General features: G+C 35.0%; 11 protein-coding genes and 1 pseudogene across 14 annotated transcripts; 5 read left to right on the forward strand and 7 right to left on the reverse strand.

Annotated features, from left to right (window-relative positions):
- The first annotated feature begins 1,056 nt into the window (after positions 1-1,056).
- LOC111442454 (gibberellin-regulated protein 4-like) lies at positions 1,057-2,319 on the forward strand. Its single transcript, XM_023079897.1, has 4 exons — positions 1,057-1,218; positions 1,332-1,367; positions 1,684-1,717; positions 1,822-2,319. Exons 1-4 carry the CDS (start codon positions 1,150-1,152, stop codon positions 2,001-2,003), a joined length of 321 nt encoding a protein of 106 aa, XP_022935665.1. The 5' UTR covers positions 1,057-1,149; the 3' UTR covers positions 2,004-2,319.
- A 2,239-nt stretch (positions 2,320-4,558) lies between these two features.
- On the reverse strand, positions 4,559-6,968 carry LOC111442441 (aquaporin NIP2-1-like). Its single transcript, XM_023079880.1, has 5 exons — positions 6,766-6,968; positions 6,460-6,684; positions 5,189-5,383; positions 5,041-5,102; positions 4,559-4,903 (listed from the first exon to the last, which is right to left on the reverse strand). Exons 1-5 carry the CDS (start codon positions 6,895-6,897, stop codon positions 4,723-4,725), a joined length of 795 nt encoding a protein of 264 aa, XP_022935648.1. The 5' UTR covers positions 6,898-6,968; the 3' UTR covers positions 4,559-4,722.
- A 6,193-nt stretch (positions 6,969-13,161) lies between these two features.
- LOC111441338 (aquaporin NIP2-1-like) lies at positions 13,162-15,879 on the reverse strand. The gene is made up of 5 exons (XM_023078286.1): positions 15,628-15,879; positions 15,303-15,527; positions 13,896-14,090; positions 13,751-13,812; positions 13,162-13,596 (listed from the first exon to the last, which is right to left on the reverse strand). The coding sequence occupies exons 1-5, from the start codon at positions 15,772-15,774 to the stop codon at positions 13,359-13,361; spliced, it is 867 nt and encodes a 288-aa protein (XP_022934054.1). The 5' UTR covers positions 15,775-15,879; the 3' UTR covers positions 13,162-13,358.
- Positions 15,880-16,001: 122 nt separating this feature from the next.
- On the reverse strand, positions 16,002-19,940 carry LOC111441337 (pentatricopeptide repeat-containing protein At2g36730-like). Its single transcript, XM_023078285.1, has 2 exons — positions 18,317-19,940; positions 16,002-16,017 (listed from the first exon to the last, which is right to left on the reverse strand). The coding sequence occupies exon 1, from the start codon at positions 19,868-19,870 to the stop codon at positions 18,320-18,322; it is 1,551 nt and encodes a 516-aa protein (XP_022934053.1). The 5' UTR covers positions 19,871-19,940; the 3' UTR covers positions 16,002-16,017; positions 18,317-18,319.
- A 950-nt stretch (positions 19,941-20,890) lies between these two features.
- On the forward strand, positions 20,891-22,132 carry LOC111441728 (ribonuclease MC-like). The gene is made up of 2 exons (XM_023078825.1): positions 20,891-21,133; positions 21,639-22,132. The coding sequence occupies exons 1-2, from the start codon at positions 20,891-20,893 to the stop codon at positions 22,104-22,106; spliced, it is 711 nt and encodes a 236-aa protein (XP_022934593.1). The 3' UTR covers positions 22,107-22,132.
- A 2,138-nt stretch (positions 22,133-24,270) lies between these two features.
- On the forward strand, positions 24,271-25,022 carry LOC111442477 (ribonuclease MC-like). Its single transcript, XM_023079927.1, has 2 exons — positions 24,271-24,535; positions 24,603-25,022. Exons 1-2 carry the CDS (start codon positions 24,293-24,295, stop codon positions 25,005-25,007), a joined length of 648 nt encoding a protein of 215 aa, XP_022935695.1. The 5' UTR covers positions 24,271-24,292; the 3' UTR covers positions 25,008-25,022.
- A 1,252-nt stretch (positions 25,023-26,274) lies between these two features.
- On the reverse strand, positions 26,275-27,822 carry LOC111442474 (F-box protein CPR30-like). The gene has a single exon (XM_023079924.1). The coding sequence runs from the start codon at positions 27,669-27,671 to the stop codon at positions 26,529-26,531; it is 1,143 nt and encodes a 380-aa protein (XP_022935692.1). The 5' UTR covers positions 27,672-27,822; the 3' UTR covers positions 26,275-26,528.
- A 5,595-nt stretch (positions 27,823-33,417) lies between these two features.
- Positions 33,418-34,820, reverse strand: LOC111442473 (F-box protein CPR30-like). Its single transcript, XM_023079923.1, has one exon. It carries the CDS (start codon positions 34,744-34,746, stop codon positions 33,592-33,594), a length of 1,155 nt encoding a protein of 384 aa, XP_022935691.1. The 5' UTR covers positions 34,747-34,820; the 3' UTR covers positions 33,418-33,591.
- A 112-nt stretch (positions 34,821-34,932) lies between these two features.
- Positions 34,933-45,108, forward strand: LOC111442471 (granule-bound starch synthase 2, chloroplastic/amyloplastic-like). Of its 4 annotated transcripts, XM_023079922.1 has the most exons (10): positions 34,957-35,032; positions 37,087-37,137; positions 39,214-39,711; positions 40,130-40,772; positions 41,229-41,293; positions 41,468-41,545; positions 41,634-41,744; positions 41,983-42,027; positions 43,097-43,270; positions 43,914-45,108. In XM_023079922.1, exons 3-10 carry the CDS (start codon positions 39,325-39,327, stop codon positions 44,868-44,870), a joined length of 2,460 nt encoding a protein of 819 aa, XP_022935690.1. In that variant the 5' UTR covers positions 34,957-35,032; positions 37,087-37,137; positions 39,214-39,324; the 3' UTR covers positions 44,871-45,108. The 4 variants fall into 4 exon arrangements, with proteins under 4 accessions (XP_022935688.1, XP_022935690.1, XP_022935689.1 ...); XM_023079920.1 differs by lacking the exon at positions 37,087-37,137 and having other exon boundaries at positions 34,933-35,032; XM_023079921.1 differs by lacking the exons at positions 34,957-35,032; positions 37,087-37,137 and having other exon boundaries at positions 39,134-39,711; positions 40,130-40,166; positions 40,260-40,772.
- LOC111442475 lies at positions 37,661-39,090 on the reverse strand (annotated as a pseudogene).
- Positions 45,109-46,310: 1,202 nt separating the features above from the next.
- On the reverse strand, positions 46,311-47,859 carry LOC111442476 (cyclic dof factor 3-like). The gene is made up of 2 exons (XM_023079926.1): positions 47,613-47,859; positions 46,311-47,312 (listed from the first exon to the last, which is right to left on the reverse strand). The coding sequence occupies exons 1-2, from the start codon at positions 47,817-47,819 to the stop codon at positions 46,434-46,436; spliced, it is 1,086 nt and encodes a 361-aa protein (XP_022935694.1). The 5' UTR covers positions 47,820-47,859; the 3' UTR covers positions 46,311-46,433.
- A 3,470-nt stretch (positions 47,860-51,329) lies between these two features.
- On the forward strand, positions 51,330-51,890 carry LOC111441729 (probable calcium-binding protein CML30). The gene has a single exon (XM_023078827.1). It carries the CDS (start codon positions 51,330-51,332, stop codon positions 51,888-51,890), a length of 561 nt encoding a protein of 186 aa, XP_022934595.1.
- Positions 51,891-56,051: the final 4,161 nt, after the last annotated feature.

Raw genomic sequence — 56,051 nt, forward strand, 5'->3', positions numbered from 1 at the left:
AAAAAAAAAAAAAAAAAAAAAAAAAAAAAAAAAAAAAAAAAAAAAAAAAAAAAAAAAAAGGAAAAGGATTTGAAGCGAAAATTGCGGAAAGTTTTTGACAGTCATGTACAATCTTAGTGGGACCCACAATTCCAACTACCTAACTAACCTCGCCTTCCCCTTCTTCAATGCACCGTCCCTCCCTCTTCTTTCGCAATTTTTCCAAAAAACTCCCTCCCTCCTTTCCAAACTTTTGTTTAAATTAAATTACATTTTATTTATTCATCAACTATAATAAAATTAATTATGTAAAGTAATGCACACTTTTTTTATTTAAACAACTCGAAGAAATTTAAATAAAGTGTGCTACTGCTATGCTATGAGTGGCATGATGTATTAAATAACGCGTTGTCTATAAGTCATCTAACATGTTACACTTAATTTTTGTGTTTAAACGCAATGTTATCCATCCAAATAATTGTATGCTGGACAAATGGATGAGGCGAAGTGACTGCCTAATTGGTTGGCTATCGTTCCAACCCAATGGTTGATAACCTTCCTCCCCTCTCTCTTGAATACTCAGGTGGTTTGAACTTAGGTGTCTCGACTGCTTGTCTCTATGAAGCTTGGATGGGAGTGGGTCCTCTAGGGCCTCCATCTAGTAATTTCTAGTGGGTGCCCGTGGTCTACCTAGCGTGCTTTTTTATTTTATTGTCGTGGGTAGGAGTTGTTTGCTGGAGTTTGTGTTTTCATTTTTTTAGGGAAGTTGTCGAGAATTAAATTCAATTGAATCAAACTTAAATTATGATCGTAAAAATTAAGGGATTAAATTATATAAAGTACTACGGTTATATGAGATTATTTTATAATTTATGGAAAATATTGTTATTTATTTGTTTTTTTTTTTTAAAGGACCTCAGCCGTTTGTATGATATTGCCAAAACAGCGCGATTGACGGGGCCTGCGCATGTGCCATGAGACGGTCCAAATCGAAGCAATGGAAACCCGCAAGCATATGAGCGACAACACTCGATTATTTCCCACCTTCTTCTTCCTTCCGCCCCTTCTATTTATACCCACTGAGAATGAGGCCCCAAACTCAGCACCCCGCTTTCCCTTTTCTGCTTTCCCTGTCTCTTCCATTTCAAGCTTCTTCTCTTTTAACTTCCAATGGCGATGGCTAAGTTCGCCGCTGTCCTGCTCTTGGCTCTCATTGCGTTTTCCATGCTTCAAACCACTGTGAGACCTTCTTCTCCGTTGTCTTACTACTCTTATGCTCAGTCCCTTTCCTTTCGTCTTGACAGAACTTAACACACTCTGTTTTTGTTTTGTGCTTCGATCTGTTTCTGTAGGTCATGGCTGGCAATGGACGTGGTGGTCGAAGCAGGGTAAAACTCTTTTTCTAGTTCTATGTTTGGTTTTGACTGGAAATCGGGGGTTTTCCATTGTGGCATTTTGTCGAACACCTTGTATGGTTGTGCTCACGTTTCGATTTGGTCTGTTCTTAATTCACTAATTTGATGTAGATCAGGCTTTTAAACACGTAAATCACTTGTTTGGCATTGCGACATTTTGTCGAACACTCCTACTTCTCTGCTAACTTACATCAGGCTTTAGAAATCTAAGATCGACAATTTGTTTTTACGGCATTTTGGGAAATACGTTGTGTTATTGTACTCACATTTTGTCGTTGGCTTTTTTCAGAACCCATACGGACCAGGGAGCGTCAAAATCTTCCGTAAGTATCCTCCTAATTCGAAATCCAAACAGTTTATGAGTCATTTTTGCGGCTCCTTTGGGTTGGATTTGTGTCTGAAATGGGTGATTATAAATAATGTACAGAATGCCCAAATCGGTGCGCCACTCGGTGCGGGAGGACACAATACCACAAACCATGCATGTTCTTCTGCCAAAAGTGCTGCAGGAAGTGCTTGTGTGTGCCCCCTGGCTACTACGGAAACAAAGCCGTGTGCCCTTGCTACAACAACTGGAAGACCAAGGAAGGAGGACCCAAATGCCCTTAAAAAACCAATTCATTAATTTCCATATCCATATCCATTTCCATTTCAATTTCCTCTGTTACTTTACTTACTTTTCCCTTTGCATTTTCCCGCTAACTCCATCTCATTTGTGTCCCCTTCAACAAAATGGGGCTCTGTTATGTTTCTGTCATTGTCCTCTGTTGGAGATGGGAAGAAACAGAGAGAAGAATGAAGAAATTTGTGACAGATTAGTGGGGACGTTTTGTTTTAAACTACCTTCCAAAGTGATTAGTGGGTTTGGATTATTTATAATATAATATATGAGCAATGAATGAAACATCTTGTTTCTATTTACATAGACGGTGTGAATTATGCGATGTTTTATTGGCTTTGAGAAGTGATATAATGATTAAACAGAGAATCCTGTTTCTTTAATCTTTACTTTCACTGTTTCCATGTGACACTCTCATTATTAGTCAAAACTCTGTCCTCCGCCTCACATGGACAGATTGACTGCCACTGGCAGGCATATACAACTTCATCATCTGATCTTTAAAATTGAGAACTGTTGCTCAAATCTTGTTTTTATGCATTTTTAAGCCTGTCTTGAAAATGATAGCAACTCCAAGCTTTTGAATGCTACGAACTAAACTAGCATACGACATTCAAACCTCCTTAACAAAAATGAGACTCACGGAAGTTCAATTTAATCTGTATAGCAAATCTTGCTTCTTTGTAGCTTATAAGATCTTTTAGGATGATCATAAGTTTATAATAAATACATCTCCATTTGCATGAGTCATTTTGGAAAAACTAAAAGTAAGGCCACGTGAGCTAATGCTCAAAGTAGACAATAGTATTCTATTGTGGAGTGAGCTATGTCCTTAACTTAGTTATGACCATACAATCGTTAAGTGTCAAACAAAAAACTTGTGAGTCTCGAACGTGTAATCAAAGGTGACTTGAGTGTCGAACAAATGGTGTATTTTGTTCGAGGGCTTCAGAAAAGAAGTTGAGCCTCGATAAGAGGAGGCTGTTCGAGAGCTCTAGAGAAGCAAACCTCAGGGGAGGCTTTATTCGAGAGGAAGATTGTTGAGGATTATTGACGCTCACATTGACTAATTAAGAGGATGATCATGAGTTTATAAGTAAGGAATACATCTCCAGTGACATGAGACATTTTGAGAAAACGAAAAGTAAAGTCATGCTAGACAATATCATACTATCGTGGAGAGTCATGATTCCTAACAATTGGTCTCTAATCAACATAATCATCTACATACGTAAATAATTGTATTCAATTTTAGCCAAACTTAAGTGTAATCGATGCTCAACTAGCAAAATGTCATAGGTCGGATCTCTACGTCTAGAGGTGTGAGGTAAAAAAATACATTTTTAACTCTAGATAGAGTAACAGTTCAAGTCAAGAACAAACCCGGATTAAAAGTGTATTTAAACCTAAATTCTTATAATTAAAGTAGGCTGTAAAGTTGTCCCGATTATTACGAGTAGAGCTCAACTTGCCACGTTAACACAAGGCAGCACATTATAGAATTAAAAAAAAAAAAAAAAAATCAAAAAATCAAAAAATAAAAACTTTGGATTGAATATACACGAGACTTTAAAAGGCCGATCCCTAAAGCCCAATAAAGGTTTTGCACGGCCCATCTAATTTCTGGATCATACCTTTTGTTCTTTGAGCCTTCATTTTCGGCCCATCTTGGCTTTTTGAACACTACTTTATTTTATTTTTTTAATTTAATTTAAAATTTTGTATAACACCCATTAATCTTTGTTCCAAAGGAAATGTCATACCACAAATATATTCTCACAAATCAAACTTAATTATATATATATATATATTTATATTAATTTCAAACCCTACATCATTAGCACTAAGTTTTCATATTAAATACTACTTACCCGCCCATCCAATAAAATAAAGTCGAATGATTTAAAATATATATATCCGTCATTAATCAATGTTTAAAGTTTCTTTCATATTTAATATATTATATATACCTTCAAGTATGCAATGTTAATATTTTATTAACTAATTTATTAAAAAGAACACTTACAATGAAGAATTTCGGGAGTCAACTAATATAAATAGACTAAATGATTAAAATTTTAATTTCTAACTAACAATTATTTTGATATATTATCTTCTATAAATTTAAAAATAACGAATAATTTTTGTATTATTAATAATTCTATATTCAGTAAAATATGAGAAAATGAAACACACACAACATATTTAGTTTATGATATTTAAAAGACTTTGGTTTTGAAGCATTTAATAATATCCATATTTTAAAGTTTTTTCCAATTCAAGTTATTATAATAAATTCTATAGGTCGTCTGCTTATTATATTCCTCACAATCAATCTAAATTTTCTAACCATTTTGGGAGTCAACTAATATAAAATAAACTAAATTTATTATTATTATTATTATTATTATTCTATTAGTATTAATAAAATCTCAGAGTCCATGAAATAAAAAGAAAACCAAAAAAAAAAAAGAGTAGAGAATTAAAGGAGAAATCAATTATATTATTATACAAAATTCAGATCAAAGCTCACACGGGTACAACACAACACTAAAGAAATGGCATAACAAACTGATAAAAAAAAAAAGGCTTTAATTTGATCGCACATCTTTTATACAAGATACACATTTAATAAAACAAACTCATTGAAGTGAATCGATGGAAAGATCATCACTTTTGAACGATTTGATATCATTCCGTGCGTGAATGTCATTGTAGAGAAAGTTGATGCCCATGTTTTTCACTTGTTCGTATGAAATTATATGACCATGCTCCCAATAATGTCCCTGCAACTGGCCCGACTAGGTACACCCAGATCCCTTCGTAATGTGAACTTGCAATGGCGGGTCCTATTGATCTCGCGGGGTTCATGGACCCACCGGATATAGGCCTAGACATGGTTAACACAAACTTATTTCATGTTGGAAAAGCTTTTAATTTGAGATCTTGGTTAAGATCTTGCCCAAGTAACAACAAAGGTTTTATAGGTGAAAAAAGCCAAAACCAAAAAGGTTTTTGTTTCCTTACCCGGCAAAGATGGACGTGATGCATACAGACGAACCTACTGCTATACCTGCAAGCTCTCCTATCTGCCAAAATCAGAGCAAAAAACCGAATGAGATTCTATTAAGAATGAGAAACATAAATGGAATCGAACGTACGATCTTGTTCTTACAGCTTTCGTATCGGTTGCGACGGCGGAAGTGACGAACATCATACAGAAGGAGACAACAATCTCCACAATAAGTGCCTTAAACTCGGGTCCAGAAGGCGAAGTAGTCCCGAGTTCTTTAATTGGGTCCAATAGTATGCGTAGTGTAAAGGCTGCCGATGTAGCTCCGCTTAATTGAGCTGCTGCATACAATGGAACCTGCAATAATTTACATAATTAATATTTACAAAATTGGGTTAAATTATTTTAATGGTTATTATGTATAAATTGGATTCTCAATTATTTGAAATAAATGAACCAAGGCTGCTGCTTCACACAGTAAGCATCTACCAATAGTTCTTTTAACTTCATAAATATCTGCCAAGGTGGTGGGACCCGCCTTTAAAATATCTCCCCTACACCTCATCACGTCATTTCCTACGTGGCGAACTTTTTTCCTTTTTCCTATTTTCTTTTTGATGAAGTGGCACAAGTCATCATTACCACTAAATTTCCACTTAAATATAATAATCAATCCACGCCCGTCCAATAAAATATATGACTTATCAATTCATTTCTTTTTTTTTTCTTAATGGTTAAGTAAACAGAGTAGACTAATAATTCAAATTTGATATTTAATATATTATTATATAACTTTAATTTATTGAGAGAATTTACAATAATAAAAAAGCTAAATTATTTTTTATTTATAATTGTGCAAGTCAGAACTAAATATTTTATTATTATTTTAAAATTAATTCCCTTTTATTTCATATTCGACACCAATTTTGATATGACAAAAATTATTTTGTCATGCTCAACATTAATTTTATTATATGATTTTTTCTTCTTAAAAATAGGGAATCAAACATATAAATGATTTTATAAAAATAAATTTTAATAAATCAGTAGTAAACAAATTATTTTCTCTAAAATTACTATTTTCAAAATTACTGTGACAAGAAAAGTCTAAAAATGAGGAAAATCCGTTTCTGCCACTCTTACCAATTTTAACCATAAAAAGAAACAATAATGGCAGTAACGTAAATATAATATAACTTATTAAATAAAAGTGTAAAATGCCTATTTATCTATATTATTTTAAAAAAAATATATTTATTTATTTTTGGTAACATCCGTCGACATCGTTCATTGGACACGGTTGGTTGAAAGTTCAATATCTTCATTTTAAACCTTATTTAAAATAAAAAAGAAAATAAAAGGACAAGATGGTAATTTCACACAAAATTGGGGAAAGGGGTTTAGGAGGAGGAGGAGGAGGAAGAAGAAGGGACCTGTTTCCACGGAAATCGCTTCACCGCGGCAAAAGCAAAAGTGACAGCAGGGTTCATATGGGCGCCGGAGATATGTCCGACGGCGTAAATCATCACCGTCACAATGAGCCCACCGGTCATCGACGCTCCAAGCTTCGACACTTGTCGCTCATCACTCACACTCAATGCCGCCGCTCCACAAGTGACAAACACAAGCAAATACGTGGAAATCACCTCCGCCACAAGCTGACCGTCGACAAAATTCACTGATCAGAAACCCATCGCTTGAAATCGAAGAAAAATAGAACATAAAAGAAAAATCCGTACCTTTCTTGAGAACTCGGGAGGGCAGAGTTGTTGAAATCGGTCGCGGAAGAAGGATTGGTGGGGATCGGAGTAATCAGTTCCGACGGAGATGAAGGCTTCTTCATGGGCGGCGCTCCAATTACCAGTCGCCATTTTTGTTTTTCTTGGTTATGGAAATAAGGGTTCAGATAGTTTGAAATTTTGATGAAGGAAGTGAAATATCTTATAGGCACAATATTAATTGGTATAGTGTCGTGTATATGCGGACCAATTCACAAAATGTATTTATTAAATGTTATTTCTTTGGTTTCCTTTTCAAAAATTAATTTATTTTTTGGGGTTAAAACATAATAGATAAGAACGCCCACTGGGCCCTTTTACAATAAAGTGAGGGGTAAAAACTTATTTATCTAAATTAAATTAACAAACAATAGTTACTTGAAATGCCACGTGTTAGATTCGGACCGGTCTTCAATTCTTTATCTAAGAAATAAATGAATTAATAAAGATCAACAGTATCCACCGTACACCTCATCGCCTTATTTCTTACGTGGCATAAATCGGGCTTCTCCTTTGTTTCGTTTTTTGATGAAGTGGCACAGTCATACGTCATGACCCCTAACTTCCCATTTAAAAACGTTAATAACTAGTCCCATCTGCACATCCAACATAATAGACATATCTAGATATATATATATATATATATGAATATGCAAGATTTTTTTTTCTTAATTGTTGAGTAAAGGAATAGAGTAATAATTCAAATATTTGGATTCTGTGTGCATTTTGTTTCATCAAATTTTGATATTTAACATATTATATATTTTATTTATTAAAAATTAAACCATAATTGATTAATTTTTTAAAATAGCTTTAGTTCTTAAATTTGAAGAAAATAATTGGGTTATTACAATGGTGTGAAATTTTGTTGAGATATTTGTAAGTTTGTTCACAAATAAATAATTTATAAATATAATAAATTTTATAATTTTTTGCTGTCATATTAAATACTTGACATGTGATAGATCTCATCACTGCTCGGATATTTTTTTGTGCCTCTCGAGTCATTGAATGCAATAACTTGTTTAAGTTGAGAAAAATATCATAATTATACTAAGACGAGAGTAAGTGGTGACTCTGATGTTAGAATCAAGATTAGTAGCGACATTCCAGTGTTGCTTGTTTGAGCAAATGCAATGGAGGAGAACGATGAATAAGATTGTCGAGATAAGGGTACATACAAGAGTAGAACCGAAAATATCGTAAGTGACGTCAAAGATAAGATCCATAGAGACTATATGGGCCCCGAGTCAATGCCTTGAAAGTTTGGGTTCCATTGTAAATTTGACAAGTGACTCTGCAATTAAATGCGTATAACTGAAACCTGTAAGTTCGCTAACTTTGATGTGAATCGAATACTAGACAAATGTTCCATGCTACCATGTTTGATGTACATAGACATTGAATCAAATATATTTGAGAATGTACGATAGTCTAAGTGATCCAATTGAACATGTGGAAGAGAAAAGAATTAAAAAAGTGTTGAAGTAGAGAAAAGATCCAAAAACGATGAAATCTCTATCATGATGTTGTTTGGTGTCGTAAACCATTTGCACATGGAAACAAACCAACAACTCAGCTTCCTTCGTGTACTCTACTGCTACATTGTAAACCCACACACTTTCAGTAGATATATATATATACACACACATACATAGAAAGTATATATATTAATGAGTTCGAGTTTTACAATAAATATTATTAGATTTTAGTTATTAATGTGACATCTATTATTTAAATAATTAAAAAAAAAAAGAAAGTAAACAATGGGATATTCTTAACCCACAGTTGGGTTGACACAGGTTCGTAAAATATCTTATAAACCCGATCCTAATTACCATGGAGGGAACAAATTAAAAAAAGTACTAATTTTATTATTTTTTTTTTTGAAGAATTTTATTGTTGTTTATGGAAGGAAAGAAAAGAAAAATAAAAGATTATGATTCGGAGGTAGTAGCAACTTGGCCACTTGCGCCCACTTGGCACCACTCAATTAAAGGCGTCTTTTCTCTTACGTTCCGTGCCGACCTTTTTGGACGAAGGGAGGGCAGGATGGACCTAACAATAATTTTTAAAATTCTACACGTTTTCCTCTCAAATTAATGCCTATATTTATTTAACCTAACCAATTTAGGTTAACATTAAAATTTCCCTCTATTATTACTATTATTATTTTAAATGCTCTAAACTTGGATGGATCGGGAATTAAACCATCGACCTTTTAAAATAATAAATTAATGCATTTATTTTACGAGTTATTATAATTGTTGTTGAGGTTAGGAAAAATAAATAAATAAATAATTAAGTCAATTTTGCTTAGGTTAGGTCGAGTTGACTAGATGCTATGTTTTTTAAGAAAATATAATAGAGTAATCGTCCTTCCAGCTAACTAGAGACTGGAAAGCTCCTTAGAACTTTCAAACCGTGGGGCTTCTTTGATTTTGTTTTTATTCTAATTATTTTTTATTCTTAATTTTGGTTACTTCAACTTTTCAAATTTTTTAACTTTATTGTTTGAATTTCTGAAAACAAATTATTTTTTCTTCAGCTTCATTATCTTAAGCTCTACCCTATGTGACATGTTAATAAATATATGTTTGAAATGAAATAGAAATGTGAGTGTATTTTAATGAATGAATTAATAATAATAATAATAATAAAATGACCCATTTAGATGATGATTTAAGCTGATTAAAACCATGGAAATAAGGATAAGGATGGTCTCTCCTAATAGAGTGGATTTTTTGAGGTTTACACGGAACATACATCTATTTGTCCGTAATTTGGACAATTCTAGATTCAAAAAAATTGGGATTGCAAATTTACGAAATTGTCCCTGAAAACATTACTGAAAATATTAATATTACGAATAGTTTTTTAAAATGATTAAAAATTCATTAAAAAAAAAAAAAAAAAACCTTTAGATAAAATTTATTATCATTGGCTCAAATTAAAAGTTATATACTAACGTGTAGAGAAATATTGATATATGGACAAAAATTAAATTATCATTTTCATAAATGGATAATTATGAAAAGGGGAAAGAAAATAATAAATATATATATTTAAAAAAAATTAGATTTAATAGTGTAATAAAAAAGTGTATCCATATGCACATGAAAAGTGCATTATAAAGATGCATAATTATTATAAGAGACTAACAATAAAGATCACTCCAAACAATCTCTTCCAATTATGTTTCAACTTCAAATCAATCAATTACAAAAACTCTATTTCTTTTCTTTTTATTTTTCTTCCCAGGAGCTTATGCTTGGGTTAGCATGTAAGACTCGAACAAAGGTTTGACGAGGACTAAATAAGAGTGTATTGAGTGAACTGTTGAGATGAAATTGGACATGCAATGTAGTAGCCCATGTTCACCGCTACCAAATATTGCCCTTTTTAAGCTTTACTTTTTAGTATCTTTTCTCCTCACTCACATGCATGGTAACGACCAAAATAAAATTGTTTTGAATAAAACTAAGTTTAATGAAAATAAAATAATTTTATTTGGAGTACTTAAATTTAGGTATTTGTATGGCAGACCCATGGGTGGATCGTTGGTATCAAAGTCCGAAAGCCATCTGGCCCAAAAAAGAAGGTCCAAAGAAAGGCATCTCGAAGCTTGGCCCAGCTGATACCCCATTTTGAGTACCTCAACTTTACCCATCTTTTCTCAACTACCAATAAATAAAATTATTTTTGTTCTTATATCCTTTAAAACTAAAATAATAATTGTATTAGTTTGAATCTTAAAATTTTTATATGTTAAACCAATTTTAGTCCGTGATTTAAAGTAAGTTTATTTCATTCAATTGAAGATGAATGTCTAAACGAATTGGATTATATTCCGATTCATATTGATCGATATAGTCGTAGGTATATACTTACGAACTATATACTCAACTATCTTTTAACTTCAACTATATATTATACACGATATTATTTGCTTTTTACAATTCCAAGCCTTCCACTTTCATTTATTTGAAGAAAGAATAATGTCATACTTCTTTTTGGATAGTTCACTGTTTGCCAACTATTTTATTCATTTCTTTAGAATGCAACATTAGAAAGGTAGATATGTCTTAATTATTGAATAAGGGTTGTGGCGAAAAAGTATGTATTACTGTAAAGTACAATCATGCTCTAGAAAGAATCTCACCAATCCACTATACGAAGAATCCCACCAATTCATGGCCTACTTGTTTGTAATAGTTTAGTCTCTTCTAGTATTAACAATTCAGTCTCGTTGTAATAATTTAGTCTCTTTTATCATTTCAACCTTTCAAATTTAAAGAACACGTAGAAACAATTGAGCGTGACATGTCAAGAAAAGAAAAAAGAAATCATAATGGAAAAGTATGAAAAGTTCTGTAGTGTGATGCACGTCCACTACGTGGCATCTCTAGAATATGTGGGGAAATAAAAGCACCTATGAGACAAAAATATCTTCCAAATTTAATGGCTATTTTTATGTTTTTAAATATTTATTTTTGTAAATTTAATAATATTTTATTAAATTGTAAATTTAGCTCTTCAAATTTCTTTCAAAATTACAAATTTTATTTCAAACGGTTTTTTTATTTTAATTCATAAATTTCTATTAGAATATATTATAATAATTAGTTATGAAATATATATTTAATTATAGAATATAGGTTCCGTTAATACTATTTTATTAGTAGTATATTTAATTTTATTCTTAATATTTAGTTAGTTTATATTTTTCTTTTAGATATGAGTGAGTAGCTTGTTGTGAATATTAATAAAAACTGAACTCTATATCTCACGAGTACTTTTGATCCCGCTTAAGTTTGTTACACTTTCGATCTCAATTCTATTTCTCATCAGTTAACGATTTCTTTAAATTATCTTTCTTCACTCCCAATTTTTCAAATCTCGGAACAAGAAGACAGTCAAAACTTCTGTACGTTTTATAATATAATATAATATAATATTATATTATATTATATTATATTGCAGGATAAAATTGCAAAATCTTGGAATCTAGAAGATTACAATCCTATATGTAAAAATATTAAAATACTAAAAAAATTTGGAAAGCAAATCGTTGTGTAATCTTACCCACATAAAGTGTTATAAAGTGTTGGAGAGTGAGAGTGAGACACCCAAAACACATTGAATGCACAAAATGTGGGCTCAATTTCTTATCTTCTTCTCCAACCTTTTCTGAAAATGGTGTCACTATACAGATTCTTCAGTATTTTTGGTCGGTGTCAGCCCATGAGTTATTGCCCACCATATACTATTACTAACCCATGGGTAGTATCCACTTACTTTATCAGATTCTCATCATTCTTGCCTAACTTAGTGGGTGTGTTTTGTTGTGAGACCAAGACACTCCAACCAACCTCACTTCCCCATTCCATTCTATGAGAGCTGGGCTGTACATGAGTCATACTTGTTGTAGAGGAGAACAAAACATTTTTTTTATCATTGTGAAACTTCTCTAAGACGCGTTTAAAAACTTTGTAAGAAAGCCCAAAAAGAAAAGTACAGAGAAAACAATATTTGCAAGTGGTGTGTTTAATTCATTACAAATGGTATTAGAGCGAGACACCGATTGATGTGCCAGCGAAGAGGTTGAATCTTGAAGGAGGTGGACACGAGGCGGTGTGCTAGTAAGGACACTGGGCCCTAAAAAGAGTTAGATTGTGAGATCTCACATCGATTGGAAGAAAGAACGAAACATTTTTTTTATAAAAGTGTGAAAACCTCTCCCTATTAAATGTATCCGGCTCAGAATAGAAAGCTAAATAGGAGTATAATTACTAGCTTACTATTTATTCTTAAAAAAAACTTGTTCGAAAGGTAACTCGAATTCATTTGAAACTTCAGTTCAGAATCCGAATGAAATGGCATGGTTGCATAAGAATCACATTTTGATTTGTAGTGTCGTTCTCAAAATAAGAGGGACAGTTGATGTATTGAATGGAAGAATGAAATAAGTGGGGGACAGCTTCATTCATCAAGGAAGACTAAAATATATTCAACCAATTTCTTTACCTTTATCCATAAATGGTTTAGGGTGAAGACAACCCATCACCAACACTTCAATTTTTTAACAACTAACTTGTTCGAAAATTATTGTTTATTGTAGTTAATGACACTCGAGTAAAGAAGTGGTACATAAATGAAACAAGACTACATTCGGATGAGAGAGATCTTAAGAACAAGATAACTATGAAAAGCTTAAAAGTAATTAACAGTCACAACTTATACTAATCATGTGCGTCTTTCTTGTCGTCGGTGACATAATTGACATTATTGTTGTTTGATTGGTTAAAGTTTTACTTATTCTTTGAATTTATACGATTGAACTAAAAAGAACAAAAGTGACCAAAGGTAGAAAATTTTCATACATAGAAGATGAGGTTACAATCACTACTTCTCATACATCGCTAAGCTATAATAAAGAAGCTTATAGCATAGTACACCATGACACGAGATCATGCTCATTAAACACTCAAACTATTTCACATCTTTTCCAACATTCCAAATATCTTAGACATGGAAGAAGACGGAGCCAACGCTCACTTTCCACCCTCACTAACATCTGATCTTGACATTCTTCGAAGTTTGAACGAAAATGAGTGAGGAGAAATTAAGTGCACAGGTTTGTCACTGGCACGTATAAACTTATATGACCATGCCCCCAATAGAGTTCCAGTAACCGGCCCAACAAAGTACACCCAAAGTCCTTTATAATATTCACTTGCCAATGCAGGTCCTAATGTCCTCACAGGATTCATTGACCCTCCTGATACAGGTCTGAATAGTCGCTAACACAAACCCTCATTAGATTCATTTGTTTAATGTAATATGTCCATACGCAAAACGGTTTTTTTTTTATCATTTTTTAAAAAGAAAAAGAGTTGGTTAGTGATTATTTGAAGCGAACAAAAAAAATGTTATGTTTCCTTACCCAGCTAAGATGGAAGTGATACACACAGCTGACCCAACTGCCATACCGGCTAGCTCTCCTATCTGCCAAACAAACAACCAATGAATCGAATTGAATCGAATCAAATGAAAACGTGAAATTGGAAGCATTGGTCATTGATTCTTACTGCTTTAGTGTCAGTTGCAACAGCAGATGTGACGAACATCATTGAGAAAGTAACCACAATCTCCATGACCAAAGCTTGAAAGTCTGTCCCCGATGGCGTTGTTGTGCCCAATTGTTTTATGGGATGCAATAATATGCGAAGTGTAAAGGCCGCACAAGTTGCACCACTCAATTGTGCTGCTCCATACAATGGAACCTACCAACCAAACCAAACCAACATCACTCATAAAGAATTTAAAATAATTTGTTTGATTGTTTGATTGGAATTTGAAAAAGTGATTTGATATCCATCAAAACACACATGAAGAGGATATGTGTTGTCCTTTGCTATACCTTCCACTCACAATTGGGCAACCACTTTTGGTGGACATCTCTATCTCTATTTCTATCTCTATCTCTATCTCGAATTTGAGTGAGTGTTGGAATTATGCTGCCTAAATGTCCCATCCCATTCTTTGGTCGGAAAAATGAAGCCAAGGTTGTGGCCACAAAGCGACGACACAAGCTTCTCCTCCTTGTGGCCGTGGCTTAAGAATAATATTTGGAGTAGCTTGTCCATACATCATGTGGCCACTAAACATGGCCTACATTTCCCTCTTTTATTGCATCCTCTCCTTTCTACCGATTCTTCTACGCTTCTAAACCAATATTTTGATTTCTACAAAATTCTTCTCCTAATTATTGTCAAATAAAGTCGAAACCAATTCTCCCTACTCTTTTATGATAAAAGTTTCACATCAGCTAATTTATAAACAAAGAATACTTTCTACAAGGCGTTTTGGGAAGTCCAAAGTAAACCCATGAGAGCTTATGCTCAAAATAGACAACATCATACCATTGTGGTGGACAATATCATACCATTGTGGAGAGTTGTGTTCTCGTCTAACAATATCTACAATAATAATAATACTCAAAGTGGACAATATCATACCATTGTGGAGAGTTGTGTTCTCGTCTAACAATATCTACAATAATAATAATACTCAAAGTGGACAATATCATACCATTGTGGTAGGGTAAACAAACAATCACTTTAAGAACCCAATTTAAAACTCATATATATATATATATAAATATAAAGAACAGGGCTCCTCGTTCCTATATTCTTAGCACCGTCCTAAATATTAATATTAAATCTGAAACAAAGGATCAAATTAGGATGAACAGACGGTTAGAAATCACGGTTCTCCACAATAATATAATATTGTCTACTTTAAATATAAGTTCTCGTGACTTTGCATATCATATGAATAGAGATATATTTCTTTACTTATTCTTCTTCTCTAAATTAGTTAAGTTGGAATAAAGACGTGGTTATATTAAATTTGTATTAAATAATTAAGAAAAAGAGGAAATGATTAGGATATTGAATTAAGTAAAGAAATAATAGATGAGTAGAGAGTGAGACCTGTTTCCATGGGAAGTGTCGAGTTGCAGCGAAGGCTAAGGTGACAGCCGGGTTCATATGGGCGCCAGAAATGTGTCCGACAGCGTAGATCATTACAGTCACGATGAGGCCGCCAGCCACGGAGGCTCCAAGCTGTGAGACTCTCCGTTCGTCGCTGGCGCTCAATGCGGCTGCTCCGCAAGTCACAAACACTAGCAAGTACGTGGCTATCACCTCCGCCACCAGCTGTTTTGGTCATGGAGAGAGCTAAGAGATCAGTCATCAAAGACCCAAAAAAAAAGGAATAAAAAAAAGACATGTTACTGTGAGAAAAGGGTTTAGGTACCTTTCGGGAAAAGCCAGGAGGGTAATGGTTTTGAAACAAAGAAGCAAAAATGGAGTGTTTGGAATCTGGGTTTTCAACTGAGACCAAATCTTGAACATGGACAACAGTTTCTGGGTTGGGAAGCTCAGGATTTTGAACGCAACTCATCTTTTTATTGTATTTGAAAGTGGGAAGATCTCAAGGTTTGGCTATTTAATTTAGTAATGCCAAAGGGGGAAGAACCCTGATGTGTTATAAAAACCCAGGAGGATACCCTTTTTATAATGAAGCTCTGGATGGGTGTACCGCCTCTTAGTGGTTACACTTCCGTATCTCTTTCTACGTATTTTAAAAGCTTATTAAACTATTACTTTCTTCTGCCACGTGTGTCCTCTCGTTACATCAGAAAATCTAAAGACCATAATATCAATTAGTAGTGGACTTCAACCATTACAAATAGTATCATTGGGCCCTTAAGGAGTGATGGTATCAGAGTCAAACACTACCAGTATGCCATTAGAACATTAGCCTCCTTATTTGGGTTTTTAATAAGAGAATTAAAATAATTATGTAAATATAATTAAAATTGAAATACTATTTACAATTAATCAATCAATATGTAGGTTAATCATGATCATTGACCTCACATTAAATGAAAATTTGTCGTGATTATCATTATTTAAGTTAATCAGTGATTTCTAAGTTTTTTTTTTTGCAAAATAAAAATGAGTCTACATATGTTTCCAAATTTCATTATCATTTGTAATAGTATATATTAAAAGGTAGTGTATTTGAGAATCATTTTTCGGTAGTTGTACCTTAATCATATAACCCTCATTTACTTGGGTGTTAATGTTCACCAACTTTCAATTTTGTTCACCTGACTACATTCTGTTGGGAGAGTCTTTGATTTGATACCCTATGAAATGTTTCATGTCCAAGATTCATATCAAAATTAAAAAAATTAAATTTGATTTTTGATGACCTTGATATTTCTTTACATACCTACATGGGTTGAATACATTATCTCCTTCCATGTCTTATTTCTATTTTGCCAAAGTCACTGTCAAGGGTAAGTACATGATCAATTAGGATTAATCATGCCAAAAAGTTACAGCTCATGATTAAACACATATTAAATTGTGGGGGTGTGACACCAAAATTAATTATATCTTAGATATGAGGATCATATTATATTAGTTCTTTTATTTTTTTTAAAGTAATCTCTACATGTTGTTATAAAAACATTTTTTTTATTTTATATAAGACCTTTCTAATATATCATAAAAAATACATATGGCACATAACTTTAACCAAAAATATCAATATGAATATTGATTTTTTGTCCCATTTGAGGACATGAGAAATGTTAATTATTTTTTTTGTTAACCTACACGGATGAATATTCTATTGATAATTTTATCACCATTTATATAAATCAGATAATTGATGAGCACATACGGCACAAGTTAATCCACTCAATTTGCATGTTATCAAGAATAATTTTTAAACTAGAATGTGTCTAACAAATCAGAGCTCGAGAGATATTTGAATATATTTAATTGAGAGTTTTAATCGTCTATTTATATAGATTTGATCTAAGAATTCTCGATTAAGGAGTTGCTCGCCATAAGCTTGGTAAGACCAAGTCCAAGTTGGACTCTAGGCCACCTTAAACTTAGATGGTTTGACTAAACTCGATCGACCTAAACTAGTCCAATTAACCTCAATCTAAACTGATTCGTTTGAGATTAATCTTGCAACTTTTGATTTCATACCGATAGAAAACGCTATAAGTGAAGGCTCTGGTCTCATTTTGTGGGTTATTTGACCATAATCAAAATCAAGGAAAGAATAAAAGTGATGGTGCCATGTGAACGGAAGGGTAGGAATCATGACAAATGATATACAAAGAATGTGGAATGAAACAACACCATTTGCATGTAAGATTTTTTCTCAAAAAAGTTATGGTCTAAATTTCTTTCCAAGTAGAAAATATATATATATTTTTTACTTGAAAGTAAGTTTATTTTTGAAGTATATATGGTTGATATCAATTCTTCTCTTAATGCGGTCGGTACAAGAAACTTCCTTCATTTAGTGGAGGTCGTTGTCCTTCATATCGATCATACTATCATATTTATTGTTATAACTTTATTGTTGTAAAAAGCTTTACCCATAAGTAAAAAAAAAAAAGAATATTTACATCATAAATAAACATGCAAATAACATACTATTTTAACTTGAATTTATATTTGTCAATTTCGATTGTTAGGAGTAATTTTAAATCTAAAGAAAACTCACACGTAACAGAAAGACCCGGAATAAAATCGAGGCAATACAGATTCAAGGTCGTACCTCGTCCTTGGAGAAGAAGAAAAGAGAGTTGAAAACTAGAAAGCGTGCCTAAGGGGTGTGCAAGGTCCAAGAAGACTTCAACTAGCTCGATTCAACCTCTTTCGATTTTAGCCGAAAAGGAAATCGGAAACCCTAGTAAAGCATTGAGCTTGAGACTTACCTTAGTCCTTCGTCAATTTCTTCCTTCTCCTAAGAATTTCTCATTACAAGTTATAACAAATCATCAGGGCTAAATCATTACAAATTACAAACAAAAAATCAGTAAATCATTGTGTCAGCCAACATCAATGACCAGATGTATAATTGAACCATTACATAAACAGATCAATCATCAGATATTTGTAACTTAAACTAATTAGAAGTTTATGATTAGCATATGCAGGTTCAATCCATCAAGCAAATCGTAAATCCCATGAGAATCAGCTCGAGCGTTAAAACCCGAGAAGAATTTACACAAGGAGCCACCCACTTCGATGCAACTCTCCCTAGCCATCTTTTTGATTCCTCTATCTTTCATCGTCCTCCGGCAATCTGCTGCCTGCTTCCACATCCCAGCTTCAGCAAACATGTTCGCAACCATCACCACATTTCCGCCCCTCTTCGTCTCCAGCTCAAGGAGTCTCTTTCTTGCCTCCTCTGCAACCTGAGCCCCACCATCAACATCACGAGCACTGCATGCACTTAGCAATGTCCTCCATACGATCGGATCAGGCTGCACATGCATGCTCATGATGAACTCATAAGCCTCTTTGACACGACCTGCACGTCCTAAGGTATCCACCATTGACCTGTAATGTATCATCATTGGCTTAATCCCATAAACTCTCTCCATAATGTTGAAGTAGTGGTAGCCTTCATCCACCAATCCGGCATGGCTGCAGGCACATAGGACACCGATGAAAGTGACATAGTTAGGGACTACAGAGGAGCTCATCATATTTGTGAAAAATTCAATGGCTTCGTTGGCAAATCCATGTTGGGCTAGCCCCAAAATCATTGCACTCCATGTCCATACACTTCTCTGTTTCAAAGAATTGAATACAAGCCTAGCACAGCCCACATCACCAGATTTGGCATACATGTCGACGAAGGCAGTGCCCAATTGAACATTCAAAACCATCCCTCTTCCCACCACTTGAGAATGAACCCATCTCCCTAAGCTCAAGTTACCAAGCTCTGTACAAGCAGATAATATAACCACCATTGTGGTCTCATCCGGCTCAAAACCATGGTTTCCCATTTTCAAAAAGTAGTCAATCGCTTCATCAAAGCATAAATTCTCAACACACGCTGTAATAATCGCATTCCACGAAACTAAGGTTCTTTCAGACATTTCGTCGAACACCTTCCGTGCACTAGACATTGTTTTGCAGGACCCATAGAAATTAATCAGAGTGTTCCGAACATAAACATCTAAATCCAAACCACACTTTATGGCAACAGCATGAAACTGCTTACCTTCTTGTAGCGCCGCGAGAGTCGCACAGGCCTTGAGAAGGAAGGGGAAAGTGAGGTTATTGGGTCTGATTCCTCGTCTTCGCATTTCCCCAAATACCGAAATGGCATCTTGTGGAGATTCGCTCGAAGCATATCCCCTGATAATGAAATTCCATGGGAAAGGGGCGGAATGAAGGTCGCAATGGAAGAGGAGAGAGCGGCCATAACTGAGATTTCTGAAGGGCGATAGAGCAGCGAAGTGGAGGAGTTCAGTGATGAGAAATGGGTCATTTTGGAGGCCACAGACGAGGATTTGAGCGTGGATTTGAAATAGGTGATCCGTTGAGGAGCGAAGGTTGAGAAGGGAGAGGAATCGATGTTTTCTGGAGAGGAAATTGGAATTAGAATTGGAATCGGCGGCGTTGGGCAGGAAAACTTGACGGACGGCTGAAATCCGGAGTCGAACCATGCAACTGCAATTCGTATGCCCTCCAAGCCCCAATCTGCAGACTTCAGCGAGCTCAATGCACTGGCTACACGTAGCCTTAGGATTGAGCGTTATATTATCAATTATGCAACCAAGTTTCCTTTTTAAAGCTTATATTTAACTAATTAAATTCACCATATTTCCTCACTTATGATACTTATTGCAGCACTTCAGTCATTAGTTCTAATGTAAAAAACTGACTTAATCACATGATGCTGCAACATAGATAGGTCTCTCAACCACACTTTACAAATTTACTTACTACAATAATGCTCAATAATATAAATTTAGTTGATTCAAACAAATCAAACCGACTGTATGTTAGTTGCTAAATATTTTTTTAAAGGTAATTGAATTATACATGTTTGAAGTTTTAAATTTATTCTAAATAAGTACAAGTTTGTGTTTGGTTGATCTATCTTTTTACTCCAATTTTGTTTAATTTTTCGACATATTTGGTCAAATATTGAATAATTCAAAGACAAAAGGAAGAGCTAACTCTATTATTTTATAAAATAATACATCAATTAATTTTTTATTTTTATTACCTACTCATTACATTTATTTTTATAATTTTAATCTAAGTGAGGTTTGAAGATTTAAATTTGATTATGAATGAAAGAGTACATTTGGATTAGACGTTCTATACGAATATTTAGATGAATATAAATGTCTTAAATAATGATCAAATTGTTATTATAATTCAATTACATATAAAAATTTACTTTTTAAAATATTTAGATGATAGATGCATGTCTAAACGATCAAGTTATAAATTTATTTTAATATTTAGTGACTTTAGAAAATAATAATAATGATAGGAACACAATTGATTGATATACATTAAACAAATGCAAATTTGCATAGATACAGATGTTTCTAGGAAAAGGGTATGCAAACCAACCCCTTCAAGACTAAAAGTCAATGGTTAAGAAAATTCTATATATAAACCCAACAATTATTTCATATGGCTGGCAACCACAAAACTAATCCAAATCTATTATGGCTAAATCACCTTCCATAGTTTCTATATTCAACTTCGTCTTCGTCGTCTTAATATTATGTGTAAATGCTCAATTTGATTATTTTCAAATGGTTCAACAATGGCCTCCAGCTAAATGTAGCAGCGTTAAAGTAAGATGTCATGTTCAACCTCCAACCATGTTCACAATTCATGGTTTGTGGCCGAGCAATTACTCAAATGCTAGACTTGTTTGTGCGCCACAACCATTTAATCCAACTCAGGTTTTTAGCCATCTTCTTCTGCATTTCCATTTTCTTTTTTTTCTTTCTTTCTTTTATTATTTCATTTTTTTTTTGTTTGTTTGTACTCAATACTCTACAAATTTTAAAGTATTTAATAAGTCTCCAAATATATATTATTATTATGTTTAATTTTTTTTGTTTCAAATTAGTATATGCATGGAACATAAAATTTCATAGATAAGAATTTCTATAGGATGGTTTGGACCGAGTAAAAGCTTAGTCAATGCCTAAAACCTATTCTATATATTGCCAATCATAAATCCTTGTGGTCAACACAATAAAGATTATTGTCTCAAATAATCGTAAGTACTGTCAAATGTAAATGTTCTTGGCCGTGTCTGTCAAATGTAAATGTTGATTTTGGTTGGGTTTATGATGTCCCTTTAGTTTTGGAATAGAAATAAAGTTGAAACTTTAGAACTTATTAAAAAAAAAAAAAATTCTAGATGGTAAAAACATTAAATATCTTCTTATTTTGTTTTAGATTGCAGCATTAAGACCCCAACTAAATACCTATTGGCCAGACGTGATACAAGGAAAGAACCAACAATTTTGGCAGCATGAATGGGATAGACATGGAATATGTTCAAATCCTCCTTTCAATCAACTTCAATATTTTCAAATAACTCTAAATATTCGTACAAATCATAGCTACGATCTCCTGACCATCTTAAATGCGGCGGGACTAGGCCCGTCTGACACAAATATTAGAGAATACAAAGATATAGAAGGTGCTATTCAAGCTGCCACAGGTAAGAAGCCAGGTTTACGTTGCAACATCAATGCACAATCTAAAGAAAAAAAACAATTGCTTGAAATCATCTTGTGCTTCGACAAAGATGGTATCACTCTAATTGATTGTACTGAATTTGCTGGAATCACGTGTCCTCCACAATTTGTGTGGCCCGATCGACAACCTTTAAATTTGGTCAGTACAGATGGAGAGCTCTAAAATTCTTTAGTCCACAAGATCTCTATTCCAAGTTATTGTTTTCTGTATTGTTCGAATAATGAGTTCCATTAAATACTTAATGTTTTCATGTTTAATAACATGTCATGAGAGTGTGTGTACTGTGTCGAAATAAAAGGTTTGGTTGTATCCGATTGTAATTTCATAAGAAGATGCTTGTTTACATCATGTTTGAGGATCTTATCCCATAAGAGAACTTATTTGATTACTAAATATTTTAAAAATAAGTCAACAACCTTAGACAAGGATATAAACCACTCAAAAGGTTGGGATCCTCTAGTGGGTTTTCTTACTTTACAAGAGCAGGACTAATTAATCTTATTAAGGTACTTTGTCGATTAAGATCATTAATCTTAATATATTTTATAAAATTTTGTTCAGTTCGGGTCAACTCAAAATTTTGATCAATCCATTCGAAATTCAAATCAAATCTATTTGATTTTAGAACATTAACCCAACTCTATCCAAAATGCTAATCTAATCTAATCCAATCCATATAATTCAAGTTGAGCCGGTTCGAGTCGAGTTCAATGTACACTCCTACATGGTTGGTGGGTTCCCTCGTAGTGCTTTGGGGGTGTGACACAGTCAGGATGATTGAGTGGTCTAAGGCACCAGATGATTTGTTAGGCACCTTTTAGAATCAAATTCATGTCAGATTCAAGAACACAAGAACAAGAAAGATGTTGGAATGAGTATCGGAGAAGTAATTAGTGAATACAAGCTTTTCTAATTTAGATGACCACGACATTTCCCTACAATATGGTCACGTTATTTCTTACTTCTAAGAGGAAGACTTTCCTTATGAATCAATACGCTTCATTTTAGTATGTTTTGTTCTCACTCACATGCATCCTATGAAATTTTTCAAGAGAAAACTCAACCTAGAATTGCTCCAAGCGAGACAAGTTTAACTATAGAATTTGTGTGATTGAGCCACGAAGTATAGATAGTGACTTGTCAATTTTTTTTTCAAGTCTTCTCTAGTTATTCTATATTCAAAATCACTCTCATTTAAATAAGGTCTCGATTTATTCATGTACCCATAATTTATTTAAGTGTCACATTAATTCTCTCCCGTTCAAATATTTTGAAACTATGCATCTGGCTGCCACATTTGACATTTCTTGTATTGAATTAGTTATTTGATTTAATTCAAATCTCTTAAATCAATGTGGCATTCAATGAGGGATGTGCATATGCCACCCACGTCCTCATGCCCATAACTCAGACGGCCGTAGGTCAAATCTTGTAAGGGATGATGTCCACAAATTTGGATTAAACTATTTGTTTGTAAATTAAAGCAATGCCCACACTTTTGGTCAAATCTTAGATACGCTGGTTTTGTTGTCGCCCAATTCCAAAAATTCTAACAACAGGATTTGATGTTCCCATCTCATCAAAATCTATTAGTATTAAAAATTATACAACTTTTAAGTTCGACTTAGAACGCAACAATTATCTAAATTTAAAATTTAATCGGATGAAATTCAAAAATTATAATAAGAATTGAGGTATATTACTCCATTTTAAACTAATAATTGATATTTTTATATGATATTTTCAACATTTCAAAGCGTTCGTTTTGAACTTTGAATTAAATTCATAAAGTATTAATACCGAAATAATAATAGTTAAAAGAGAGTATTTGTAAAAGTCAAAGCTCAATGCTAGTAGATATTGTTCATTTTAACTCGTTACCTATCGCTGTCAGCCTCAGGGTTAAGATATTGTTCGCTTTAACTTGTTATGTATCGTTGTTAGTCTCACGATGTCGATATGTAATGGATTATAGCGGACGATATCTACTAGTGATGGACTTGAGTTGTTACAATATTACCATAATTAACAAATATTTAAATTTTCATGACATTGAAATATACCGATCTTGAAATTGTTATACCAAAAAATTCTGAAAAAAGAAGGATGATAAATAATGATTAGAACAAATAAATCATATATGCTAGTAATGGGTATGCCGTAGACGCTACTTTCAGCATAGTGTAATATTCAAGTTGTTGACTATATCACCAAGTTAATTACAATAATTGAATGCCCATAACCACAATAATTATATAATAATTACCGTGAATAAAACAAATCAAATATTTCACTATAAATAGAGTTACATAACATCATAATCACCAAGTTAACACGATACACCTACCATGGCAACTCCAAACACACAAATCTTCCTCTTGTTTGTCTTTGTCAGTTTGCTTCCTATGGCTAAATCTCAACCTTTTGATGACTTCTGGTTTGTTCAACAATGGCCGCCCAATGTTTGCGCTTTACAATCAGGACGATGTGTAGGGCGAGGGACAAATTCCTTCACCATCCATGGCTTGTGGCCTCAGAAGGGAGGAAACTCTGTAACTAATTGCCCGGGCACCTCCTTTGATTTTAATCAGGTAAAACTCAAACATGCATTATTCAGTTTATTAGATGTGCAAACTATTCATTATGTTTGAGTTTCAGATTTCGCATTTGGAAAACGACCTCAACATAGTTTGGCCAAATCTGATCACTGGAAATCACAAATGGTTTTGGGGTCATGAGTGGAACACACATGGGATTTGCTCCGAAAGCAAGTTTGACCAGAAAGCCTACTTCCAAACATCCATAAATTTGAGGCACAATATTAACCTTCTGAGTGCCCTAAGAGTTCAAGGAGTAGTTCCAAACGGGGCCTCCAAGTCGAAGCAAAGAGTGGAAAGCGCCATCATAAGTCATTTCAAGAAGATTCCTGTTCTTCGTTGTAAAACAGCATCGAACGGCCAAGTCTTATTGACGGAAATTGTTATGTGCATCGATGACGATGGTGTCACCCTTATCAACTGCAATATTGCAAAATCCAATTGTGCCAACAACTTCATCTTCTGAGCTCTTCAATTCTCATGCAAGACAATAATGTTAGTTCGATACAAAGAATATGATGTATTGCTATATATCTATAATTAAAATAAGAGGGTGTTATCGTTCACCATTTCTCATTTCTATAACGTATTAAAACTTTGAAAGTACGTGAAATTCAACAACATAGTACAATAATGCACATGAGACTATCAGTCTTTCCAATTAAAAGGAGAGGCGACGGCAAGCACGCATAGGTGAGTGAAAGAGGGAGGGAATCGGGGGAAGGCGAGGGTTTAGCATCCTGCGCGGCCAACGCGGGCCTGTGCCTTGCATGGCCCAACTTGAGCCAGCGACCCGCGTGGCCCAATGCAGGCGCGCGCAACTCACCTGGCTCACCACAAGCGTGCGACCCGGGCAGCGGCCTGGCCCGATCCAGTTTAATTGGGTCGGTTTGGCCCCTTTTGAGTATTTCACTTATTTTAACTCCGATTTTGGCACCATTTTCATGATATTATTCATTTTTCACTAATGTCGGAATTATTTGAGGAGTTTGACAAATTTTAGAAACCTCTATAGATGCAAATCCGAACAAGAGGGTCACACTTTTCGGGTAAGTGACAACTCAAAACCTTGGATGTAACTAAGCTCTTAGTATGCAAGAAAGTTTGATGTAAGATGTAAGAAGCATGCCCTAAGAATTTGAGTATAGAATGACTTATAAATTAAATGTGATAGGTGAGATACACATGTTGAATGTGATTATGTATGTCTACTCGCACTGTCTTATAAATTAAATTCATGACTAGGTATCCATGTTTAGATCGCTATGCTATGTCTCTATTTCATATATGTTTATGATGTATGTGGTTGGTTATAGAGGGACGGTTAGAGGTTCGTCAAATAATTGGCTTATGAGTAGTTTCAAACGGGCCTATAAGTCAAAAGCAAGTGGAAAAGTGTCACTATAAAGTCTTTCAAGAAGAATCTTGTTTTTCGTTGTAAAACAGCATCATTGTTATGTGCATCGACAATGATGGTATCACCCTTGTCAACGACAATCTTGCAAAATCCAATTGCATTAATAGCTTTCTTTTCTAACCTCCTCAAGCAATGCAATAGTGTAAGTTCGATACCAAGATAGGTTGCTATCTATCTATAATTAAAATAAATTGTCACCATTTCTCATTTATATAACGTATTAAAGCATTGAGACTACCTGAAATTCAACAACCATTTCTCGTCAGAGAACCTCAACTACCGTTTCTCATTTATATAACATATTAAAGTTTAAAACTTACAATATTCATATGAGAATACCCTCCTTCCAACCAGTCAATAAGAAACAAAAGAGGGGTGTAACCCAGATATTGCTTATTTAAAAATTCGTAGCTGTCTAACTTGTTACTAGTTACTATCATCGACCACCACTAGTTTTAAAATCACACTCATACTCATACAAGGAGGTAGGGTTTGTACAAGGAAGTAGATGATTTTGTGTAAAAGCTAAAACATCCATTCAAAAGTAGACTATTCAGCTAAAACTTGGATTTAAATTTCATATTTCAAGTTATTTCCTCCTTTCACAGACACCAAACTCTTAACAAAAAGAGTAGCTTGGAACCTGGCTGGGTGCCCGTTTATAGGAAGTTCTTTCAATTGTTGGGTTCGAGCATTGTACAAAACTATCTGCCCTTCGTTGGCTTCCATTAAGAGTTCATCAAAACTCACAAACACCAATGGCTTCTCAATTCCTCGAAGAGGCCCAATTCTGAGTAGCTTTGACCATGAAACTCCACCAAATTCATCCTTCTCCATCCCCCAGATGTCGAACTCTCTTTCATCCCCTCTTGATGGATAACGAAATAGAACAATGGATCCATTCAAAACCCCCAAACTTCTATACTTCTCCCGTTTCTCCTCAAAACTCTCTGGCATCGAAATTTGCCCGAAAACCTCCTCGCTCATGTCAAATGACTGTATAATTTCTACCCCTTCATTTGTATCTGCCCACCAATAATATGTTCCTTCGTGGTACATCTCAAAGGAAGGAGCCCAAAATACATGGCCACAGATAGGAGTCTCAATTTCTCTCCATCTATCTTTACTCAAATCATAAATTTCCACTCTCGGAGGGTGAAAATACCCTGGTCCTTCCACAAAATTCACAACTCTAACCACTTTGAAATCCCTAGATTTCGAATCGTACCCAAATCCGACGGCGTTCGTGGACGAATCGTACCCGTCGGGCTCAGTCGGGGGTTCGGTGAGGAGGAGAATCGACGGCGGTAGTTTCCGAAACTCTCTGGTGGCTGGATTACAGAGGAAAATGTCCCTACGAAGATCGGTGAGGCAGAGTAAACCGTGAGAATGGCCACGGATTTCGAAATATCGAAAATCCTCATCGAATGGCAAATCGACATCGTAAACCGGCACAGATCCATCGAGTGGAAGGGGAAATTTGAGGAAGGAGAAGATATTTTCCTTCTTGCCGGAGTTCTTCGTAACAAGACGCTTGAGAAGAACGTGTTTCTGCTTAAGAGAATTGGAGAAATGTTTGGTTGCGAATTTAGGGTTGTTGATTAGAGCATACCAGGATTTTCGAACGGTCTTGAATCGAAGCAGAGACTCCGGCGGAAGCCTGGAGAGAATCTCGATCATCACTTCTTCAGGCAGATGTCCCAGAGCCGCCATTGGAGAGAGCTTGTGAAACCTTGTTCAAGATCTCTGAAGGTAATAAAGACGGAAAAATCAAACGGATAACTTCGTCGTTAAGGGAGGGGAAATATTGAATGCGGCCAAGACTAGAGCACTCACGACTTCAGGATTTACACGTGTCCAATTGCTGTCACTTGGACACCGCATGGTCTTCTTGCTCCATAAGTAACTGTTTCTTCAATAATTTTGTTATTAATTTAATTTATACATTTTCTAGAAAGATATATACTTTTATATTTCTAACAAATTTATTTTTTCCTCTTTTAAAAAAAAAAAAAAACTTATCTCTGGCATTATGTGTGTAAATTAACATATTTTGACTTTATCTCGAAATCACAATTCACATATGTCAGCATGAAAAGTCTAGATATTAAAAAAATGGTAATAATTAATTTATAAGTAAGTAACAAATTAAAAGAAAAATATATTCAAATGGAACCATGGTACTTCTCGAGCTTGTAAGAAAAAATTTGTGGCGTTGGATGTTACGGTCGTATTTTTTAGCATGATTTTGATATGATCATGACAAATCTTAAAAGAAACTCAAATCCTATTATAATTTTTCGTGGGACTTTGACTAAAGTTCGTCGAACTGAACACAAATCGTACCGAAACTAAGTTTGTTCGGTCATACACGTTTTATGTACGTGTATGTTCACTCGATTGCACCTCTAGCTAACTTGGTTCTACTCTAAGCCAAATTCTAATAAATTTCCACGAAAAATTATAATAGGGTTTGAGTTTCTTTTAAGATTTGTCATGATCATATCAAAATCATGTACGTGTATGTTACCTCTACTGAATTTCTCTCCGTTTATCCTTGCTCAAATCATAAATTTCCACGGGTGAAAATAGCCGAGTGGTTCCACAAAATCCACAACCCTAACCACTTTGAAATCTCTAGATTTTAAATCACACCGACTACATCCGTTGAAGAGAAATGGCGTCTATAAGGTCTCTACCATTCACCATCGAGGCCTACACAGAGACCTCCATGATCGTTCTTAGTAACACCTATCATCAGAGGCCTCCAGAAGCTGTGATTTTACCCTGAGAGAGAGGACAGCCTTGTCCAACACCTCTAGAAGCTGTGATTTTACCCTGAGGTCTGCCATTGATAAGGATAAAGTAATTTACAGATAAGAAGAAGCTTCTAACCTATATCCTCCATTTCCATTGATGTTGTCAATGGATTGCTAGTCCACTTTTATGAATGCTTTTTCAATGGCTAAACTCCATTGTTGTTGTTATTATATTTTTAATCAGAAAGTCGAGAAAACTTCATTCAAAGGGAATACAGAAACACCCTAAAGGCTAGGGTAGAAGGCACCCCTACCCAAGAACTAAATGATGAACGCCTTCCGATCATTGATAATCATGCTAAAGTGCATTATTAAATGGATTTGTGAAAGCTTAAAGTGGATTGTCAAATGGAAATGGCTACTTTCTAATAACATTCTCACTTTTTTGTGTACAACTTAAGCTAAGCTGATCATATTTTATTTGGAAGTAATATTTTGTTTCCTCTTTTTTTAGGTTCTTTGGCATGTGCCACGTCCGGGTTATGTTAGGGAGAAGGAGATTTAGTTTTCCTTGCAAATGATTGGCATACTGGCAATGTTTGAAAGCATATTATAGAGAAAATTGTAACGACCCTAAATTTTACCCTAAATATTTCTGTGTACATAGGCAACCCTTCCCATCAAGCTCCCATAACACTTTCCAACGGCAACCGCACAAATCTTCCTGCTGTTTTCCTTTGTGATTTTGGCTAAATCACAAACTTACGTCCACTCGGGTTTGTCCAACCGTAGCCCCTATTTTTGCACTGTACAATTAGGACAATGTGTAGGACGAGGGATAAATTGTTTCACAATCTATGACTTGTGGCCTCAGAAGAGAGGAAACTCTGTAACTCACGGCGCTTCCTTTCTTGGGTTTCAGAAGATTTCGTATTTAGAAAACGATCTTAACAAACCATGTCACCTCCTTTCTTGGGTTTCAGAAGATTTCGCATTTAGAAAACGATCCTGTAGTTTGACTAAGAGTAAAACACATATGGGATTTGATCATAAAACATGACCAAGCTAGTTCCAAACCTGGCCTCCAAGTAAAAGTAAAGAGTAGAAAGCCCTTCTTAGCATCTAAGAGTTCAAAGGAGTAGTTTAAAAGGACGATGGTGTCACCTTATTAACTACAATCTTGCAAAATCTAATTGCCTTAATATCTCCATTTTCTAAGCTTTTGTATTCATGCAATACAATAATGTTAGTCCGACAGAGAACATGATGTATTGCTATCTATCTATAATTGAAATAAGTTGGTGCTATCATTAGTATTTCTCATTACTCCAACGTATTGAAGTTTTGAGACTACCTGAAATTCAACGACATAGCACAATAATGCATATGAGACTATCCGTCTTTTCAATCAAAGGGAGAGGCGATGGCGAGCACGCATTGGTGAGCGAAAGAGGAATGGAATCAGAGGGGAAGGCGAAGGTTTCACGTCCTGGGTGGCCCAACGTGGGCCTACGCCTCGCATGGCCCAATGCGAGCCAGCGACTCGTGTGGCCCAACGAGGGCGCACTACCCAGGCATCGGCCTGGCCCGGCCCAATTTAATTGGGCCAATTTGGAGTATTTCACCCGTTTTGACTTCGATTTTGGCACCGTTTTCATGGTATTCCTTGTTTTTCAACCCTGTAGAAATTATTTGAGGAGTTCAGCAAATTTTGGAACCCTCTGTCTATAGAGACGCAAATCCAAACAAAAGTGTCACGTACTACGTAATTGGCACCTTATAACCTTGAATGTAACTAAGCTCTTAATATGCAAAAAAGTATGATGTAAGAAGCATGTCTAAAAATTTGAGCATAGAATAACTTGAGATGACACATGTTGAATGTGATTACGTATGTCTACTGAAACGCGTATGTATTGTCTTCTGAAATTAAATTGATGACTAGGTATCCAATTCCTTCCTACAAAGAATGTACCCCAACGACCCTGTATGCATTGTCTTATGAAATTAAATTCATGACTCGGTATCCAATTCCTTCATACAAAGAATGTACCACAACAACCCTGCAAATAAGAGTATTTTTTAATGTGACCCATATGAAAATGGTACGAAAGAAGACCAAAGGAGAGGGATGTTTGTCTTATGAAATTATATTCATGACTAGGTATCCAATTCCTTCATACAAAGAATGTACCACAACAACCCTGCAAATAAGAGTATTTTTTAATGTGACCCATATGAAAATTGTACGAATGAAGACCGAAGAAGAGGGATGTTAATTCCCGAATTGAATATTCTTCCAGTTGCAAGTATTTCCATCCTTAGTAGGTATGTTTCATGTTATTTTCATCTCCAAATTGTAGATTCTTTCGATGGGAAGCAATTCCATCTTTAGCAGCTATGTTTCGTGTTATTTTCATCTAGCTTGTATAAGTGAAACACTTAGCTCACAATAAATAGGGGTTCATAGGTTCATAGTAACACCATAAGCTCCCACAACACTGTCATAATCACAACTCCAAACCCATGTCTTTTTGTTGTTTGCATTTGTCATTTTGCTTCCTATGGCTGAATCGCAACCTTTTGATCATTTTTGGTTTGTCCAGTAGTGGCCGTATAATTTGTGTGCTTTACTACGAGGACAATGTGTAGGACGAGGGATAAATTCCTTCACAATCCATGGCTTGTAGCCTCAGGAGGGAAGAAACTCGGTAACTAACTGCCACGACACCTCTTTTGTTCATACAAAAAGTAAAACTTAAACATTCATTTATTTTTGTTCAGTTTACGATGTGCAAATTATAACTAGTTCATTATGTTTGAGTTTCAGCTTTTGCATTTAGAAAATGATCTTAACATAGTTTGGCCAGACCTGATCTAGGGAAAGAACCCACAGTTTTGGGGTCACGAGTGGAACAAACATGGGGTTTGCTCATGAGCAGGTATTGCCTACTTCCAAACATCCATAAATTTGAGGCACAGTATTGACCTTCTTGACGCCGAAGGAAGGAATAGTTCCAAACAAGGCCTCCAAGTCAAAGCAAAGGGTGGAAAGTGTCATCATAGAGCATTTCAGGAAGAATTCTGTTCTTCGTTGTCAAAACACATCGAACGGTCAAGTCGTATTGACGGAGATTGTTACGTGCATTGACAAGGATGGCGTCACCCTTATCGACTGCGTTCTTACCGATTCCAATTGCATTAACAACTTTAATTTCTGAGTTCTTCAAATTTATGCCATGCAATATGGAAATAATTATAATTAAAATAAATGGGTGTTTTCGTTCCCTTTCTCATTTATAACATATTATAACATATTACTTTGAGAAGAATGTGTTTCTGCTTTAGAGGAAGAGAATTGGAGAAATATTGTTTAAGGTTGTGAAAGCTTGTTTAAATCAGTACATCTACGGGACAATTTGGGCCAACAAAATTTAAATTAGGGTTGAGTTGGGTTCATTTTTTTAAACCTGAAATGGTTCGATTTGGTTTCGAGTTAACGGGATAAGAACTTTGGGTTGACCCGAACCGAAAAAAAATTATAGAATACATTATGAATTTTAGCGTATTTATGGGTCCGCCAAAGTGGTACTACTTATGCACCGTTCGACTGCAGTTGAATTTTAGTTTCTTTTATATTATTTTATTACATTAGAAATATCTTAATATTTCATAAGTATATTATTTTTCAACACATTAATAAATTAACCGAGAATAAATTTGAAGTAATTAGTTTTAATAAATTTGAAAATTTTGTTCTAAATTTTAATATGTTTATTATTCATTATTATATATATATTTTTTAATAATTTAAGACCTTCCCACTTAATCAATAAAGTAAATTGTAAATTAAAATAATAATAATAATAATTTGTTAGGTATAATTTTTTTTTTTAACTAATCATTTTTAATGGATTCTAGTTACTTCATTCTTATATTTTCATTCCATCAAGATTTTCAAATCTATTAGAAATTAATTTGAAAATCTATTGAAATTAATTATTTATTCATCTCAAGAATTATGTAAACATCCTACCCAACAAAATCAAAATCAAAATATACTTGTGAAACTTTTCCTAAATATTTAAAATTATTTATTTCTCACCAAGCCAATAAAGAAAACCTATGAAAAAATAGTAGAGAAAAAAATAAACAAAATCAATAAACATATCTAAACCATATTCTCAAATAAAAAAAATGATTGCTTAACTAATTATTAGAGATGTATTTAAAAATAGTATAACCATGTATTTAAAAATAGTATAAAGCGTATGAATAATTATTTATTATAATGGGTTTAGGAATAGTACGAAATATTAAGAAATTGTTTTTTAAAAAATTAAAAATAATATATAATAAAATATTATCCAACAAATTTTAAAAAAACCATAAAAAGAAACAATGAGAAATGAAGTAACATCAGGGCCCACGTGAATAAGCTGTGATGTATTTTATAAATTTTTGTTCAATTTGGTCTGGTCAACTCGAAGTTTTTGTCATATTAACCCGAAATTGAACTGGACCAATTCGGGTTTAGAAAAATAAACTCAACCCAACTCAACTCTTACAATTGGGGTTGGGTTGGTTCGGGTTGTTGGATTGAATATACACCTTTATTTGAGACTACTCGAAAATCAATAACATAGTACAAAAATGTAGATGAGACTACCCGTCCAATCAGTCAATAAAAAAAAATGGTATATTGCTTATTTTAAAAGCCATAACGGTGTAACTTGTTATTATCATAATCACCATTAGTTTTAAAATCACGCTCACATAGGGATGTAGGAGTGTACAAGAAATAGATGATTTTGTGTAAAAGCTAAAGCATGAATTCAAAAGTACATGTCTGGTGTAAAAACTAAAACTTAGATTCAAATTTCATATTTCAGGTTATTTCCTCCTTTCACAGACACCAAACCCTCGACAAAAACAGTAGCTTGAGTAGCTTGAAACTCTTCTGGGTTCCCTTTCATGGGAAGCTCTCTCAACTGTTTGGTTCGAGTATTGTACAAAACCACCTGCCCTTCAATTGATTCCATTAAGAGTTCATTAGAACCCACAAACACCAACGGTTTCCCAATTCCAAAAAGAGGCCCAATTGTGAGCAGCTTTGACCATGAAACCCCACCAAATTCATCCTTCTCCATCTCCCAAATCTCGAACTCTTTTTCACCCTCTTCCGATGGATAATGAAATAGAACAATCGATCCATTCAAAACCCCCATACTTCTATACATACGGTCCCCCCGCTTGAAACTCTCTGGCATCGAAATTCGCCCGAAAACCTCCTCACTCATGTCAAATGACTGTATAATTTCTTCTCCTTCACCTGTCTTTGCCCACCAATAATATGTTCCTTCATGATACATCTCAAAGGAAGGCATCCAAAATACAGATCCACAAATAGGAGTCTCAATTTCTCTCCATCTATCTTTACTCAAATCATAAATTTCCACTCTCGAAGGGTAAAAATGGCACACTCCTTCCATAAAATCCACAACCCTAACCACCTTGAAATCCTTAGATTTCGAATCGTACCCAAATCCGACAGCATTCGTGGACGAATCGTACCCGTCGGGCTCAGTGGGGGGTTCGGTGAGGAGGAGAATCGACCGCGGTAGTTTCTGAAACTCTCTGGTGGCTGGATTGCAGAGGAAAATGTCCGTACCAAGATCGGTGAGGCAGAGTAAACCGTGAGAATGGCCACAGATTTGGGAATATCGAAGATCCTCATCGGATGGCAAATCGACATCGTAAACCGGCACAGATCCATCGAAGGGAAGGGGGAAGTTGAGGAAGGAGAAGATATTTTCCTGCTTGCCAGAGTTCTTGGTAACAAGACGCTTGACAAGAATGTGTTTCTGCTGATGAGGAGAATTGGAGAAATATATGGTCGCGAATTTAGGGTCGTTGATTAGAGCATACCAGGATTTTCGAACGGTCTTGAATCGAAGCAGAGACTCCGGCGGAAGCCTGGAGAGAATCTCGATCATCACTTCTTCAGGCAGATGTCCCAGAGCAGCCATGGGAGAGAGGTTGTGAAAGGTTGTTCAAGATTTGTGAAGGGAATAAAGACGGAAAATCAAACGGATGACTTCGTCGTTAAGGGAGGGGAAATATTGGGCGAGGACAAGACTACATGATTTACACGTGTGTAATTGGTGTTCATGATTGACGCGTTATTAAGGGAAGGGAATTTTTTGGTACAAATTTGTTTGTTAATTTCAGGCTCACAGATTGACAGCCCATTACCCATCTCTGATTCCATCAATTCAATTGCGAGAGCGACTCACAGCATTTCATTGCCCTCTCAATTATAATATCTTTCTGCCCCTTCAATTATAATATCCAAATTAATCCAAATTTAATAAGAGACATGGAGTTCATATTTCAGCAACTTTCGTTAAAGAAAAGCAAATAGTGATACTGTGGGTTGAGTTCATTCTTCTGAACTCGAACTGGTTCGGTTTGGTTTCGGGTTAATGAGTCAACGACTTTGGGTTTACCTTAACCGATTTTTTTTATTTATAAAATACATTAAGTATTTTAGCTTATTTATGAGTAGTGATACTTTGTCCTTACTCTAAGGACTTATGCACAGGTTCGACCACTACTTAATGTAAATCAAAGTTATTGTCCCATTAACCCGAAGTCGAATCGAACCAATTCGGGTTCAGAAAAATAAACCCAACTCGAAATGCTAATCCAACCCATCCCTTATAACTGGGGTTGAGTTGGTCCGGACTGTGAGTTGCATGTCCACCCCTATTTGAGACAACCTGAATTAAGTATAATAATACATCTGAGACTATCCATTTTAATAGGAAAGAAAAGATTGATTTAACCCGATATTGCTTAAAGTCATACTGATCTAGATCTTGTTATTATCATCGATCATTAGTTTAGTTCCAAAATCACACTGAGGTTTTGTGTAAGGAAGCAGATGATTTTGTATAAAATCTAAAGTAAGGATTCAAAAGTACATAGACTCTGTGCACAAACTAAAACTTAGATTCAAATTTCATATTTCAAGTTATTTCCTCCTTTCACCGATATCATACTCTCCACAAAAGTAGTAGCTTGAGTAGCTTGAAACACTTCTGGGTGCCCCTTTTATGGGAAGCTCTCGAATATTGTACAAAACCACATGCCCTTCCATTGCTTCCATTAAGAGTAAATTAGAACCCACAAACGCTAATGGCTTATCAATTCCAAAAAGAGGCCCAATTGTAATCAGCTTTGACCATGAAACCCACCAAATCATCCTTCTCCATCTCCCAAATGTCAAACTCTTTCACATCCCCTTTCCATGGGTAATGAAATATAACAATCGAACCCTTGTCTCTCCCCCTTCAAACTCTCTGGCATCGGAATTAGCCCGAAAACCTCCTCACTCATGTCAAATGACAGTATAATTTCTTCCCCTTCCCCTTCATCTTCATCTGTAGCCGCCCACCAATAAAATGTTCCTTCCTGATATCTATCAAAGGAAGGCGTCCACTTTGCACGACCACAAACAGGAGTATGAATTTCTCTCCATCTATCTTTGCTCAAATCATAAATTTCAATCCTAGTAGAGTGAAAAATGAGAGGTGGTTGTATAAAATCCACCACCCTAACCACCTTGAAATCCATAGATTTCGAATCGTACCCAAATCCGATGGCGTTGGTGGAGGAATCGATCCCTTCAAAGACATCCGGGGGTTCGGTGAGGAGGAGAATCGATGGCGGTAGTTTTCGAAACTCTCTGGTGGCTGGATTGCATAGGAAAATGTCCCTACGAAGATTGGTGAGGCAGACTAAACCGTGAGAATGGCCACGGATTTCGGAATATCGAAAAGACTCATCGGATGGCAAATCGACATCGCACAGATCCATTGAAGGGAAGGGGGAATTTGAGGAAGGAGAAGATATAATCCATCTTGCCAGAGTTCTTGGTAACAAGATGCTTGACAAGAATGTGTTTCTGCTGATGATGAGAATTGGAGAAATGTATGGTCGCGAATTTAGGGTCGTTGATTAGAGCATACCAGGATTTTCGAACGGTCTTGAATCGAAGCAGAGACTCCGGCGGAAGCCTGGAGAGAATCTCGATCATCACTTCTTCAGGCAGATGTCCCAGAGCAGCCATGGGAGAGAGGTTGTGAAAGGTTGTTCAAGATTTGTGAAGGGAATAAAGACGGAAAATCAAACGGATGACTTCGTCGTTAAGGGAGGGGAAATATTGGGCGAGGACAAGACTACATGATTTACACGTGTGTAATTGGTGTTCATGATTGACGCGTTATTAAGGGAAGGGAATTTTTTGGTACAAATTTGTTTGTTAATTTCAGGCTCACAGATTGACAGCCCATTACCCATCTCTGATTCCATCAATTCAATTGCGAGAGCGACTCACAGCATTTCATTGCCCTCTCAATTATAATATCTTTCTGCCCCTTCAATTATAATATCCAAATTAATCCAAATTTAATAAGAGACATGGAGTTCATATTTCAGCAACTTTCGTTAAAGAAAAGCAAATAGTGATACTGTGGGTTGAGTTCATTCTTCTGAACTCGAACTGGTTCGGTTTGGTTTCGGGTTAATGAGTCAACGACTTTGGGTTTACCTTAACCGATTTTTTTTATTTATAAAATACATTAAGTATTTTAGCTTATTTATGAGTAGTGATACTTTGTCCTTACTCTAAGGACTTATGCACAGGTTCGACCACTACTTAATGTAAATCAAAGTTATTGTCCCATTAACCCGAAGTCGAATCGAACCAATTCGGGTTCAGAAAAATAAACCCAACTCGAAATGCTAATCCAACCCATCCCTTATAACTGGGGTTGAGTTGGTCCGGACTGTGAGTTGCATGTCCACCCCTATTTGAGACAACCTGAATTAAGTATAATAATACATCTGAGACTATCCATTTTAATAGGAAAGAAAAGATTGATTTAACCCGATATTGCTTAAAGTCATACTGATCTAGATCTTGTTATTATCATCGATCATTAGTTTAGTTCCAAAATCACACTGAGGTTTTGTGTAAGGAAGCAGATGATTTTGTATAAAATCTAAAGTAAGGATTCAAAAGTACATAGACTCTGTGCACAAACTAAAACTTAGATTCAAATTTCATATTTCAAGTTATTTCCTCCTTTCACCGATATCATACTCTCCACAAAAGTAGTAGCTTGAGTAGCTTGAAACACTTCTGGGTGCCCCTTTTATGGGAAGCTCTCGAATATTGTACAAAACCACATGCCCTTCCATTGCTTCCATTAAGAGTAAATTAGAACCCACAAACGCTAATGGCTTATCAATTCCAAAAAGAGGCCCAATTGTAATCAGCTTTGACCATGAAACCCACCAAATCATCCTTCTCCATCTCCCAAATGTCAAACTCTTTCACATCCCCTTTCCATGGGTAATGAAATATAACAATCGAACCCTTGTCTCTCCCCCTTCAAACTCTCTGGCATCGGAATTAGCCCGAAAACCTCCTCACTCATGTCAAATGACAGTATAATTTCTTCCCCTTCCCCTTCATCTTCATCTGTAGCCGCCCACCAATAAAATGTTCCTTCCTGATATCTATCAAAGGAAGGCGTCCACTTTGCACGACCACAAACAGGAGTATGAATTTCTCTCCATCTATCTTTGCTCAAATCATAAATTTCAATCCTAGTAGAGTGAAAAATGAGAGGTGGTTGTATAAAATCCACCACCCTAACCACCTTGAAATCCATAGATTTCGAATCGTACCCAAATCCGATGGCGTTGGTGGAGGAATCGATCCCTTCAAAGACATCCGGGGGTTCGGTGAGGAGGAGAATCGATGGCGGTAGTTTTCGAAACTCTCTGGTGGCTGGATTGCATAGGAAAATGTCCCTACGAAGATTGGTGAGGCAGACTAAACCGTGAGAATGGCCACGGATTTCGGAATATCGAAAAGACTCATCGGATGGCAAATCGACATCGCACAGATCCATTGAAGGGAAGGGGGAATTTGAGGAAGGAGAAGATATAATCCATCTTGCCAGAGTTCTTGGTAACAAGATGCTTGACAAGAATGTGTTTCTGCTGATGATGAGAATTGGAGAAATGTATGGTCGCGAATTTAGGGTCGTTGATTAGAGCATACCAGGATTTTCGAACGGTCTTGAATCGAAGCAGAGACTCCGGCGGAAGCCTGGAGAGAATCTCGATCATCACTTCTTCAGGCAGATGTCCCAGAGCCGCCATTGGAGAGAGCTTGTGAAACTTCGTTCAAGATCTCTGAAGGTAATAAAGACGGAAAATCAAACGGATGACTTCGTCGTTAAGGAAGGGGAAAAATTGGATGCGGCCAAGACTAGAGCACTCGCGGTTTCATGATTTACACGTGTCCAATTGCCGTTCGAGAGTTACACATTGTTAAGGTTAAGGGAGGGGAATTTTTTTTGTCCAAATTTGTGAGTTAATTTCAGGCTCACAGATTGACAGCCCATTACCCATCTCTGATTCCATCGATTCAATTGCGAGCGCGACCCACAGCATCAATTCAATTGCATCTTTCTGCTCCTTCAATTGCCCTCTCTTCATTCCTTTTTTATCTTCTCTATTTCTGTTACATGCGAGCCTCATCTGGGTCTCCTTCAATTTCCGGTCCCTCACTTGGGTTTCTTCTGCCGTTGAGAAGAGAAATGGTGTTTATAGGGTCTCTACCATTCACCATCGAGGCCTACACAGAGACCTCCATGATCGTTCTTAGTAACACCTATCATCGGACTGTCTGTTCTTCACTTAAGCAGCAGAATCAGAGGTCTGCCGAAGGCGTGGGGTTTTTAGTGGACAAAATGGTTGGGAGGAACGGGAAATGGCCTACGCCTCTGCGAGCAAGAGCAGCCACTTCGGATCTTAACAGTGGTCAGAGGAGTGACGATCCGGACCAAGTAATTCAAGCAACCATTGAAAAGAGCAAGAAGGTTCTTGCAATGCAGCAACAGCTACTTGAGCAGGTATATATGTTTTTTTAGTTTTATTTGCTTTGCTTTGATGCTTTTTTCTTTCCGATATTATAATTTTGTGGACTCGGTTCTTAGCTTTGCTATCAGTTAAACTGAAAGTTCATGTGAGTGGAGTTGGCGGATGGAGATCAGCTACCTAGTTAGGAAACCCCCAAATTTTGTGATACTATTAGAGATCAGCTGTAGGTATAACGGATTGGAGGCCGAACAATATGTTGCAATATTGCTGTGATGTCAGTCCTGTTCTTTTAGGAGTACTCTTAGACTTCGAAATGGGATAGTTTGCGGAGAAAATAAAAAGTAAAAAAAGATCTTGTTATATACATTCTCGGATTCTTGTTTTTCCTGAATTTCCAGTTGTAGGAGCTCAAATTTGGGCATTCAAATATAACTTTCCTGTGTTCTGTAGATTGCAGAGAGAAAGAAATTGGTTTTATCCATAAAAGGTACTTCCCTCGACTCCAAGGAAGAACAAAATTCAAATGAACAAATGGATGGCTCATTCCCTATTCCTGATTTTCCTTCGCGCAATGATGAAGGTACTGTTGATAGTTTGAACGGAAGCAGTCTACCTGTCAGCAATGACAATTTAGATGTAAGAAAGCAACTGGATGCTGTACCGACTTTTTCCAGTAGGCCGTCTGATAAAAATGATGAGAAGCAAGTTGTAGATCTTAAAAAGATAATATCCAGTGCAGGTCCCAAAGATCAGCTGAAAAGTAGTTCAAAGATCAAATATTCTGATGTTCTTCCCGATCGAAAAGACCAGCTGAAAGGAAGTTCAAAAAAAGTTCTTCCAGATTCCAAACATCAGCTGAAAGGCAGCTCAAAGAAAAAATCTTCCGATTTTGTTCCAGCCTTTCTTGCCAGTAAATCTTCATATTCCGCTGTAAAAGAAGAAAAGAATGGACAACCAAGTGAACCAACTTTGAAGGTTGATAGTGATGCTGCTGAAAGTGAAAGTGTGGATGTTAAGCCTTCTCCTTTGGCTGGGGTTAATGTTATGAATGTCATAATAGTTGCTGCAGAGTGTGCTCCTTGGTCAAAAACTGGTATTTTTCTTTTAAGTGGATGATTGTAGCCTGTGAAATCCTTTTAGGTCCATTTTCCTTTCTCTTTCGTGAAAATATTTTAGGATCTTACGAAATTCATTATCTCCATATTTTTTTGGGGAAATTAAGAAGCTATCCTCAATAATTTCGAGTTCAATGTTCTGTTTTGCCCGTTGTACTTCACTAATCGTTCCAGCGATATAAATAATTCTCTAGTTTAATTTGTATAAAACATGATCCTTCTCCATTAGTTGCACGTGCACCAAATACCTCTTAGCCTTTTTTTTTTTTATCTGTCAACTTCAGCTTTGCTTTCAGTTATTCTGAGTTTGATTATTGGTATTGAAGTTTTTAAGATGTCAGTAAACAAAACAAAAATGCCTGCCTCTCTGCATATACTTCTGTTCACATCATTATTTATCGATTACGTACTGAGTTTTTGAAGATTTCTTTCAGGTGGGCTTGGAGACGTTGCTGGCTCCTTACCAAAGGCTTTGGCTCGTCGCGGACATAGGGTTATGGTAGTACTTTTCACTTAGCTAGTTCTTTTTTGCTTAAAAACAACATATAGAAAAGATACATTTGACAATCTTGCTTACTATAAACACCAATGTTAGTTGTAATTGTTTCTAAATAAGTAAATTTATGTTCGTCTCAGCATTGGTCCCCATTTTTATTTCATTTCTACTTTATAGGTTATAGTACCTCGATATGCAAATTATGCTGGCCTCCAAGATACAGGCGTTCGGAAAAGATATAAAGTGGATGGACAGGTGCAACAACTTTTACTTTGAGCTATTACATTTTGTAAACAATTTTTCTTGTATGTTATCACCGATATGTGAATTTTGTGACTGGTAGGACCTTGAAGTTGCGTTCTTCCAAACATATGTAGATGGAGTTGACTTTGTCTTCATTGATAACAACATGTTTCACCACAGAGAACAGAATATATATGGGGGAGACCATCAGGTAAAATGATGACACCTGCTATTTTACCTTAAAAAGTTATGCTAAGGGATGGACTTAGTTTATGAAATAGTGAGAATAAAACTCAGATTATTATTATAATCGATATAGCAATAATATTAATTTCTCTGATATCAATTACAATATAATCGTATTGCCCTCCAAGTTATTATCCAAGCAATTAATTCATTATCATTTCCAACTGCTCACGTCTTACATTTACTAATGTTCATTGGTTCAGGATATATTAAAGCGTATGACATTCTTTTGCAAGGCAGCGGTTGAGGTAAAACTGGCTAAAGTGCATAGATATTTATATTTTTTTGAAAGTGAAACAAATTTCATTAATGCAATGGAATATACAAAAGAGAGGGATATCCAAGGTTAACGAAGGTTACAAAATTCCCTCCAATTAGAACAAATATCGGTAGGAAAATAATGACAAAATGATGTATCTTACATTAAATGCCTGTGGTACAAAAATGAGATCTTAAGTAGAACTTCTAACCAGATTCACCCACAAAACTCTTGTCATCTTTCTGAAAGGGTGATTCAGCCGCAGGCAATGGATGGAGGTTGCTTGAGATATTTCAATGAAAGTGCTACTCCTACCAAATGTCTCATAAAAGAGCAATGGACCTACAGATGGTCCTGGGATTCATTATCCCATTTACAAGGAGGGATTAGGGATTAGCTATGAAAATAAACCAACCTCTAACTTATTATAGCTGGGATTCATTATACCATTACTAGTATTCTTAGAAATATTCTCACTTTTTCCTATTACTACTCTAACAGAAACCTTTCGTGAGCTTGAATCCAAACCATTCTGAAGGACAACTTAATGAATTCATCACTGAAGTGAATATAAGGGTAGAGAGAGGACAGCTTTGTCCAACATCTCTGGAAGCTGTGATTTTACCCTGAGGTCTGCCATTATAACGATAAAGTAATTTACAGATAAGAAACAGTCTCTAACCTATATCCTCCATTTCCATTGATGTTGTCAATGGATTGCTAGTCCACTTCTACGAATGCTTTTTCAATGGATAAACTGCATTATTGTTATTATATTTTAAGTTAGAAAGTCAAGAAAACTTCATTGAAAGGGAATACAAAAACAGCCCAAGGGCCAGGGGTCTGCACCCCTACCCAGGAACTAAAGGATGAACGCCTTACGATCATTGATAACCATCAAGAGGCTGATAGACTAATGATCACCATCAAGAGGCTGAAAGGCTAAAGTGGATTATCAAATGGAAATTGCTATTTTCTAATAACATTCTCACTTTTTGTGGTACAACTAAAGCTGATCATATTTATTTGGAAGTAATATTTTGCCTCTTTTTTTTCAGGTTCCTTGGCATGTTCCATGTGGGGGTGTATGTTACGGAGATGGAAATTTAGTTTTCGTTGCAAATGATTGGCATACTGCAATGTTACCTGTATATTTGAAAGCATATTATAGAGACAATGGTCTCATGATATTCACAAGATCTATTCTCGTAATTCACAACATAGCTCACCAGGTTAGTGAAATTTATTTGATTCAGTCTATTATTTTTTTCATTGTAAAATGAATTTCAAAACTTTTCCCATCAAAATTTGTGGCTCGGTAATGGAAATATAAGCAAATGCTCCACTCTCTTCCCCCACCTTTCCTCCTCTTTGCCCCCTGCCTCTGTTATTCTTATTCCGACCGTTCTTGTCTCTCTATTTCGAACCAATACTCATCCCAAATGTCTCTAAAAGGGAGTCCCAAATCAAGAGAGTGGACTTGCATCTCCAAAGGATGTAACCCAAATCCTCCAATTCCTTCATACAAAGAATTAACGACCCTGCAAAAAAGAGTACTTCTGAATGTGACCCATATGAAAATTGTATCCTTCGACAATGAAGAGAATTGAGAGATTCTAGACATATGGTGGTGGTTGAGACTTAGGAGACCAAAAACAAATATCACTACTACCTGGCCGAAGATGGATGGAAGATAGATGTTTTTGCTAGACACTTAAATTTGTATAATTTTGTTGATGGAAGCATGATTTTCCGTTGATAAACTTTATCACCCGCAAAGATTTCCTCGCATCAATTGCACATTAGTCCTCTCTCTCCAAAGATGGGGAAAAAAGAACTGATGTGTGTATTTCACCACATTTACTGGTTCTGCAGGGTCGGGGGCCAGTCGATGATTTTTATCGTGTGGATCTTCCAGAACATTATATGGATCTCTTCAAGATGTATGACCCTGTCGGTGGTGAGCACTTCAATATCTTTGCAGCCGGTTTGAAGGCAGCTGATCGTGTGGTCACAGTCAGTCATGGATACGCTTGGGAGCTTAAAACTATTGAAGGAGGTTGGGGTTTACATGGAATAATCAATGAGATTGACTGGAAAATGACGGGCATTGTGAATGGGATTGATTCAAAAGAGTGGAGTCCACAGTATGATATTCACCTCACATCAGATGGTTACACAAACTACTCAATAGAAACACTTCAGACAGGGAAGCCCCAATGTAAAGCAGCTCTGCAGAAGGAGCTCGGGTTGCCTGTTCGTGAGGATGTACCTCTGATCGGTTTTATCGGGAGATTGGATCACCAGAAAGGAGTTGATATAATAGCTGAGGCCATTCCATGGATGGTGGGTCAGGATGTCCAACTAGTTTTGTTGGGCACTGGCAGGCAAGATTTAGAACAAATGCTCAGAGACTTCGAAAACCAACACCGCGACAAAGTTCGAGGATGGGTAGGTTTCTCTGTCAAGATGGCGCACAGAATAACTGCTGGCATAGACATCTTACTCATGCCATCAAGATTTGAACCTTGTGGACTGAACCAACTCTACGCAATGAACTATGGCACAATACCAGTTGTTCACAGTGTTGGGGGTCTAAGAGATACCGTCATACCTTTCGATCCATTCAACGAGTCTGGCTTCGGGTGGACGTTTGATAGTGCGGAGGCTAATAAGCTAATACACGCATTGGGGAACTGCTTACTCACTTATCGACAATACAAGAAGAGTTGGGAAGGACTCCAGCGAAGAGGGATGACCCAGGATCTAAGTTGGGACCATGCAGCTGAAAGGTATGAAGAAGTTCTTGTGGCTGCAAAATACCAATGGTGAAGATGATGAGTCTTTGGTGATGTGTTAATATTCTCAACTCTCTCTGCAGTCTTCGTCTTAGTAGGCCTATGTGTTTGGGATTTGACAGTCTCATGAGTAAATTTTGGTTCCTGATTTGATTGTCTGAAATGAGAATCACTGCTTCCATTTCAACCCAATCCAATTCTGCTACAATAAGATTCTATTACTTGTAGCTAAAGTACATAAATTTAATGCTATTCAAAGTTTTTGTGCCCAGCATGTGTTGGTCTTTGTTGGTGTATTGTGTCCGGTCATACTTGTTCAAGGTATGTTGTTTGTAGCCGCGTGTTGGATGTCTAGTCATACTTGTTTAGGGTGTGCTATCTATGGTCATATGCCCATTCTAAACTTCTTTTTATTTGTTTTATATGTAGTTAGGTCTTTCCTATTTATGTCATGTTAATATGAGTATGACCGATTACCAAAATCATATCTACACCCGTTAGGGGCTAAGCCCGGAGGCTTTACTCTAGAGAGATTTGACTAGTTGTCAGAGTTGGGTGTTGTTGCTCATTTGCTTTTAGCCTATTATATTATTTCCTCTCAAATTATTTTCAATATATTTCTTTGGTTACGTTTTATAAAACATTTTCTGCTGAACGTGACGCAGGCTCGATCATACTTTTAGATTGTCCGTAAAGTTCAATTTTCACATGGCTAACTTGTTCGTTAGGTTAGAACAAGTGTTATAAGATTGTGATTGTGACAACATATTGTGATTCTAACACATTGTATAATCATTCAAGCTTGACATAATAGATCTTGTAAAGTGATTCGAATCTCAAACAAGTGTTCTTGCTTGAAATATCTGATCAACGAAGTAATCTAAATCTTACTTGCCTTGTGATGATTCATTCTCATTTGGTATCACAATTTTCCTTTAGGTTCATTCCTTATTAAAATGTCAATCCGTGCACGAGAGAGTGAGTGAGTTCAAGATTGATGAGTAATATAAGCGAAGAAATAAATAAATAAATAAATAAAATCCTTTTATTATTTTGATGTGACAAATGAAGAAATAAATTCTTTTTTCTTGGTAACTCATTGGTAAAAATAATATTATGGAACGTTTATTAAAATTGTAATATAATGAAATTAAAAGTTTAGTATGAGAATTGATATTTTATGGAACTAAAAAATATATATAAAAAAAAAACAATGTGATTAAATGGAACCACGTGGCATGGTCCCCACCAAACAGCCAGCTAATAATTTCCACCAATTATTCTAAATATCTTTTCTCCTCCTCCTTTTCGTCACGTGATTCTTTTTGTCTACACTTAATCCCATTTTATCCGTTTCTCTCTCCTGATAGAGAGAGAAAGTGGCCCTATAAAATAAAAATTAAAAATTAAAAATTTAGTTTCTTTTTTCGAAAAACAAAAAAACAAACAAATTTAACATAAAATGGATCAAAACTGGAAACTAATATGACCAAAACTTCCAAAACTTTATTTACATACACATTTACTTTATATATATATGTACGTTTTGATTCAGACAAACTTCAAACTCAACTCATTTTGGTCGGATCTGATGAACTCAGTGATATACATTTTCATTGAATTTGATTGATCTGGACAATGCAGCTGGATTGAGTTCCAACACTGAAGTGGGTTTGGTTCTCTCATTCTGTTCATCGCTGTCATTGAATCGAAAGGGCTTGAAAACCCCTTCCCCCACTGAATCCCTCTTCTCATTCTTGATTCCTAGAGTTGCCCATATGGAGCTTTTAGCTGCTTCTTCTGGGTCATCAATCCTCAACGTTTTTGGTATCCAAATGCACCTCTCCCCCCCTTTCTTATCTCTTGAATGTTTCCCCAATGTTGGAGAATTCGGCGCATGGCTTTGACCCACAGGGCTCATCCATGCCGCCTGTGGTACCCATGGGAGTGTCCAGGCGCCCCAGATTGGCGCGGTTGGATACATAGGCCTAGCAATTCCTGGTGGATATAAACCATAATTCCAAGTGTAAGCCCCAGGGGTGAATGGAATTGATGGTAAAACGCCTTCACAATTATGAATCACTTCATCATCATCATCATTATTCTGTCTTGTTTTATCACCAATGTTTAAAATGGAAGCCATTGATTCACAAAGAGGAGCAGCATCTGAACCAAATGCCATCACATTGCCATTACAAACATCAATTCTAGGCTGTTGAAGTGCTTCCGTTGCAATAATTTGACGATGGTGTGTAGCAGAGCTTTTGTTCTTACGACGCCCTGCACCCACTGGCACATTCCTCATCATCCCACCAGCCGTCCAATACCTTTGACAATTCTTACAAAAATGTCGCGGTTGATTAACGTTGTAGTTATTATAGTAACAGAATTTGGTGTCCATGCTGTTACAACGCGGACATGGAAGAATCTTGTCGGGTTTTTTCAGAGTCTTCTCTTGTGAGTTACTTATTTCATTCTGTTCATGAACACATAAAACCCCAACATTACCAAATAGCACAAACTCAATAATCTTGACCCAAATTCTGAAAGCATCAAAACCCAAAATTTTGATAGCAGAATAAAAATATCATAGACAAAGGATCATTTCACACAACACAAATCAAGAACAAACAAAGGATAACCCAAACAAGAAAGAAACCTAAATTTCTCCGAACAGAAGAACATGTCGAGTCAACAAAATCAACAAAATCAATATCAAACCAGAAAAGGATATCTGAAAAAACAAAATAGAAATCGATTTGAGGCAAATCCAGACCTTATCGGCCTCCAGATCTTCAACATCGCCATGGATATTGCCTTCCGGCGAGAAGCTCGAAGAAGGAGAATCGAGGTCATGATTAACAGAGGCGGTGGTATGGTTACCGGGTAAGGAAGACGGCGGCGGATGACTGGGAGGAGAAGCTTCCGGCAGAGGAATCGTCTTCCCGAAGAGCTTGATCGCCGGATCTTTAGGCTCCGACATTTCTGCCCTGTTTTGTCTTTTTTTTCCCCTATTTTTGCTATTTTATTTTTTCATTTGTAAATCAAAATCAAAGAAAGAGAGAGAGATCCGACACGTGTGGAGTGACAGCGTGGATAAATTTTACATCCGACTAGGAGAACTCCACTTTTTCCCTTTTTCTTTTTCCATTTTAATTATTTAATTAATAATATTATTATTAAATAAATATTTTATTACTATTTCTTTCTAATTTCGGTTTTCCAACACGAAATCTATTCATCCTACCGACAATATAAATAATTTAAAATTTAAATTGATGTTTCTTTTTGGTAATAATATAATATAATATATGATAGTGTCCATTTAAAATAAGTGATAAAATGGAAAATGAATCTAACGATTGAAACGACGACGTGTCATGGTCGAATCGGATTCTTTTTTTTAAAAGAAAATGAGTTGGATTGGGATAAAATGACACGTCAGCAGCAGTCGATGATTCTCAGCCACAAGCTTGTTTGTGGCCTTGAAAAGATCTTCTTTAGTTCCTCTCTTTTTTATTTTTTCTTTTTTGGCGCAAAAAAATAATAATAATCATAATGACGTGGTTTTCCAATCCTAGTCAGCATTTGCTCGCTCCCTACGTAATATCTCCGGTCCAAAAGTTATTTTATATTAATTTGATGTGAAGCAATTAATTGTGTATTTGATGAATTAATATAATAATTTATAAGTTGTTATATACATTTAATTTGTATAAGGTTGATGTAAAAATACAATATTTTTAAAATTAAAGAAAATATAATCTCCGAATTTTTCGGGAGTTTGTTATGCAAGTTGCAAGAGAAAGAGTAAGCCGTGGGCGATGATATCTAAGCATGGAAAGACGATAAAGCCCATTTAAATAAATAAGTCAGCGTATTTTTCCACAACCAGCCACGTGATCAGGGCCCTCTCTTGCCACGCAAGCAATCACCACCAACCACCACCACGATGGCTTTTCTCGGTTTGCCACACCAACACGTATATACGGGTGGACCCCACACCGGTTATATAAAAATCGTCGTAGTATAAATTTAAAGTAAATAGAATAAATATATGGATGTCGAAATTAAATAGAAAAAATGTATAAAAACTTTTTAAATTAATCAATTTTCATTCTAAATATCACAAAATCATTTAAGTTAATTGAAACTTATTCCAACTTTTTTTTTATTATTTTCTTTTTATTTATTATTATTTTTTTTTTTTTTTTTTTTTTTTTTTTGTAAAAATTACATAGAGTCGAGGACATATTATTAAGAATGAGAAATAGAAATAGAACTGGAATTGGAATCGGAATGGAAGGTGTATATCCTCATTGATATTCATAACCTTTGAATAGGACATAAACTATTAATTACTGTCTACGAATAAAGAAAATATAAATTAATTAAATATTGAAAATAAAATAAAATATACTATCAATCAAATCAAGAAAGAATATTAAGATATATTCTATAACTAAATATATTATATCGGATATAATTATCAGGTGAAATAAGATTTATAAACAAAGATAAAATATTTTGTTGTCTAAACTTATACAAATTTATTATATATTATATATTTGATTGTTCAGTCTCATACAATCTCGTTAGGTATGATATTTTCGCTTACTCGCAAACAAACAAATCAAGAAAAGATGGATTTGGTGAGAGTCGCCCAAGCCCATATTTGCACATCAAAACTACGTAAAGGTACAACAATTAGAGAAGCCCATACATCAAGCCCTCAATAATTACGACGCCTAGAAACTCACTTACTCGATCTATGAACATATAAAAAAAAAAAAAACAAGAATCATCAACGAACTAATTAAGAATTTTAAACATTTCAAGAAACCAAAATTAGAATTGTTTAAGCATTTGTTTGTTTAGAGGCACACCATTTAGTGTCTTGTTCTAATATCATTTATAACAACGTAATATCACAGCAATATTGTTCGTTTTAGCCTGTTACATGTCATCGTCAATCCTACGATTTTAAAACGCGTCTAATAGGAAAAGATTTTCATACACTTTTGAAGATTGCTTCGTTTTGATCGAAGTCTAAGTCTTCGGGTATGTATTAGTTTAGACAATGTTTGAGAAAATGCTTAAAAGAAAGAAAGAAAAGGACGTTGAAGTAAAGTAATGTGGTTGGGCAATGAAATAAGAAAGGCCTCGTTTCACTGAAATTTCTCTCATTTGGAACTTTGCATGCGCGTGTGAAAAGTGATAGATACCCACTCTAAATTATATACCCAACATTATTTAATTTCTACCATCATTTTATACCTTATAATCTTCAATTATTCAACTTACTCCATTTAATTAAACTAATCAAATTTGACTTCGTCTTCCATTAATCAAATCAAACTCTTTTTTTTAATTCTATATCTTTACGACCCCGGGTGTCTCAAAGTCTTACTACAATACTTATAGAAATATATATGTAAATTCATTGAAAACTCTTGCATTTGTCTCGTCGTTAGTCTTAAACACTGCTGATAGATAATAAGCTTGAGTTTTGTTTAATGTGTATTTGAATTCTCCAATCAATACTAAGGTAAGATTAGTCGTGTAATACAAGTTTCAAAAACCCGAATTTAAAAAAAAATATATTTTTGTTTGTATTTTCTCAGTTAGTTGTAGAAAGATTTTTGCATTGTGTCGGTCAATCCCACGAACCAATGTTTCCTAAGAAAATCCTCGAACAGATTGGAATGCTTCAAACAAAACCCCCCTCTAATACATTGCAAAACTTTTCTTAATCATGGTATGTTTAGACTCGTTCTCTTTTGGATATGGTTTTGATTCATTCATGTACCTCTCATTTACTTGAATGTCAACTGTACAACTAAATTTGGACGTGAAAGATTAAAAAATAAATAACTATAACGTCCCACGTTAGTTGGGAAGAGGAACAAAGCATCCTTTACAAGGTTGTGGAAATCTATTTGTACGGGACACTTTTAAGACATGAGGCTAACAACAGTAAGTAATGGGCTAAAATAATAAAGCTAACTGAGCTAAGGCTGTTATAAATGGTAGTAGAGACAGATATCAGGCGGAAGTGTGCTAGTGAAGACGCTGGCACGCTAGCTTCTAAGAGGGTGGATTGTGAGATCATTTGGACAATTATATATAGTATCAGAGAGCCGACAACGGGCTCTGTGCACAAGAGGACGTGGGCCCCAAGGGGGTGAAAACGGATTTAAAAAAAAAAAAAAAAACCACTTGTTATTTTCTCTTAATATGATAAAAGGAAAGAAAAAAAAGGAAACTTGAAGATGGATTGAAGTTTCCCAAACACATCAATTCACGTTGAACATTATTGTATCTTAATGGCTCCAACACACGCCGGTAAGTTTCCAAATTTCAACCTCCAAAGCTGACCACAATTATATAAACCCATTCCCCCCCCCCATCACCAATTCACCACATTCCCTCCACAAACAACACAACTACAAAATCAGTATCCATGTTCTTCAAACTCGAGTATTTACTCACAATGCACAACCCACAACCCACCATCAATCTGCAGCTCATCCCGTCAACGACAACAACGACGCCGCCGCTCGTTTTCATCGATCGGGCATCGATCTTCGCCGGCACAATACACGACCTCGTCTCTCTAGCCTTCTCATTCTTTCAATCGCCCCCCAAAGATAAGGCTGCGCCACAAAGCAGAGCCTCACAATCAGAGAGCAAGGAAGATTGGTTGATGAGCAGAGAAGAAGTGAAATCTGTGATGGAAAAATTAGAGCTTTATTGCAACGAAGAAGAGGATGATGAAATTGATGAATGTTTTGGAAGGGATGAAGTAAGAGGCATGTTTGAAGAGAATGAACCGAGCTTGGAAGAGTTGAAGCAAACGTTCAATGTGTTTGATAGAAACAGAGATGGGTTCATTGATGCACAGGAATTGCACACAGTTCTGGGCCTGCTTGCCTCTAATAATACCATATTCATCCATGACTGCAAATCAATGATAGCCAGATTTGATCGCAACAATGATCAAAAAATTGATTTCAATGAGTTTGTAAAGTTTATGGAGGTTGCCTTGTCCTAAATTTCTTATTTGCATATCATTTTGTTTACCCATGATTTCATTCGCTCCTAAGATTAAATTACAAATTTTGTCACGAATTTTATGTCTAATTGAAAAAAAATAGAACCAACCAGGCCCATCAATTGGGCGTACTTTCAGAACATCAAAGCTGAACGATTTGATATATATTTTAATCATGGTTGAAGGAGCTTGAATAAGACTTAAAACTATAAATATATTATCTATCTTTATAACTTCGTTAATTTGAAAATAAATATCATATGGTGAAAATAAATATCATATGGTGACGATATGCAAGTCCATGGTATCTTAGAAGATATAGTAATTGTTTTTGTGTTGTTTGTGGGCGTACGCAGCAATGACTTCTTGCCTAACTCAACGTGCACGGTGTTGTAGATGTCTATTAAATTCTAGTTTTGTTGGGTACTCGTTCATGTCTTAAATGATGATGGATGTTTATAGGTTGTGTTACAATACATCACTAATGCCTGTTACAATTTTTTTTTAAAAAAAAATTAATGTTCCTAATCATTGTAAATGTAGGGTTGAGTTGGGTTGTGAACCCAGTTTTTGAATTGAACGGGTTGACTTGACCAAGTACGTTTCAACTTGTGAATTGAATCGAGAAAATATTTAAATGATGTCGAAAATATTTTTGAAGATATAAATTGGAAGGACTTTCGAACAAATAATAGTTGTTTTACTTAATTTGTCAACAAAAATATCTTAAACAAAAGCCTAAGATTATTAATAATTTGGAGTGTTTCAGTTCCATTTCCCTTCATAAATCCGTGATTGGTTCATATCCTTGTCTAAGCAACTCTTCTCCTTCTCGTTCTGGTTCTTGTTCTTGTTTTTGTTGTTCAGCCAAGGATGACTTGCCGGCAACCATTAACTTTTGGTCGGCTAGTCGTTTCTGGCTATACAACTTCCTCCTTTCATGGAAGCTCGTTTCTGATGCCAAATTCATCTGATTGCTCAACCATTTTTCTTTTCCCCACCTCCTAACCTAATTTTCTTTATTATTTTCTCGAGTTTTGGGTTGATCGAGTTGGTAACTTCAATAGAGTTGTGTTGAGTTGTGTAATACGAAGAGCTTTCTACGCCTTTGTAAGAAATGTTTTATTCTCCTCTTCAATCGATGTGCTCTTGAGGGCCAGTCATCGACGTGAGATCTCACAATTCAATCCACTCCTTGAATGTAGCATCCTAAAGTGTCTAGCTATGATACTATTTGTAATAGCCCGAGGTCATCGTTAGCAGATATTATCCGTTTAGTTTGTTACGTATCGTCGTTAGCCTCATAATTTTAAAACACGTCTGTTAAGAAGAAGTTTCCATGTTCTTATAAGAAATGTTCGTTATTATTTACAACCAACTTGGAATCTCATAGGTTGCAATTGGTTCGATCGACTCGACAAACAAAAAACGTCAACTAGCAAATGAAAACGAATTTTTGATTTTCTAAAAGTTCAACCCAACGGAAACAAAAAAGAAAAATATAACGCAACCTAACTTTTATGGTTTTGATTGAATAGTTTCATTGATCGAATTACTAAATCATATGAACCATTTAAATTTTATAAAACCGTTTCATCCTCACCTAATATTTTCTTGAGGGTACATTTTTTGGTTCCATTATTGTGGTTCTTTATTTGTTCTTATCTACCATTTCAACTTGGTAAATAGTTGATATTTTATCATTTATTTACCATTTATTATTACCGTGGTATAATTAGATCGTAGGACTGCCACATATAACTCTAAATCCCGAAATGACAAAGAATTTACTAGAAGTGCTACTACAAAGATGCAGCTGTTGAAGATATTTTTAGAGTTTTTTTTATTAAATTACTGTAAACAAAATAGAAAACTTATTAACACAAGCCGTAATTATCAATTTTTTAAAGTTTTTTTCGGTTGGGTATTGAGTTTTATATTTTATATTTATGGATAAGAAGATTAAAAAATGTTATTAATATTTATTTAAATTTGTTACATAGATTATAGGTAGAAATTAATAAAATTAAATATTTAAAATCTATAAAAAAAAATTCCGCACGACTGCTTATTAGAAGTCAGATTACGGAACCGCAAATTTTGATTAATATCTAATTGGGTTGCCTAACCGTTGTCACACACAACCCATGCTTTTCCACCACTTGTATGATGCCACGTGGAGAAATGTGGAGCAGCTGACGTATGGATGTTACTTCCCCTCCACATCAGCATCTGAAGTCTCTGATTGGTCCAAGCTTTCATTGAAAGAGAACAATATGGATGTACAATCAGACGTGGCAGATATCGAGTATTGACTGAGTGATTGATTTACAGCCGTGTGATGAAGAGAAGAGTTTGGCGGTTGAGATTGAAATTTCAGAAAATGGAAAAAAGCAGCCACGCTGAATTCAATGCATGGGTAAATAATTTCCAATATTAATTTTTATGAAACCAATAATGGGAAGTATAAACCCAACGTACCAATAATTGTAATGCCACTTTTTTTACGCCACAATTTCTTTTTATTTTTATTTTTATTTTTATTTTCTTTAAGGAAAAAAAAAAAAAAAAAGCTGGATTTATTTGCCAGAAAAGAATAAACGACAAAAAAAGAAATAATTAAGATAAAAAGAGAGAATATTTATAATTAGAAAGAGGAGTATACTTTTCCTGTATATAAAGAAAATAATTGATCAAACTTTGTAAATTAAAAAAAAAAAATGTTTATTTTTTAATTTAAATTATCTGTACATTGCCAATAGAAAACCGACATTAATTATACATAATTAAATTTTAAGTGAAAATAGCCCACAAAATAAACTATTTAATGTAGTGTGAAATTTGTTCGTACTATATTATCGGAATAACTGGGCTCGGTTATCCACATGGCATTCAATCAAGTCCCAAACGTGGAGGAGTGTTGATTGATTGAACTTAGAGAGATATATCCAAATCGAGAAAAAAATAGCCTCAAAAGGATATTTAGATAAATAAAGGGTATTTTAGTCCTTTCACATGTTGTGAAAAGTATAGAAGTGGAGCCTGAAGTCGTCATTTTAGGTTAGGTAATGCATATTGGCTCCGTCCATGCCATAGATGTGAATACTAATTTCAAAAATTCCAAAAATGCCCAATTAATTCATCTTATTTTATTTTGTGTATAATAAAAATGATAAAATATAAATTTATATAAATCGCTTGATTTACCCAAAAATAAATAAATAAATAAAACTCCCTCCTTCCAACAAATTTAATCAAGTATGTCTATTATTTAAAATATTTTTATTTTAAAAAATTAGATAAATTATTCAATTTCGATATAAATTCAAAAAAAAAAAAATCCTTTCACGTTAAATAGTTAAAAAAAAAAAAAAAAAAAAAAAAAAAAAAAAAACTAGTCANTACAATGTGAATGTTGTAGTTTGAATAATATCTATTAGAAGACAAAATGGTGTTTATAGCCTAAACATACTAAATTATACTTAATTATACTAATTCATACTTATGGACAAAAATTGTTGGTTGACGTAGGCTAATCACATGACAAATATTTTTGAATAAATTCATATTAGGTTACCTATTTAAAAGTAAAACCTAACTTTTAATTTTGTATTTAATTAGTTTTTATAAAATTAATTAATTATTAAATATAATTTTATATTTTATATTTAAACAAATCTATTAATTTTTTTAAAAAATTGAAAGTTTAAATATTAAATTTGTAATTTGAAATTAAGAAACTAAAGTTAATCTTAAAAAAAAAAACATTAAAATTAACCTTAAAAAACATGAAAAATATGGATATCTTCCACACGAAGACATTTTTATATGGTTATAAAGTAGAAGACTTTTGGTTTAGGCAGATAGCAACTAACACAATGACTTTTTATTATTATTTTTTTTTATTTTACCTAATTAACCAAAATTACACCATTCCCCCACAATTTCAATTCTATTTCATTTCTCACCACTTCAATCTTTTTTTTTTTAATTAGTTGCCCGAAAGTTAAGCCATTAAAATAAAATGTATTTTATTTGCATTAATTTTAGAGTTATTCCTTGTGTAGAAATGACCATATTTCATGCATCTCGTACAATACATGCATCAAAAAAAAAAAAAAAAAAAAAAAAAAAAAAAAAAAAAAAAAAAAAAAAAAAAAA

This window comes from Cucurbita moschata, unplaced genomic scaffold (assembly GCF_002738365.1).
Source record: "Cucurbita moschata cultivar Rifu unplaced genomic scaffold, Cmos_1.0 Cmo_Scf00004, whole genome shotgun sequence".
NCBI lineage: Eukaryota > Viridiplantae > Streptophyta > Magnoliopsida > Cucurbitales > Cucurbitaceae > Cucurbita > Cucurbita moschata.

Excerpts from the sequence above, each read along its gene's own strand:
- LOC111442474 (XM_023079924.1), bottom strand. The coding sequence starts at position 27,671 with ATGGCGGCTCTGGGACATCTGCCTGAAGAAGTGATGATCGAGATTCTC.
- LOC111441338 (XM_023078286.1), bottom strand. The coding sequence starts at position 15,774 with ATGAGTTGCGTTCAAAATCCTGAGCTTCCCAACCCAGAAACTGTTGTC. Across the intron at positions 15,528-15,627 it reads CTCCTGGCTTTTCCCGAAAG|CTGGTGGCGGAGGTGATAGC; the intron begins GTACCTAAACCC and ends TGACCAAAACAG. Across the intron at positions 13,597-13,750 it reads ATCACTTCCATCTTAGCTGG|ACCTGTATCAGGAGGGTCAA; the intron begins GTAAGGAAACAT and ends GCGACTATTCAG.
- LOC111441728 (XM_023078825.1), top strand. The coding sequence starts at position 20,891 with ATGGCTAAATCACCTTCCATAGTTTCTATATTCAACTTCGTCTTCGTC. Across the intron at positions 21,134-21,638 it reads AACCATTTAATCCAACTCAG|ATTGCAGCATTAAGACCCCA; the intron begins GTTTTTAGCCAT and ends ATTTTGTTTTAG.
- LOC111442476 (XM_023079926.1), bottom strand. The coding sequence starts at position 47,819 with ATGTCGGAGCCTAAAGATCCGGCGATCAAGCTCTTCGGGAAGACGATT. Across the intron at positions 47,313-47,612 it reads AAGATCTGGAGGCCGATAAG|AATGAAATAAGTAACTCACA; the intron begins GTCTGGATTTGC and ends GTTCATGAACAG.
- LOC111442441 (XM_023079880.1), bottom strand. The coding sequence starts at position 6,897 with ATGGCGACTGGTAATTGGAGCGCCGCCCATGAAGAAGCCTTCATCTCC. Across the intron at positions 6,685-6,765 it reads CTCCCGAGTTCTCAAGAAAG|CTTGTGGCGGAGGTGATTTC; the intron begins GTACGGATTTTT and ends GTCGACGGTCAG. Across the intron at positions 5,384-6,459 it reads AGCGATTTCCGTGGAAACAG|GTTCCATTGTATGCAGCAGC; the intron begins GTCCCTTCTTCT and ends AAATTATTGCAG.
- LOC111441337 (XM_023078285.1), bottom strand. The coding sequence starts at position 19,870 with ATGGTTCGACTCCGGATTTCAGCCGTCCGTCAAGTTTTCCTGCCCAAC.
- LOC111442471 (XM_023079920.1), top strand. The coding sequence starts at position 39,325 with ATGCGAGCCTCATCTGGGTCTCCTTCAATTTCCGGTCCCTCACTTGGG. Across the intron at positions 40,773-41,228 it reads TGCTCCTTGGTCAAAAACTG|GTGGGCTTGGAGACGTTGCT; the intron begins GTATTTTTCTTT and ends GATTTCTTTCAG. Across the intron at positions 42,028-43,096 it reads TTTGCAAGGCAGCGGTTGAG|GTTCCTTGGCATGTTCCATG; the intron begins GTAAAACTGGCT and ends CTTTTTTTTCAG.
- LOC111442477 (XM_023079927.1), top strand. The coding sequence starts at position 24,293 with ATGGCAACTCCAAACACACAAATCTTCCTCTTGTTTGTCTTTGTCAGT. Across the intron at positions 24,536-24,602 it reads CCTCCTTTGATTTTAATCAG|ATTTCGCATTTGGAAAACGA; the intron begins GTAAAACTCAAA and ends TTTGAGTTTCAG.
- LOC111442473 (XM_023079923.1), bottom strand. The coding sequence starts at position 34,746 with ATGGCTGCTCTGGGACATCTGCCTGAAGAAGTGATGATCGAGATTCTC.
- LOC111442454 (XM_023079897.1), top strand. The coding sequence starts at position 1,150 with ATGGCGATGGCTAAGTTCGCCGCTGTCCTGCTCTTGGCTCTCATTGCG. Across the intron at positions 1,219-1,331 it reads TTTCCATGCTTCAAACCACT|GTCATGGCTGGCAATGGACG; the intron begins GTGAGACCTTCT and ends CTGTTTCTGTAG. Across the intron at positions 1,368-1,683 it reads GACGTGGTGGTCGAAGCAGG|AACCCATACGGACCAGGGAG; the intron begins GTAAAACTCTTT and ends GGCTTTTTTCAG.
- LOC111441729 (XM_023078827.1), top strand. The coding sequence starts at position 51,330 with ATGCACAACCCACAACCCACCATCAATCTGCAGCTCATCCCGTCAACG.